This window comes from Nicotiana tabacum, chromosome 20, assembly GCF_000715075.1.
Source record: "Nicotiana tabacum cultivar K326 chromosome 20, ASM71507v2, whole genome shotgun sequence".
NCBI lineage: Eukaryota > Viridiplantae > Streptophyta > Magnoliopsida > Solanales > Solanaceae > Nicotiana > Nicotiana tabacum.
Window position 1 is genome coordinate 61528929 of NC_134099.1, and position 72089 is coordinate 61601017.

General features: G+C 40.4%; 1 protein-coding gene across 4 annotated transcripts; it reads right to left on the bottom strand.

Moving 5' to 3' along the window:
• Positions 1–11038: 11038 nt before the first annotated feature.
• Positions 11039–31504, bottom strand: LOC107818894 (uncharacterized). Of its 4 annotated transcripts, none has more exons than XR_012703894.1 (2): positions 30843–31504; positions 11039–11373 (listed from the first exon to the last, which is right to left on the bottom strand). XR_012703894.1 is itself a non-coding variant. In XM_075241104.1 (2 exons), the coding sequence occupies exons 1-2, from the start codon at positions 30975–30977 to the stop codon at positions 15232–15234; spliced, it is 738 nt and encodes a 245-aa protein (XP_075097205.1). In that variant the 5' UTR covers positions 30978–31328; the 3' UTR covers positions 12919–15231. The 4 variants fall into 4 exon arrangements, 1 of the variants encoding a protein (XP_075097205.1); XR_001655530.2 differs by having other exon boundaries at positions 30813–31504; XR_012703893.1 differs by lacking the exon at positions 11039–11373 and adding an exon at positions 12919–15834 and having other exon boundaries at positions 30813–31504.
• Positions 31505–72089: the final 40585 nt, after the last annotated feature.

Here is a 72089-nt window from a genome sequence, read left to right on the forward strand (position 1 = left end):
GGTATGAGCTTCAGATCTCGTGTTTCCTATTCTCCTTGAATTTGATATACAAGAAGATCCGAGTCTCCCAAGACCAAGACTTCCTGGACATCCATGTATGTAGCAAGCCTTAAACCCAAAATACATGCTTCGTACTCAGCCATATTGTTGGCACAATAAAAATGAAGTTGAGCCATAACAGGATAGTGATGCCCTATTTCAGAAATAAGCACAGCTCCTATTCCAACTCCTTTCATGTTAGCAGCCCCCATCAAAGAAAAGTTTCCAACCTGGTTTTTCAGTCTGCTCTATCTCGTCAATATGCATCACCTCTTCATCGGGAAAATATGTCCTCAATGGCTCTTATTCTTCATCGACCGGGTTCTCGGCCAAATGATCGGCCAACGCTTGGGCTTTCATTGCGGTCCGAGTCACATAGATGATGTCAAACTCTGTGAGCAAAATATGCCACTTCGCAAGCCTCCCTGTGGGCATAGGCTTTTGAAAAATATACTTCAACGGATCCAAGCACGAAATAAGGTAAGTAGTGTAGGATGACAAATAATGTTTCAATTTTTGTGCTAACCAAGTTAGGGCGCAACATGTCCTTTCCAGGTGAGTGTACTTAACCTCATAAGCTGTGAACTTCTTGCTAAGATAGTAGATGGCCTGTTCCTTCCTGCCAGTGATATCATGCTGACCCAATACACAACCAAATGAATTTTGCAGGATTGTCAAGTAAAGAATCAAAGGTCTTCCTGGTTCTGGTGGAACCAGCACAAGTGGGTTTGACAAGTATCCTTTTATCTTATCAAATTCTTCTTTACCCTCATCAGTCCACTTGACCGCAACATCCTTCTTCAGCAACTTGAAAATGGGCTCATAAGTTGTCGTGAGTTGAGCAATAAACTTGCTGATGTAGTTCAATCTCCCTAACAGACTCATCACCTCAGTCTTGTTCCTTGGAGGTGGCAATTCTTGGATAGCTTGGATCTTTGATGGGGCCAACTGAATGCCTCGACGACTGACTATGAATCCCAACAATTTTCAGGATGGAGCACCAAATGCGCACTTGGCAGGGTTATACTTGAGGTTGTACCTGTGAAGCCTCTAGAAAAATTTCCTCAAATCTCCGACGTGGTCGACCTGCTAGTTCGACTTTATGATTACATCATCTACGTACACCTCAATCTCCTTGTGTATCATATCATGGAACACAGTAGTCATTGCCCTCATGTAAGTTGCCCCAGCGTTCTTCAAACCAAATGGCATTACTCGGTAACAATAAGTTCCCCATGGCGTGATGAATGCCGCCTTTTCCGCATCTTCTTCATCCATTAAAATCTGATGATACCCTGCATAGCAATCCACAAAAGATCCAATCTCACGTTTGGCACAATTATCGATCAAAATGTGGATGTTGGGTAGTGGGAAATTTTCCTTTGGACTTGCTTTGTTGAGATTGTGGTAATCAACGCATACTCTGATCTTGCCGTCCTTCTTTGGTACTGGCACAACATTAGCTAACCAAACGGGATATCGTGTGACCCGAATGACCTTTGGATCCAACTGCTTAGTATTTTCTTCCTTAATCTTCACACTCATATCAGTTTTGAACTTTCTCAATTTTTGCTTGACGGGAGGAAATATCGGGTCAGTGGGTAACTTGTAGACCACTAAATCAATGCTTAAACCCGACATGTCATTGTATGACCATGCAAAAATATCTTTGTATTCAATCAGGGCTTTGATCATCTCTTTCCTGATCTTTGGTTCAAGGTGGACGCTTATTTTAGTCTCTCTGATATTATCTGCGTCCCCTAAATTGATGGATTCTATATCATTCAGGTTGGGTTTGGGTTTTCCTTCAAAGTGATTTAATTCCTTACTAATTTCTTCAAAGGCCTCTTCCTCATCATATTCTGATTCGTCATCACACTCTACTTCTTGAATTATTTTTTCAGAATCAGATTGATTTTTAAGACTGGGCTGAGGATTCCTCATGCATGCCATGTCATTAGAACCAGCATAAAAAGAACTGTACAGAAAAGAAAAGAAAAACAAAAGGGGAACTATCAGTAATGATGAAGAAAGGGAAAGTGCATTTCATTGAATGATAAAAGATAACAAGGTTTGCACACTCAAATAGACTGAAAGATAAAAATCTGGATTACAACCCTGGAATAACCCAGACAAACTGAAGGAAAATTAAAATAAACTACCAAGACTCCTTTGTTTTTGGCCCGACGAATTGAATTTCTACTTTGCTAGAACCTTCACTACTTTCCACCATGTTCACTCCGTTGAACAACTTCTCAAATCTTTCAATTAACTCCTTATCAAGATCAATCACAGGACTGGGATTTGTTGTTACCGGTCGTTTTCTGGTACCGGACTTGACAAATGATCTGGAGAGATGTGGGACTGGCTTTGGAAGGACCCATGTCCTCTGTTTTAACTTTCTGGCTCTTCTTATGTCTGCGGCAGTGGGCTTGAATCCCAGACCAAATGTTCCCAAGTTTTCAGGAAGAGACACCGGTTGTATGATGCCTTGCAAAGATGAGCCCAAACCTTTACCAAGTACAAAACCATTCTTCAACATCTTATAGGCCTCCATGACTGATGCGGCGATTATCTTCGGATTTGGAATGTATTTCCCCTCTGGAACTTTCCCTACCCACATTGTGTCAAAAACCTGGTAGACCCACGGTCCCTTGTCATCTTACACTTTAATGAACGGTACAATGGCATCGCTGTGAGCGCATAAACTGTCTTTGCCATGCACAACTATTTCCTGTCTATCCTATTCAAATTTGACCACCTGGTGTAGTGTTGATGGGACTGCTTTAGCAGCATGAATCCACGGTCGACCTAACAGCAGATTATAGGAAACAGCTATATCCAGCACCTGGAGTTCCATTGTGAACTCAATTGGCCCTATCGTCAACTCTAGCATTATATCCCCAATTAAATCTTTGCCTCCACCATCAAATCCCTGGACACAGATACTGTTCTTATGAATCCTCTCATCTTCCTCTTTCAACTTCCTCAAAGTGGAGAGAGGGCAGATGTTCACACTGGAACTATTATCGACCAATACCCAGGTAACCACGGAGTTCTCACATTTCACCGTAAGGTAAAGGGCTCTATTATGCTCAGTACCCTCTACGGGCAATTCATCATCGAAAAAAGTGACCCTGTTCACTTCAAAGATCTTGTTGGCTATCTTTTCCAGAAGGTTCACGATGATTTTATTGGGAACGTGTGCCTCATTCAAGATTTTCATTAAAGCTTGACGGTGCTCGTCTGAGTGGATTAACAAGGACAATAGTGAAATTTGAGCAGGCGTCTTCCTTAATTGTTCCACGATAGAATGGTCTTGCACCTTCATCTTCCTCAAGTATTCCTCTGCCTCTTCTTCAGTTACAACTTTCTTTACCAGCAATGGGTTATCTTTGGAGATCTTAGCTTTTCTCAACTCCTCGGGGGCAAAACATCTTCCCGAGCGAGTCAAACCCTGGGTTTCGCAAACTTCTTGATTGATTTCTTTCTCTTTGTAAGTCACTGTCACCCGTTCGTAATTCCATGGAATAGCCCTGCTGTTGAATATAGGTAACAGGGTTATCGGCTTGATAATGACATGATTTGTGCGGGCGCCCTCCACGATTACGACAGGTTTGCTTGCCACTCCTGGCACAACCACTTTCATCCTTTCTTGCTTTGCTGCAACATCACTCGAAGACCCCTTCTTAACTATTACGGATGGTTCATTACTCCTTTCGCTTGACTTGAGCACTGATTTATCACTTGTTGATTGTTCAACTGTCTTGACCCCACTGGACCGAATCATCATGACGGTCTGTGATGACTTCCTAGGCTACCCTCCCTCATGCAATATTTCAATCATATTTGCCTCCTTGGGCTGGCATCAGATTCCGGTTGATATTGGGCGCCTCGAGAGCTTGAACTTCAATACGATTGGTATCAATAAGCTCCTGGATAAAACTTTTTTAAGTGCTAGCACTTCTCCGTGTCATGACCTGGAGTACCAGAACAATACTCATAACTTACGGAATAATCAAGATTTTTCAGGGGAGGATATGGCAATTTGGACTGTATCGGCCTCAGCATGTCCAGTTGTCTTAGCCTGTGGAATAAATCGGTATATGACTCTCCCAATGAAGTAAAGGTTTTCTTTTGCTGCAACCTTTCATCCTTAAATGCTTGATTAGGCCGGAAACTTGGTCCAGTAGGGTTTCGATAGGCTCGTGGGGGTGGATAAGTGTTTTAGAGAATGGGTGCATGCCATTGTGCGTGGGTGGGAGGTTGGATGTATGTTTGGGCATGTTGGACAGAAAAATGAGGTTCTGGTGGGGGTAGTAGTGTTGGGGTGGATTATATGGGCTATGAGGATAACTTTAGTGGTGGGGTCGAGGCTGATTGTAGTGGTAAGGTGAGCCTATGGGTCTGAACCAAGTTCCTGAATCAACCATTGCTACGTCCTCTCTCTTCTTTTTCCCAATTCCTCCTGAATAGCCTGAGTGGTCGCCTTAATAGCAGAATAGCTCATGATTTTATTCGACTTGAGCCCCTCTTATACCATACCTCCCATCTTTATTATTTCATTGAAGGATTTTAATATAGCTGAGACCAGATGGCCATAGTAAGTAGGTTTTAAGGCCTGTAGGAAATAATCCACCATTTCATTTACTTTCATTGGAGGGTCTACTCTTGCTGCCTGCTCTCTCTATCGGAAACAATACTCTCTGAAACTTTCACTATGATTTTTCTCCAGTTTTGTCAAGGACAGTCAATCTGGAACGATCTCAAGATTGTATTGGAAGTGACAAGCGAATGTTTGCACCAGATCATCCCATGTATACCACCTTCTGTGATCCTGCCGGGTGTACCACCCCAGTGCCGATCCACTCAGACTTTGACTGAAATATGCCATCAGCAATTCATCTTTTCCTTCAGCTCCCCTCTTCTTGCTACAAAAACCTCTCAAGTGTGCTACTGGATCATGTGCCCATCGTACAAATCAAACTTGGGCATCTTAAACCCTGCCGGTAATTGCACATTTGGAAACAGACACAGGTCTTTGTAAGCCACACTTACTTGACCTCCTAACCCCCGCATGTCTCTAAATGATTGTTCTAAGCTTTTAATATTTTTAAACATCTCCTCTTGTTCGGGATTTTTGGATGGTTTTTCAGCTTCTGCAGGGAGATCAAAATGAGGAGTATAAACTTTTGAAGCTTTGAAAGTGGGCTCTGGGGGGTAGTATTAGTTAACCTGGGCTTGGAACATAGGCTTACTAGAATATTGGTGTAGTGTAGCAGATGGGATGCTACGAGTACATGAGTGATTGGGGGAGGAGGATATGGAACTGGTTTGGGTGGTGGAGCTTGCAGGGTTTGGGAGGTGGTGCCTTGGTAGTGATGGTAAATAGGAAATCCTACAGATGAATCAACAGTAGGATGTTCCTCGATTTGAGTCAAAGGCGGGATGAAAGCAGAGTTGGTGGGGTAAGCTGGTGGTGGTTGCCCTTTTGCCCAGGCCTGGTACATTTCGGCCATCCGTTGCTTCAACTTATACATCTCTTCTTTCATTGAATTAACATCCAATTCTTCCACCTCTATTGAAGGATCGATACTACTCGCATCAAGTTCTTGGTTAGACATGATCAATTCGCCTTTGGACCTGGTGTTGTATGGATGGGTTGCTAGAATGCTCAACAAACTAACCACCTGCCTTAGTTCTGGAGCATCAACAACAAACTCGTTAGTGATTAGAGCTTAACAGATGGGTAACCGCATATTTGTGGAATGCAGTGCACCTAAGTAATTAATCATTTCTATCATGTATTTGCTCGATTGCTTGTGTCATCCCGACTTTTCCTTATTTCCATGTGCAACTTCCCTTTTTCTCTTTTTTTCTTTTTTTTTTTATTCTTGCCTTTCTTTGTTTGACTTCTCTTTGTTTTTTTATTCTCTCATTTCCCTTTCTTATTTTGTTTCGTTCTCACGATTTCTTATTTTCTTTCTCTTTTCTTTTGGTTATTGTCGAATCCTATGGAGATTACCTACGTATCATGACCCAGCATGAATCAGACCGAGCATAGTTCTGGGGTATAAGTGTAAAAATAAGTAATAAAATATTTTTGGAATTTTCAAAAGGCAAATACTTTGATTATAACGACTCAAAAACTAACAGACTCAAAAGAAACTAACAGACTCTAATAGAAAGAAAATACAGACTCAAGTAAAAAAACACGAATACATTAATGCCTCAAATGCTCCTGGGGCCCGCGGGACATCATTCGGTCTCGCCACGAGCCTATATGCAAGATCCCTTTGAAGCCTCTCCAAGTCACTCATTATTTGTCGGACAAACGTCATCACTGTCGCGAAGAAAGTGGTGCGAGTCATATCCTCACATGCTTGGAATTTCACAACAATGTAGTCAGCGATGACTCTGACCCGCTCTCGGATTCTACCGTTTTTCTGAAGCAGACGCCCGACCTGTTGATTCTGGGATTCTAACCTGAGTGTCGTGGAGATGTTGATTTTACAACTATTGCATTCCTTCCTCCATCTGAGCCATCAAATCATAACAGTGTTTCCTATCAACTTCAAAGTCCTTGGCTTGCTTGGCTGCTTTATTTTCGAGGGTAGTCATTTTTCTCTTCAGGATGGTGATTGTCCCTTCATACTTTCTTTTCATTTGCTGCACAAACTTTGCCTGCTCTTCCGCCTTCTTTGCCCATTGTGCCCGGACTTTGGCTAGGTTGGCCTCAGACTTTTTCAGGTCATCTTGACCCTCAAGGGGTTTCTTTTTCAGACTGCTTATAAGCCTTTCATCCGTTCGGCTTCTTTTCGGGTTTCTAGCAGTTGTTTTCATCTTCCGGATTTTAGCTTTGAGGGTTTCATTTTTCCTAAGTTAGTTTTTTCTTTTCTCCCTCATCTGCGGCGGCTTGCAAACCATTTTCAAACTGAAGGTCCAAGACTTTCCTTTCCAACTTGCTTATGGTAGCCCTGTACTCGTTTTCTTTGGTCAACCAATCCCATTGCACCTGTGCTCCGTTATGAACTGTTTGACATGGGGTCTTTTTGCGAGCATTTCAGGCTCCTGATGAACTCGGGATCTTTTACCATACCAAGCAGGGTAACCAGGCTCCAACTCACCTCTAGATATATCTCATATTTGAGTTTTAGGCTCTAAGAATCTGTACTGATGCCAAATCCGACGCACTTTTTCTTCTGGAAAGGCAGCTTTTGGTTCTAACTCAATGACTTGCCGACTCAAATCTTCATCGTCTGGGATGGTCTGGTATCGGCCTAACTGACGCAGGACTCTATGCGGAGCATAAGGCTGGATACTACGAAGACCCATCAACAGTAGGAAACACACCTCAGCCGACATATAAATTACTTCACTGATCGAGAGCCACCCGAACGTCCATTCGATCTTGTTTGCAGTCAAGGATCTCAAGTGGGCGTGCCATGCTTTTGTACCCTTCAGGAACTCATAATCCTCTACCTGCTTTTCCTGTTTTTCAATGCCCTCGATGCCAGTGATACTACAATTCAAGTATCTTTGATGGTGACAAAGGTGTTCCTCCATCCATAATTGTAACAGCATATTACACCCTTCAAAGAACTTTCCCCCTTCTCGGCAAAGGATCAGAGCTTGGTAAATTTCTGCCAAGATCAGCGCCATTATAGTCCCATTTGCCTTTTTAATTATAAAGTCAGCTATCCCCATGAGCCCCAACTTTATATGCCCATCTTTTCTAGGGCAAATCAAAATACCCAGGAACACCATTTTAAAAGCTAATCCTCTCCGAGCTTCCCACTTGTCTTGGTTTCCTGCATGAGTAAGATCGGAATCTGGCGTCTTGAAGCCACGGGGATTCCCGTAACGTCGGTAAAGGAAAAAGAAGGTACAAAATCCTTTGGCTAAATTTCCATCTCGGATGTCCCGAGTGATGCTTAACAGGTCCAAAAAGTTGTGAGGGGTTACTGCTCTAGGTTCCACCGGGTATTTATTTCTAAGATTCACATCCAAACCGGTGTAGCCTGCTATCTCTTCCAGTGTAGGAGTTAACTCGAAATCAGCAAAGTGGAATACATTATGTGCTGGGTCCCAAAAATTGTATCAAGGCCTCAATTATGTCCTTTCTCGGCTTGACCTTCAAGAGCCCAATAAGACCACCCAACGCTTTTGTCACAACCTTCCTGTTGTCGTCCCACAAATCATGCCACCACATATGTAGCACCAAAGGGACTTCACGGATTGAGAAAGGTTCATTTTGAATTGTGCTCATCCTGCACATTTATTAAGGTGATTTCAATTAAAAGAAAACTACGACTCATTTCCACTCAAGAAAAATGACTATTTTTCAAAATTTTCACAAAAATATCTGGCCTTGCCGATACGGCCTTTCAGCACTCCGAAAACGAAGATTTTAAGGCTGTGTCGGCTAACCAGCCAAAACCTTGAAAAATGACTAAAGGCGGCTATTCTTGCAAAAACAGCCTTCCGGCACCCTTTTGAGGGACATTCGGCTATTTTTGACAAGAGTGACATCACCTTACTTATTTGCAATAAAAATAAAATTTTTGTTCTTTTAGGGCTATTTTTGCAAAAAGAAAGTTGGACCTGATGGGGGTTGCCAACGTATCCCACACCCTATGAGAATCAAACTGGCGTAGTTCGGGCAAATAAAACAAAACCAATTATTTGTAAAAACAAAACCTCTTTTTTTCCTTTTTTTCATTTTATTTTCTCAAAAAATTCGGCAGAGTTTCAGCACTATTTGGACATTGGGTTTTTCAAAACAGCTAACGAACTCACTTAACCCTCACATTGCTATTCTTTTTTTTTCAGCCTTCTCCCATTATTTATAAGCCGATCAACATGCAAATACGAAGCAAATAAATGCACAAGTAGCAAGTAAGATGCATCAGGATGGTCCTTTTCATTTCGGGTACACCTGTCCTAAACAGACCCAACCCCTGTGTTAAGTCTCCAAAGTCAAATACACGTGATGCAAACAAATGTTCCTACTAGGGATCCGACATTAGGCTTTGTTATACTAGGTTTAAAACCTGGGTTTATTGTTCTAGACCTGGCTTACCGAGCGGACAACTCGAGCCGGGGGAGGGGGGGTACCGTACCGAGAATACAGAAGCTTCACCGGCTTTGCAACTTGTCCGAACCTCGTTCTAAATTTGGGATATGACTCTAACAGAAGAGAAATCACACGAAGTGTACACTCCTCCATGATTTAGAAGACTCAGAGAGGAGATGGGTTTCGTAGCAGTTTATATACAGTTCATAGAATATCAAAGCGGTAAAAGCAACATTTAGCACATTAGGCCCAAACATGTAACAAAATCAGATAATAAATAAAGCCAACTATAACAATTCATCTACGCTCGAATTCTGAATCCTGAACCAGAGATTTTGGGTTCGTTCCCTAGCAGAGTCGCCAGAGCTGTCACATCTCCCTTTTTACCTACCCCAGAAATGGTATAAGGTAGTTTTTTTTCAACTTAAAGTGACAATCGAAACGGGATTATTTATCTAAGAATCAGAGTCGCCACTTAGGATAATTTATGGTGTCGCTGGTTCAAATCCCAAATCGAAGAAAAATTTGACTCTGTATTACAGTCCGCAAACCAGAAATCCGGGTAAGGAATTTTGTTAACCCGGGAGAAGGTGTTAGGCATTCCCGAATTCCGTGGTTTTAGCACGGTCGCTCAACTGTTATTATTGGCCTATTTATGTGATTTTTAGAACACTTTCAAACCTATGTGCGTTTTTACCTGTTTTTATTTAATTTTAGGAAGATTTCAACGTTATACAAAATACGTTTTTGGATCACGCCACATAAAATGCACCCACGACCTGTGACATATTTTTTTAATGTTGTTAGGATTTAGATTTGGGTCACATGAAATGCACACCTGACAGTTTAGGAAGGTAAGTTATTAAAGTAACGTGCCTAAAGCAACTACACGTTTGCAACTTTGTGAGGGCCATGAAAATTTCTAAATGGCGCGCCTCGAATTCTAAGGATCAACACAAGATTAATTAAATGAGGGCCATACAATGGTCATTTTTGTTGGTCATGGCGCACCTCAGTTCTAAATTAAAGAGGAATTCAAACTAAGCTTTGGAGGGCCATAAGCTATTTTGCGTTATTTAGTATGGCTAACCTCATTCTAAAAAAATATTAATTGTTTAAAGAAAACTGCAGGATTCCTAACTACTCAAATATTGCCTAATATATTTGTTGAAGGCCAAAAGAAAGTACTACTTCATTTTAAAGAAAAACTCAAGCCCAATCAACGAGCCTAGTCCATATGGGTCATGTGCAAATATAATATTCTGAGATACACATGTCGAACCTCCACAACAACTGAAAGCAGTCAGATTTTTAACGTGACAAATTAACATTAAACCAAAGTCATTGCAAGCTTTGGGGCTTGAAGTAGGCCCGTCATGATGAAGGTCGACAAAACCAAAACAGCTCAAAGCTGTGCATTCGTACTTGAGAATGCTTTCGCCACTTGGGCTGGCTTTAAGCCCAGATTTTACAAACTAACAATTAATTTAGATTAAAAGCTAAGTGGGATTAAACCTACAATTATTCCTGACTCTTAGCTAAGGGACATAAATTGCCTAGTCAACTTCCATATTTACACTTGTCTTAACATAGAATAATTGACCAAATGTTCCCAAATCAAACCATCACTAATCTATTATGGCTCATGAGTAAACATGCTGGAACTATGGACATCAGTCTTTTAAATAACTTCATAAGAACAGTCATACAAATTTCAAATTCATTCAAACCTTGTCTTAATCTATCTATATGATAAATGGAGACTTATAAAGGGGCCTAATGAACAAACATGATCTCAAACCTTAGGCTCATGGGCAAACATGCTTATAAAACAACATCAATACACGTACAAGCAAAACACCTAACATTTTAATGGATTCAGATAAACATTAGAGCCAAAACCTTACTGATTTTTGACAGAAACTTAAGCAAAAAATTTGTGATCCAGAGCACAAATCAAAATAAACTGAATAATTGAGGCCTACAGTTCATTTGCCATACAAACAATCCATAAACCTGCTCATACACCTTCTAAACATGTTATCTAATGTTGAAACTAAACAATTGGCTAAAATACAAACCCCATTTTATAATACCAGTACCAGCTCATTTAACATTTACCATTACCAATCTACTACATGGTATTTAAACAATAAGGGAAAAAAGAGAAACTATGGCAAATACAGCCTATATTCCATCGGATTCCACTTGATTCTCTTAACCAGCATTCAATCAGTATTTCTGGACTAAGGAAATACCTGGAAATGAAAGTAAAGGAGATAAGATCAGCAGTAGCAACAACAGTATCTAGCAGCAGAAAGAAACCACAGAAAGAAAAAAACAGCTTTAAACCAAAGATTGATGCTCAAAAATCAAAAATTCACAACCAGAACTTCAAACCAATCTTTTAAACCACAAAATTCAAATCATTTATGCCCAGATAAGTTAGAAACTATTTCAGGAATTAGAAACTGAAGAGATCACAAAAAGAATTCAATCAAACAGTGAAAAACAGCCGTTTGTATTTTTGGATTTTTATCTCCTAGGTCTCTCTCTTATTCTGTCCTCCCTCTTAAACTTCTATATCTCTGTTTCTTTTTATTTGGACTCTATATTCTATCCCTTCTCCTTCAGTCTTTTCCTAAACAAGCTTTATATATGATCTCTTAAGGCAGCCTAAAATCAATTCCCTATTCACAAATGCCCATTTCCCAATTTCTTAATTGATTCCACTCAATTCTTTGCTCTTTATTTTATTCAATAATGCACTCATAAATCCTACCACTATTAGAAGCTTCTTAATTAGTTTGGTAAGGTTCACACAACCTAAATAATCCCTAGGCTACCCTTATAACCCCTGTTAATTACTCAAACCTAACAAACAGGTAAAATTGACCCAAAGTCCTTGAGCTACTGTCTGTGATCCAAAGCAATTTCTGCGATCATATAGAAGTCAGAAAACAAAATCAACTACTTAAATGGATTCAACATACGACTGATTAATAACAACTACTATATGACTGATTAATATCAACAAACAAACATGAAATTAGTTAGGTTATTAAAACAAATGACCTAATTAGATGAACTAAGTCAGCAGACCAATAAGAATCATAGAACAACTTTCACAAAAAGAAACAAAGGGGACAACGAGCAGAGAACAGTTTGAACTCAACAAATTGGTCGAGTTTTCAAAGGGAGTAAAAAAATCTAACTAAACAAAGGGAGAGGATAAAGGAGATGAAATGGATTAAAGGAATGAAAACACTTACCATTTCAGAAATTAACAACATCTTGATGACCTTGATTTAATGAGACTGATGTTACACATTTGTTCTTTGTCAAGAACAACTGAGCAACATCAGTCTTCATCGAATCTAATCTTCAAAACTTTGACAGAAACAACATAATATGACCATGCACGCCACTAGGTTTTATTGAGGACAATCTTTGATTTTTAGGGCTCGACCTCGGATTTAAGATTCGAGAGATTCTGGCAATATTCGAGGGAAAACAATAATAGATTTGGTACGAGGGAGATATGGGGGTTAGGTGGTGTTGATTTGGGGTCGATTGGGTAAGTTAGAGTTTAAGGGTCTGACCTTCGATCCCATATTCGAAGAGTTCGACTATGATTCGAAGGTAATGGGTTGAGGATTCGGAACGGGGAGATGAAGGAGAGTCAATAGTGTGAATTTGGGGTTGTTTGGTGGTTGCCCGCCGCCGTAGGCGATTTCCGGCAGGCGATCAACGGTGGTTTGAGGCGGCAATTTTGGCTGGTCTCTGAAGAGAGATCAGAGATGATAAGGGTGGGGGAGGGTTCTGAAGGGGTAAGGGGTTTGAGGTTTTGAGTATATTAAATTGATGATTTAATTAGGGCCGTTGGATTCCAATCATCCAACGGCTCTTATTAAATCATTAATGGAAAACGGGGTCGTTTTGTTTCACTGGGGGGGGACCGATTCGGTTCTGGATCGGGTCAGGTTTGGGAAATGGGCGAGAATCTGGACCATTTGATCAAACTAATTCAACGGTCCAGATTAAAACGCCTGTAACGGCGTCGTTTGGATTAAGCTGGAGACAGACCAACTATTGGGGCAGGTCTGGGCCGGTTTTGGTTGGGTTTTGGGGACAATTGTCAAGTTTGGCCCAAATACAGCCTTTTCTATTTCCTTTTATTTTCATTTCTTTTCCTTTCACAACTTCTTTTAAATTAAACTAAAATAAAAACATAATTTAATTCCTAATCCAAGTTATCTAATTAATTTAATTAACTCTAAATTATTACTACCACAACTAAGTTAAGTACCAAATTAAAGGGAGAATTACAAAAAAAATTAAAAATTAAAAAGCAACAATAAACTATTTTTTGTGATTTTCTATTTTTGTAAGGCTACTTAATTAATTCTTATAAATGCAAAGTTAAATCCTAAATGCAAAAAAAAAATGCAACATATTTTTTTATTTTTAAATAATTTAAATAAAATAAATATGCACAGACAAATGCAAACAATAACAGAAAATGCCACAAAACAATCCGCAAAATTGCAAAAAATGGAAAACATTGTTTTGATTTTGAATTTATGGAAATAATTCATATAGGGCAAAAATCGCGTGCTCACAATAGTCATCCAAATAGGTCTACCCCCTCAAATGAAAGCTAGAATTGTCCTCAATGCTAACTAACCAAAATAAGCTCAAGAAAAGGAAGAGAGGAAAAGGAAACTCTATATTGGCCCTCCGTCTACATAGGATCCTGAGTCTGGATCCCTGGGTCCTCGGTCTACTCGGGAACCTGTGACTGGCTCCATATACTCTGTGTCTCCATTGGGACCTGGGCCTGGACTGAGTCCTGGGCCTGTACTGGAATCTGGGGCTGGCTAGAGGACCCCCTGCGGGTCCTCCAACTCTATAATGACATCGTCAGTACGGGGAATCACCCTCTTCCTCTTGGGTGTCCTATCTGTCTTCTCCTCTAGCTGGGGCTGGGCTGCTGGAGCCGGGTCATTCAATAACAGATCCAAAGGCAAGTGATCAGCCTTCAGCCTCTCTACCTCCACCCTTCACTCCTTCACCGACTCCTTTGAAGCACGAGTCTTTCTCATTTTCTCGGCCTCGCTAGCAAGCTCCTTTAATGCCTTTCCATGAGAATCAACATCCATGATCAATTTTTGGTTCTCTAGGATCTTCTTGAGAGTGTCCTCCACTGACTGTGGGACCTGTGGTGGAGGAGGTGTTGACTGGGCTGCCACCGAAGCAGATAGTACAACCAGCTTAGAAGTGGTTGTCTGCATCCAGTTGTTGATACTGGCAAGGGTCTAGTTCAGGCACTGGGTAGTCAAAGGATATGTAGTGGATGAAAGGATCTCTGGAGCTGTAGAAGTGGAAGGTCCTGGGGCCATGTCTGCTGTGGCGGAAGGAGGCTGAGTAGGAGCCACTACTACTACTGGCTCTTCAGATTGGCAAGTTGAAGTAGTGGCTTTGCCCTTAGGGTCCTTGGAATTGTCGGGACCCTTGGTATTGTACCAGGAGAACGGTGCCTTTGCTTTCACTTTCACATCAAATCTCCACTTCTCCACATCTAGTTCCTCGAAGTACATGGTCAGGAAATTGGGGAAGGAATAGGATCTATCACCTTCGTTCACCACCCCTGTAATCACCTTTGACATCACATTCACGATGTTGATCGGGTACCGCACCATGATCGATGCCACCAATATATATCAGGGGATAGGAAGGGAGTTGTTGTAAGTGGTGGGGTCTAGCCGGCTACAAACAAATGTCTCCCACCCCTTTGCTTCAAATTTAAGGGTCTGCCTCAGAATTTTTACCCCTGATGTCAACCATGCTGGGGTGGTACCTGGGATTCCCAAGTACTCAGTTAGCCACAGTCGGGAATCCTCCCCCAAAGCTACCTTGCCTAAGTAAAAGGTCTCATACTCTTCCGGGAAATCCAGTTAATCATTTATCATCTTGCCATCAAATTTCACTTTCAGATTTTGCACCTTAGTCACTGTGGTGCCCTTTTTGATGTGGGCAAAATATATGTAGAACTCCTTGACTAGGTGCTCATTGGCATCCTCCACATGGCCTATGAAGTAGTCCTAGCCTACTCTCTACATGAATTGCCTCAGCACATTGGGGTTGTGAGGCATGAGGTCCTTTGTAATGAATTTCCGCTCTGGTATTAGCTTCCTCTCGGGCCACCACTCCCTGAACTTGTGGTAGGCCACCTCACTCACAAATCTGTCATGCCATGCCTCCGGATTTCTGGTTCTCTCCACCCCTCCTACTTGGGTCTCACCCCCTCCTAATTTTTCTCCTTCTCCTTCTACGGGACCCTCCCAAGATAGTGAAGTTGTAAGTGAGGTGGAATATTCATTGCCACTGCCTGCAGCTAAGCCCTCAAACCACTTAGAAGATATGTGCACTGATGTTTGGGCAGTGGGAGAGCCTGGAGGTGTATCCCTCAATTTGTTCCTCTCCAGCCAGTCAGGAACATACTCTGGCACGGAGTCTGAGTCAGATGCCTCCCAAGAAGGCTCATATTCACTCCCGGATTGGTCAATAGCGCTATCAGCAGCGTTTATAAGCCTTCTGGTGTTTTTGATGTTTTGCCGAGCTTGCGGGGTCAGTCTAATCATTCTTTGTCCCCTACCCCGGGAGGACTCTCCTTTCCCTTTTTGTTTGTCACCCCTGCCTTGTGATTTCACCATGATCTGCAAAGAGAATACAGTTGAGTTTTGTTAGTATCAGTAGAGTCAGTGAAGAATTGCAGAAAAATTATTGCAGACAGTCAGAATTGCAGAATGCGGACAGCACAAAATGAAGTGCGGCCGCAGAGCAGCTACCGCGGTCCGCACTGAGGATGGGATCAGACTACCCATTCTTTGAATCTAGGCACCGCAGAATGCACAAAATACATTGCGGTCCATATTGAGGCACTGCGGACCGCATAAAATCCATTGACGGTCCTCACTTATCAGCTTTCAGAACTTTCATCACCGCGGTCCGTACAAAATAGCATTGCAGACCGCACAGAAGCACCGCGGACCGCACAAAATCCATCGCGGTCCGCAGTGAGCACTCAACAACAATACCAACCCAGGTTTCAAATTTTTCACGTTTTTAATCCAATTTTTCACCTATTATTGATTCCCTATGTTTTGAATTAGTGTTTTGAACTAATTATTCCTAAGTTAAATAGGATTAAACAAACCTATGCTACAAATTTGAAAGAAAAACGGGAAGAAAAAGAAGAGAAACTAAGAAAAATAAAAATTAAAAGAAAATAGCAAAATTAAACAACTAAGAAGGAATTAAAGTTACCAGAAGTAAGATGCAATGTTGATTAATCGAGACTTAGCAGTTGAATTCGTGCAATTAGAGGGATGAACAATGATTTATTTATCTTTTGAATGCAAAGGGTCGAAAAGTTCAAACTGAGGGCCTCAGGTTCTATTTACAGAAAAAGGACTTGGGGTCCATCTCACCTACCCACAACGGATCATACAAAATGGCACCGCTGTCCACGGTATTCATAAACATGTGGCACTGGGGAGATGACCACTGCGACCGCAAGAAATGCAATGCGGTCGCAGTGGTCTACCGTGGACCGTACAAAATTTATTGCGGTCGTGGTAGAAAACTTCAGAGACTCTTCATTTTGTACCAATCAACTCTGCGGTATGCATTGACTTTTTGCTCCCGCACTAAGGCCTTTGCGGCCGCACAAAATGCATTACGGTCCGCACAGCAAACTTCAGAGAGTGTGCATTTTTCCAACTTAGTCCTGCACTGCATCAAAACAATCTTATAGCAACTCACAACCAGTTAGTCCAAAAGTAAATCCTATACTACAAAGAAAATCAAATAAAAACAAAAAGAAAGACACATGGGTTGCCTCCCAAGAAGCGTCTGATTTAATGTCGCGACACGACGCAGGTCACCATCAAATCACTTTAGATGGAGCAGTGCCACCACGTGGCTGTCATCAATCTTGCCCAAGTAGTGCTTGACCCTGTGCCCATTAACTCTGAAAACCTCCCCATTTTTGTTCTTCAAGTCAAGTGCACCAAACGGAGTCACAAATACCACTTCAAAAGGTCCACTCCATTTCAACTTAATCTTTCCTGGAAACTGACGTAATCAAGAGTTGAATAAGAGAACCAAATCACCCACTTTGAACTCCTTGCCACGAGCATATTTATCATGAAGGTACTTGTAAATGGGACTCTAAAAACATGTGATCTATTTTTATGCTATTTGTTAGAGCGGCTGATGCTAGGAGTCTGAAGTTCAACGATGAGATACAAGCTAAAATGAGATAGTAATCAAACCGAGAGGCTTGTTGCCCGGGCTTCGGACTGATCGATGATGGACCTTGAGGTCAATATCTGGCTCGAGCTCGAGCTATCGAGGGTAATTAGGAAGGGGATAACAGTTAGAAAATAATTGAACAAGGCTCTTAGTAGCCAATATTGAGCAATAAATGAATAACAAGTATGGAAGCAAGAAATGGAGAAAGTAGCCCCGAGCAGATGAGTTAAAAAGAAAAGGGAGAAAGATATTATTGATCTTGTGTAGAAATAGTTGGAGACCATCTTTACAGATTGGTGTGGATTCCCTTTATATAGGAGAGGAACCTGGTTATGGCACAACATACATTAATTATAAAAACATGGAGATGGGATGGCTAGACATGATGCCTCGACACAGGCTCTGGGTAGGTCGGCTCTGTCAGACATAGTCGCATGCCTTGGAAATTTCCCCTTTTGCTCTAGTCTCGATCTTCGTCTTCTTTGAATCGAGCCTCGATGAGCCTCAAGGGAGGGGACTCGGTTGCAACTCCACGTCCTAGGGGACTCGAGGTATTTTCCCGAAGTGGCTCGATAGCAAGAAATTAAGCCCTCTAATTTTTCCGCATATAGATAGTCTCCGTGTTTCCCAGAATAAAGTGATGGGAAATGATTCTGACAGCTGACTCTATGAGCTTCTCACGGTGATGTCATACCGATGATGCAACCTATGGCGCGAGTTTTTGCGACAACCGGGATGTCCCACGGACTTGCATTTTTGACATCATTCAATGCACTGTCGATTTTCGTTCTCCAAGGTAAATGTATCGCCGTCGATTCGGTTCTTAAAGAACATAGTAATTGCATCCGTCGGTCGGTCTTGCAAAGCCTCGATGATCGTGCCGCTACCCCTTATAAATTGGGGTACTCTGGCGTTGTTTTTCTATCCAAGTACCTTCATCTGCTCATTTTCCCATTTCTCCCTATCATCTTCCTCTATTGTTGATCACCATGTTCAGAGTCTACGACCTCAAGGTCGTTTGGCATCTTTTCGATAGGCCGTGTCGTGGCCTTTTTCCGGGGCTTGACTATGTTGTTCTGTTGTTGCTGCCGTTGTTATTGAGTCTGCTGCTGCTGCCCTTATTGGCCCGAGATGACGATAGACGGGGAATCAATTTTCCCCTTTTGTAGACAGTCATTTGGACTATACACTGCTGCTCACTCTCCTACCCAGCCTTGGTGTGGTTACTTCATACCTTAGGTTTTTCCTTTCCCAAGGGATAAAGTGGAACCCCCGGTCGTTGAGGCTAGGGCCTGCTGAATCTTCAACCTTTGGCTTCGGCGGGCTATGTCTCTTTTCTCTGCCTCCTTTGTATCCCTTCATTTTCCTCTTCTTCATCTTTTCCCTCGGCGAGGCCCTTCTGCATGATTGAGCTGGGAACTTAGAGGAGATGGTGGACGAAGGAATTGCCTTCGAGGATGCGAGCTCGAGGAGACGACGCTCGAGGATGCTAATACCGGAGATGGACCTTCGAGGATGGACTGGGTTCTTAGGTTTTCATCACATGTACATCCTTCTGCCTCTTCGTTTTTGTGTAGAGATCTTCTGTAGGCTTTTGTAATCATATGAGAGGGCCCCTCGAGGGCCGTTGTACATGAATATTCATCAATATATACGTCCTTGATTCCTGTTTTGGATACTTGCCCTATTATTGTATGTTCTCGTATACTCTTGTGCGTTTGCGGAGATTTTGAATGTATTCCTCTGTTGACGATTGCCAATATTTTTCTGGCCTTTGGTCGACAGAAATGGCTCTTCCCCAAGCTCACCATTGTTTCTGGGATCAACCGTGAAATGGTCTGATAATTTTGGATTGTCGGGGCCCTCGAGCCTCGTGGAGATAGGGCACCAAAGTGAAAATCAATTTCGGGCACTTGGAGCATTTACTCTGAACTTAGAGTAGACAACCTTTTAAGGTGTTGTAGGTAGGCCCCTAAGGAAGGGGCTACTCATATTTAGGCGACTTCCTGACGTCGAGCCGTCGCAGGCGGAGCTTGAAGTGCTTATTTTTTTTAGAAAGGAAAACCATGAGATCGGGTACCGCCTTGAGCTCTGTGATGGAGCTGAAGGCTTTTTGAAGCCTGACTTCTTTTTGATTGAGGTCCTTGAGGTCAGGCACCACCTTGGGACTGGAGATGATGAAATTGGCTCCTTGATGCCTAATTCTTGTCGATGGAGGTCTTCTAGGTTAGGTACCACTCTGGGATCCGTGCCGAGGTCGTTGGCCTCCTGGGGCTTACCCTGGATAGGTGAATCGTTGCTGTTTCCCACATATATGTGAGGTGGCTATTGCTTCTTTGGAAGATCCCATTATTTTAGATAGCTATCTTTCTGCCTTGGCATCGGGTCCTTTGTTACCTTAAGCACAAAATTGTTGGTGTAGGCCCATACTTTAGTCTTCCAATTCTACCATAGCCATGGCACCTACTTCAGGACCAGCCCGGCAGGGAGGGGAGAGTTCCACTCCCAGTGCTCAGAATCCATGGGATTTTACTCCGAAGACTATGTCTTTGATAAGAGAGGAACATCTAGAGAAGGTGAGGAGAGACTGCGGATAGGGCGAGGGGGTAGCACTGTAGGTACTTTCCCCAGAAGAGAGTATTACGGACTCTGCTGATGGATTCTTGAACGTATACTTATACCCTTTCGCGTTAAGCCCCCTTGATAGGGTCGTGCTTGATTTCTGCTTGAAGTATCAGGTTACTTTGGTGCAGATACATCCATCGTTTTGGTGAGTGGTGCTGATGATGAGATTCTTTGCGGAGAAGGCCGGGCTTGAATTTATTCTTAGTCACCTCATCAGGCTGTACCGACCCTTTTACCATCGAGACTTTCTAACCCTGTAGTGTCATTCGCCTACGCCCTTTGTTGTTGTTGATGAGGAAGACGTGGATCAAGAGTGGGACAGCCGATTCGTCTGGGTTTGGACATCTAACATTATCCCCGTGGAGCTCATGCCATTTCCCCGAGGGCTGGAATTATGCGCGTGCGTGGAGTGTCTCGTGCCTTCTTAGACTTGCTTATAGCAAAAACTAGTTGAGTAATTATATTTCCTCCTTTTCTGCAGCAACTTCATGGACGTCGGGCGAAGTTCCCGATTTGCCCGGTTGGGTTCAGATGTTGGCGACCCATTCGTCTTGCGACGAGCGTAGGTGGCGAGCTGTGTCCCGGGGCAGATGGGAAGCGAAACACCAAGGTATGCGCGTGTGCTTCTTTAACCTTGGTCTTCGTATGTTTGAGATGATATTTTCCTCTTTCTTCTGTACTGGCTTTTCCATTGCAGGTATTGGGTGGTTTCTTGGGGCGACTTTGTATCCCTCTGGAGAGGGGGAGGAGCTGTCGGCCTCCGAGCTAAGGGATGATAGCGATAAACGGGATTTGCACTCGCAGTGCGATGGAGATTTTAGCGGGGCTAAACGGGCCCGTATTTCCAAGGAGAGAACATCACCCGAGCTTGTTGTTCCCGAAGTCTTTGGTTCCGGAGCGGTGGTTCATCCGAGTGATTATGCCTCGACCGAGGTTGGTTCTTCCAGGGCTGGAGGGGCTTGTCCAATAGTAGTGTGCTCGGCCTTCGAGGAAGTCGGCCATCTTCACTTCGCGGTGTGTTTCGGCGTAGTCCTTTTGCATTTTGTGTCTTCCTTTTCTTATCATGTTTTTCTTCGGCAGGCCTTTGATAGGCTCAGGTTTGAGCTTCTCCGTCACGGGGCTAGGCTTTAAAAAGCTTTGGATGAGGGTGAGTCTTTAGGCTCCTCAGCGAGGAGAAGGAGGTTGAGTTGATGCACTGGCGATATGAGGCATACCGGAGCTCGAATTACGAGAGCTATTTGATGGAGCAGGTAATATTTTGTAGTACGCATTTCACCTTTTTGACCCTTAAGGTTAATCCTTTTGCATATCTTAGTTGCAGAAAAAGACGGAGGCTCTAGAGTACCTTAGGGGCGAAGCCGACCGAGTTAGGAATGCTTGTGGTGAACTGAGGGCTTAGGTGCAGGCTCAAGCTTTAGAGGAGAAGGGTGCCTTGGCTAAGGTTTCTGCCTTCGAGGCCCAACTTCGCTTATCTCATGGCAATGCTCCAGTTCAAGTGGATATGATCGCGAAGCTCGAGTCCGATCTCTCGAAGGTCAGGGCTGAGACAATCGATGCTCAGGCTGAAACAGCATTGAGTTGGACCAAGGCTGATCAGGAGATGACGATTCATTTGGAGGACGTCACTGATGCCCAAGCCAAGTTGAAGAGGGCCCTCGATCGTGAAAAGAGGATCGAGGAATATGTTCTTTGTAGATCCCGAAGAGAGGTACTCAAAGAGATTGTCGCCAGGGGTATTTTTCCTCTCGGAAGAGTTGGCTCGAGCGAGGGCGGACGAGCGTGATGCTCGACCACTTCTTGCCGATGTCATGGAGAGCGAAGCTGGGGCTAGTAGGTCGTAGCCTTCTGTAGCAGAGCGTAGACTTCGCCATTTTGTATTTGATATTCGCAGAGCATGTTTGTAGATTGAGAACGCACCTTTTGCGTATGTAAATAAAAGAAAACTTCAAGCTTTATCTCGTCTGTATCTCTTTCTGCATTGCCTCCGACTAGGCGGGCTGGTTTTGGTGTTTGGAGGTGAGCCCTATGGATTCGGAGCTCATTAGACAGGTTTAGAGGCTCTTTCATGCTCGATCAAGTGTGATTTTTAGCACGAATAGGCGTTAGAGCTTTTGTGCTTTGCCCAGATGTTTTGGGTTTAGTCTCCGAGTCAGGATTTGACTCGAGCTTACTTGACCTTCAATCTTCTGTGCCTGCACGAGCGGACGATAACAGTTCTTGTACATTGACATTCGGTATTTGCATTTTAACTATTTTGGGTTCAGTCTCCGAGTCGTGTTGCGACTTGAGCTTATTTGACCCTCAAGTTTTTTGTGCCTGCATTGGTGGATGAAAATGACTTTTATATGCCTTGGTTCGAAGCGACCTTTTAGGTGTGTGGCCCTGAGTCTCGTGAAGCTTGCGACGGTGGCTCTAACGTTGTGCCCTTAGGCATGTATAGTTAACTATTTTAGATCCGGTCTCCAAATCGGGTTACGACTCGAGCTCATCTTAATCCTCAAGTTTTCAATTTTATTTAGCTGGCGGTAGAGGCTCTTATGCTTTTGGTCGTTGAGACCTTTTAGTGTGCGGCCCTGAGGCTCGTTTGGCTGGAGACAATGGCTCTTACGATTTTGCCCTAGGGCATTTTTGTAGGCTTTATTTTCCTCTCGTTGAGGTCTTTTTGAAATAATTTTTCCCGACCCATTGTCGGTTTGGGAAGAACCTCAATTTCAAGTCGTTAGCGGCGATGTTCGAGCATCATGTCCGCTTTCGAGAGTGTTTTCCCGAACCTCTTCAATAAGACGGACTCGATCTCATCCTCTTTTGGGTCATTACCTTTTACCGTGCACATATAGGCAGTGATGTGTTCGTTGGGATCTGAAGTCCCATTGTACATAGGGAGTTCCAGCATTCTGAACTTCTTTGGAATAGGTTCCGGGGCCGCTTCCCCGGGGAACGGCCGTTGCACGACCTTCTGCGAATCTACACCCCTCAGGACCGGGGGCGCACCCGGGATTTGGTCGACTCTGAAGTTGTAAGTTTCGACCTTTTTATCGTTGGTTGCTATCATTTCTTGCCTGACTCGATCCTTTTGGTGAGGCCCTTCAGCATTATCACGATGGCAGGATCGGCTACCGATCCGTTATTGCTCGATCTCTCGGGGACTTGTTCGGCGGGAAGAGCTGTTTCCGGCGCTGCTGTGCTGGTAGTTTTTCAATGGCTTTGTAACTGAGCGATGGCCAACTGTTGTGCCTGCAACATTTCAAATATATCGTGAAGACTAACTTTCTGTGTTTCCCAGGCAGGGATCTTTTGGGCTTTTTGTTGGTCGTCATGTTGTATGCTTCCGTCGGTGTATGAAGTTTCGTCGACCTGCTGTGCATCTTGCGAACTTGCGTCTACTGAAATCGGTTTGAGTGCGTTGACGGGGTTCTGCGTTGGTGTGCCAACAACTGGAACATCCACATCGTTTTCGTCGTGATTTTCGATGTAGTCTTTCTCAACCCTGTTTACCGAGCCAGACATTTCGACCTAAAATCAAGAGATCTTGGACAAGAAAAAGTGTGAAAGATAACTTGCATTTGTGCAATAAAACTAGTAAGAAAATAATCACTATTATTTTTAGCCCCACGGTGGGCGCCAAACTATTTATCGTGATAATGGTAACAACAATTAAATTTGTAAATGGGATTCTAAAAATACGTGATCTATTTTTATGCTAGTTGTTAGAGCAGTTGATGCTAGGATTATGAAGTTCAACGATGAGATACAAGCTAAAATGAGATAGTAATCAAACCGAGGGGCTTGCTGCCCGGGCTTCAGACTGGTCGATGAGGGACCTCGGGGTCAATATCTGGCTCGAGCTCGAGCTATCGGGGGTAATTGGGAAGGGGATAACATTTAGAAAATAATTGAACAAGGCTCTTAGTGGCCAATAATGAGCAATAAATGAAGAACAGGTATGGAAGCAAGAAATGTAGAAAGTAGCCTCGAGCAGATGAGTTAGAGAGAAAAGGGAGAAAGATATTATTGATCTTGTGTAGAAATAGTTGGAGCCCCTCTTTATAGAGTGGTGTAGATTTCCTTTATATAGGAGGGGAACCCGGTTATGGTACAACATACATTAATTATAAAAACATGGAGATTGGACGGCTAGATGTGACGCCTCGACACAGGCTCTGGGTAGGCGGCTCTGTCAGACTTAGCCGCGTGCCTTGGGAATTCCCCCTTTTGCTCTAGCCTCGATCTTCGTCTTCGTTAAGTCGGGCCTCAACGAGCCCCGAAGGAGGGGACTCGGGCACAACTCCACGTCCTCGGGGACTCGAGGTATTCTTCCAAAGTGTCTCGATAGCATGAAATTAAGCCCTCTGATTTCGCCGCATACAGTACTTCATCTTGTCCTTGTACAAGGACGAACTGGAGTAGGCATGGAATCGGAATTCATCAAGTTCATTAAGCTGCTCCACACGAAGATTTGTTGCCACATCCCATTCAAGATTCAGCTTCCTCAAAGCCCACATGGCCTTGTGCTCTAACTCAACTGGTAGATGGAAAGCTTTCCCAAACACCAAACAATACGGAGACATACCAATCGGAGTCTTGTAAGCAGTCCTGTAAGCCCATAGAGCATCATCCAACTTCTTTGACCAATTGGTCCTCGTTGCATTGACCGTCTTTGAATATACTCTTGATTTCCCTATTTGAGACTTCAACTTGGCCACTCGCCTGAGGATGATAAGGAGTAGAAACTTTGTGATTGACACCATACTTTGCAAGCAAAGTGTCAAAAGCTCTATTACAAAAATGAGAGCCCTAACACTTATGATTGCACGAGGAGTGACAAATCTTGTAAAAATGCTCTTATTGAGAAACGCAACAACACTCCGGACCTCATTGTTGGGTAAAGCCATGGCTTCAACCCACTTTGAAACATAGTCAACCGCCACAAGAATGTAAGTGTTCCCATACGAGCTAACAAATTGGCCGATAAAATCAATGCCCGATATATCAAAAATATCAGTTTCAAGAATGGTATTGAGAGGCATCTCATTTTTTTTCGAAATTCCACCCACTCTTTGACATTCGTCACACCTCTTCACAAGTTCACTTGCATCTTTGTATAAAGTTGGCCAATAAAACCCATAACTAAGAACTTTTGAAGTCGTCCTCGCCCTCCCATGATGGCCACCATAGGGAGAGGAATGACAAGCCTCTAAGATACTCAATTGCTCCTCCTCCGGGGCACACCTTCGGATCACACCATCCGTGCAAATCTTATGGCTCATCCCAATAGAAATCCAAACTATCCCATTTGAGCTTCTTCCTTTGGTTAGAAGAGAGCTCGCATAGTATTATACCAGTCATAAGGAAATTAACAACGTCCGCAAACCATGGTTTACCATTCACCGACACCGAAAGGAGTTGTTCATCGGGAAATAAATCATTAATCTCTAGACCATCATGAGACCTCCCCTCCTCTTCTAAGCGGGACAAGTGGTCCGCAACTTGGCTTTCATTGCCCTTCCGGTCCACAATCTCCAAATCAAACTCTTGAAGTAACAAGACCCATCCCATCAGTTTAGCTTTGGGATCCTTCTTCATGATCAAGTACCAGAGTGCGGCATGATCGGTATGAACTATGACCTTGGCACCCATGAGATACGGCCGAAATTTCTTCATCGCGAACATAATAGCCAAAAGCTCTTTCTCAGTGTTCATGTAGTTCACTTGAGCATCATTCATTGTCTTGCTCGCGTAGTACACCAGATGAAACATTTTATTCACTCTTTGACCCAAAACCGCCCCAACCGCAACATCGCTCGCATCACACATGAGCTCAAAAGGCAAGCACCAATTGGGTGCGGTAATAATAGGAGTGGTGGTCAACTTGTGGTTGAGAAGTTCAAAGGCTTGCATACATCTTTCATCGAACACGAACTTGACATCTTTTTCCAATAACTTGCATAAGGAATTCATTACCTTTGAAAAGTCTTTGATAAATCTCCGGTAGAACCCTGCATGCCCAAGAAAACTTCTAACTCCCTTGACAGAGGTAGGGTGAGGGAGCCTTGAAATCATATCAATTTTTGTTTTGTCCACCTCTATACCATGCATTGAAATTTTATGCCCGAGAACTATGCCCTCTTATACCATGAAGTGGCATTTCTCCCAACTAAGAACAAGATTGGTTTCTTCACAATGGGCCAACACTCTATCAAGATGTTTCAAACATTCCTCAAACGAATCACCCACAACACTAAAGTAGTCCATGAACACCTCCAAAATATCTTCCACCATATCGGTGAAAATGGCCATCATACACTGCTGAAATGTAGTCAGTGCATTACACAACCCAAAAGGCATCCAAGAAAAGGCAAAAGTGCCATATGGACAAGTAAATATGGTCTTCTCCTAATCTTCCGGAGCAATCAAGATTTGGTTGTATCCAGAATACCCATCCAAGAAACAGTAGAAGGCACGCCCAGCAAGTCGATCTAACATCTAAAAGGCAATGGAAAGTGATCCTTGCGGGTCACTTTATTAAACCTGCGGTAGTCCATGCATACCCTCCAACCGGTGGCGGTCCTGGTAGAAATCAACTCATTTTGCTAATTTGTAACCACGTTCATGCAACCCTTCTTCAGTACACATTGCACCGGCGAAGTCCAAGAGCTATCAGAGATGGGGCACATAACCCCGGCATCCAACCACTTGATCACCTCCTTTTTCACAACTTCTTGTGTTGCCTCATTCAACCACCTTTGATGTTCCAAGGAGGGCTTTTCATCATCTTACAGAATGATCTTGTGCCTACAGAATGCGGGGCTTATCCCCGAATATCAGCTAAAGTCCATCCAATTGCCTTTTTCCTCTTTTGAAGCACCGCCAATATGGCATCAACCTGCATGTTAGTAATACAAGAAGAAAGAATAACTAGCAAAGTTGAACTAGGGCCTAAGAACTCATACCTGAGGTATGGAGGCAACGGCTTTAACTCCAACACCAGAGGTTCCTCAATTGAAGGTTTTGTTGGTGGAGTCTTCCTATTCTCAAGATCCAAACAGAGTTTCCTAGGCTCATAAGAGTAAGAGCCTATTCCATGTAAAGCATTCACACACTCCACTTGGCCTTCATCCTCATTTTCATCAAGATTCAACAGCATGACCTCTAGAGGGTCCTCCACATTGATCATTGTACTGGTATCATCAACTATCACTACTGTGACAAGGTCCACAAAAGAGCACACCTCAGAATTGTTGGGCTGCTTCATTGACTTGCACACATGAAAGACCACTTTCTCATCACCCACCCGGAAGTTGAGTTCCCATGCTTCCACATCAACTAAGGCCTTTCCAGTAGCAAGGAAGGGTCTTCCCAATATTATTGGAATTTCATAATCTACCTCACAATCCAAGATCACAAAATCAGCTGGCAAGATAAATTTGTCCACCCAGACAAAGACATCATCAATAATACCCAATGGTCTCTTCATAGTTCTATTCGCCATTTGCAATCTTGAAAACTGAGTAGGGAATCAAGTTGATACTTTCCCCCAAATCACATAGAGCTTTAGCAAAGTCCGCACTCCCAATATTGCAAAGAATAGTGAAAGAATTGGGATCTTCAAGCTTTGTGGCCATTGAGTACACTATTGCACTAACTTGGTGGGCCATCTTGATAGTTTCACAATCCATGGATCTTTTCTTTGTCGCCAAGTCCTTTATGAATTTAGCATAGCCCGATATTTGTTCTAGACCCTCCACCAAAGGTACATTAATGGATAAGCTCTTCATCATGTCAATGAACTTTTTAAATTGATTCTCATTTTTCTGCTTTGCGAGCCTTTGAGGATAAGGTGGAGGTGGCCTTGGCAAAGGAGCTTTGTCTTTAGGCACAACCATTTCCGGCATGTCTATTACATGTTCCCTAGACGGGTTCACGTCATTCTAAGTCTCCACCTTGGCCTCTTGAATATCACTCCTCGCTTCTTCATTCATGTTCTCATCAATCACATTTTCAACCACCAAAGGAATTTCATCATCTTGCACCTCAACTTCATCACTCAAAATTGCTTTTTGCTTGGAGGCATTCACATCACTACCTCGTCAACTTTTTGTAGTTACCAACATAACATGATTGTTCCTATCCTTCGGGTTAACTATCGTATCACTTGGTAGAGCCCCCTTAGGACAAGTATTCAAGGATTGTGAGATTTGGCCTAATTGAACCTCCAAGTTTCTAATTGAAGTATTGCGGGAAGCTAACTGAGCATCAGTGTTCGAATTCTTTTTCATCATCTATTCAAACATCATTTCAATTCTACCCATTTCGTTGTTGGAAGAACTAGGACCTTGGGATGGAAATGGGGGTGGATTGTTCGGTTGTTGATACATTGGGGGGCTTTGAAATCTTTGCCCCCGATTTCATTGATTGCCATTTTTCCAACCTCCCTGATTATTGTTACCACCCCAATTGCTTTTGTTGCCATTCTAATTACCTTGATTGTTCAGATTATTGTTCTGATTTCCCCAATTAGAATTTTAGTTGTTGTTCCCCCAATTACTATTCCCTTATTGTTGTTGATTGCCCCAATTACCTTGGGGTCTCCATTGTTGTTGGTTGGAAGAATTGCCCCTTTGGCCTTGGTAGTTATTCACGTATTGCCCCTCTTCATTCTGCCCATCATAACTATCATCTTGGTATCTACCACAATCATTGTCAAATTGATCCAAACTCCTTGATTCTGTTGACCTATTTGTCTTTTTTTGTTCACTAGCATGTTGACACCATCCATAGCATTTACTTGGTGCAGATTTTGATCCTGCTATAACTGTGCATTTGCTAGCTGGTTCATTGTAGTTGTTAGTTCTACTATAGCTTGCCCATGGTCATATAGCTCTTTGTGCAAGTGACTGACTGTGGGGTCACCCTGTGGCACATTGGCTCTACTTTTTCAAGCGGAGGATGTGTCTGCCATCTCGTCAAGAATGTCACAAGACTCATCATAAGACAGCTTCATTAAATTGCCTCCAACAAGTTGGTTCACTATGCATTGGTTTGATGTTTTAATGCCCTGGTAGAAAGTCTGTAGGATCATTGCCTCAGTCATATCATTGTTGGGGCATTCCTTTACCATGATTCTATATCACTCCCAAATTTCATGTAATGGTTCGGTAGGCTCCTGCTTGAAAGCTAAGATCTCATTTCTTAATGTTGCCATGTGCCCCGGTGAGAAAAACTTTGCAATGAACTTATCCGCCAACTCATCCCAAGTAGTGATGGAATGGTTAGGAAGTCGCTCAAGCCAATCCAATACCTTCCCTCTAAGTGAAAAAGGGAATAGTTTCAACCGAAGTGCATCCTCGGACACATTAGTTGGCTTGCTCCCCCAACAGGTATTCACAAAACCCTTAAGATGTTTGTAAGCATTCTGATTGTCACACCTCCTTTTTTACTACCCCCGGAAGGGTATAAGGGAGTTTTTTCCAATTTAAGTGACAATCGAAACGGGATCATTTCATCAAAAATTCAGAGTCGCCACTTGGGATAATTTTATGTTGTCCCAAGTCACCGGTTTTAAATCCCGAATCGTGGAAAGATTGAGTCTGTTTTACAGTCCGCGAACACAGAAATACGGGTAAGGAATTCTATTAACACGGAAGAAGGTGTTAGGCATTCCCGAGTTCCGTGGTTTTAGCACGGTCTCTCAACTGTTATAATTGGCCTATTATCTGATTTTTAATACATGTTTTAGCCTATGGTTCAATTTTAACTTATTAGCCGCTTTTAATCATTCTTAAGGAAGATTGCAACGTCATTTAAAGTACGTCTTGGACCACGTCATATAAATGCACCCGCGGTCCACGACACATTTTATCTAACGTTGCTGAGATTTGGATTTGGGTCACATAAATGCACACCCGAGTTTAGGAAGGTAAATTATTAAAATAATGCGCCTAAAGCAACTCCGCACTTTCAAGTTTGCGAGGGTCATAAAAATTCAACTAAATGGCATGCCTCGAGTTCTAATGGTTAAAATATCAATTAAATGAGGACCATGCATTTTTAGATTTTATCTGACACGGCACGCCTCAAATTATTCTATTAAAGGGTTTCTAAATTTAATTTTAAGGGCCATAAATTATATCTTACTTAATATGGCTTGCCTCAAATATAATTGTTTAAAAAATTTCTTATTTTAAACCATGAAGGCCATAAACTATTGGTGTTATTTAATATGGCATACCTCACTTAAAGATTAATAGGTTCATTCTTTCAATTATAACAAAAGACAAACTAATCCATTTCGACAAATTATTTGCAGAGCATCCAACCATCCACTTCATTGATCGAAATTTGAATATAAAATTACTCATTAGCTATACAGTGGATTTGATGAATCGTCTTATAATGGAGGTCAAACTCAAATTAGCAAAATGGCCAGTGATCTTTGACAAAGTCACAAAATAAATGAACTTGAAAACAATTATATAAAAATACATATAGAATGTTAATAAAGTCACTGTTAGTCTAATAGTTTTAACATGCCAACATAGGTTGTTTGTTTCTTTCTGCAGAATTATTAACAGTGCGCGAGAATATTGAACCAGAAAAATTTCTAATTAAATTTGACAAGAAACACCAAAATACAGACATCATATGTTCAGAATCTGTCAATTTTCTTTTTTTAAAAAATCGCAGATATTAAAAAAAAACAAACAAACATTGGGATTCAACATTAGTTATATTAAAGCAAGAGATGAACCTCAACCTTTGAATCCGAAATTGAAGCATTTTATACCTCCGCAGTCTGAAATTGAACTAGGCCATAGACAAAACAACTTGACTGAAGCTTGACAACCTCGAACCAAAACCCACTAACAGAACCTGAAACCGAATCGATGCATCGTGGTTGAAGAAAGGCAACTCCAGCCATCGGAAAATGAGAAATAGATCTAATGAAAAGATGAGAAAAAAAAACTTTGTCCTCTCTCGTTTTTCTATTTTTTTCTATCCTTATGTCTCTCGTCTCTTTCTAACTCTCTACTGTATCTTTTTTGCTTTTTGTGTGTGTCGTGTTTTCAATTGAGAAATCAAAAAAAGGAAGCTAGAACGTGAAAGGGGGAAGGATTCTAGGGTGTTAGCAACGCTCAGATTTTTTCTTTTGAGAAGATTGCTTCTTTCATTTTTTGTTTTCTTTGATTTTGGAAGAAGACCAACGGTGGATCTCCTCTTTTGCAGAGTGTATAGGCGTTCTTGTTTGTGTAAAATTTCGTTTGTAGCTGATTAGGCTTACCCCTATTATATAGGTCTAGGTCTAAATGTGTATTTTTGTGTATTTTGCAAATTAGTCCCTAGGTCTTTTTGTGTTAAGTCCTTAGCGTCTTTTTTTATTTGTTTTTGTTCCAAAGAAGAGTCTAGAAGGGTCCCTAGGCTTAATAGACTAATCCGAATTGTGCCAAGAATTGGGCTCTAAAACTCTTAAAATTGTGATCCAACACCTTAATTGACTCATTTTAAAATAATATAAAAATACTACATAATGCAAAAACTAACATGAAACTATTATATATTTTTGTATTTTCAAAATTATATAAAGATAAAAATAAGGAACTATTTTTTGTATTATTATTTTTTTAAAATTTATGAAAGATACATACAAAATTATTTTTTGTAATTTTTATTTTTCTTGTAATAAAATAAAGTAAAAGAGTAAAAATGAGTTGAAATAGCTATATTAAGCCTAAATTAAATATTTAGGTGCTAAATATGAAAAAATCTTGGGGAAGATAAAAAATCACATGTCTACAGCTATCCTTCTTTGACTAGAAACGCGAAGAGTTTTCAGACAAAGAATGACTAGACAGGTTTTTTGACCCGACCCTTATTTGGGAGAGACTAAAACTGAGAAAAGGGGAATGTGACCGAGCCTTGGTATCTGAGCTGCCTACATATCCTTGGCTATAAAGGAATCAGGCCACATATTGTTCAGAGGTGAGTGAGGCGATTGAGTATACCGAGGTGGAGAGCCAGTCGAGGTGCCGTTCCGTCGAGGTTCCGGTCCGCGGTCCAGTTACTACATCAAAAAATCAAAAGATGAAAAAGACTAGCTAAGCATGTCAACTACGAGTTATAAGATTCTTATCTATAAGTCTTCTGAAGCTTGATCTTAAGTCTTGAATGGTTCTTCATGCAGACTTTGGATTTGAACCTTGACGCTTGCTAGTTGCAGGTGCTACTGCTTACTAACTTCCTTATTACACCAGACAAAATAAAAGAAGCTAGACTAAACTATGAGCTATGCATTACAAGAATCCTATATGTATCTTCAAACTTGATCTTGTAATTCCTGTTGCCCTGTTGACTTGTATTTTCTAGATGAAGTCCCTTTGCTGCCGACTCGAATTGTGATCTGAGACACTTTCCCTTTTCTTTAGGTGGACGCCTGATTGCTGAACTCGAATTACAATCTGAGATGCTTTTCATTTCTCCAGGTGGACGTCTGATTGCAAAAACTTCAACTATATTCTCGTGCTCTCCAGGTGGGTGCCTGATTGCTGAACTTGAACTGTATTCCCGTGCTCTCAAGGTGGGCGCCTGATTTCTAAACTTGAACTGTATTCTTGTGCTCTCCAGGTGGGCGCCTGATTGCTGAACTTGAACTGTATTCCCGTGCTCTCCAGGTGGGCGCCTGATTGCTGAACTGAACTATATTCCCGTGCTCTCCAGGTGGGCGCCTGATTTCTGAACTTGAACTGTATTCTCGTGCTCTCCAGGTGGGTGCCTGATTGCTGAACTTGAACTGTATTCCTGTGCTCTCCAGGTGGGCGCCTGATTGCTGAACTTGAACTGTATTCCCGTGCTCTTCGGGTGGGCGCCTGATTTCTGAACTTGAACTGTATCCCCGTGCTCTCCATGTGGGTGCCTGATTGCTGAACTTGAACTTTATTCCCGTGCTCTCCAAGTGGGAGCCTGATTTCTGAACTTGAACTGTATTCCCGTGCTCTCTAGGTGGGCGCCTGATTTCTGAACTTGAACTGTATTCCCGTGCTCTCCAGGTGGTCGCCTGATTTCTGAACTTGAACTATATTCCCGTGCTCTCCAGGTGGGTGCCTAATTGCTGAACTTGAACTGTATTCTCGTGCTCTCTAGGTGGGCGCCTGATTGCTGAACTTGAACTGTATTCTCGTGCTCTCCAGATGGGCGCCTGATTTCTGAACTTGAACTATATTCCCGTGCTCTCTAGGTCGGCGCCTGATTGCTGAACTTGAACTGTATCCCCGTGCTCTCCAGGTGGGCGCTTGATTGCTGAACTTGAACTGTATTCCCGTGCTCTCCAGGTGGGCGCCTGATTTCTGAACTTGAACTGTATTCCCGTGCTCTCCAGGTGGGCGCCTGACTGCTGAACTTGAACTGTATCTCTGTGCTCTCCAGGTGGGCGCCTGATTGCTGAACTTAAACTGTATCCCCGTGATCTCCAGGTGGGCGCCTGATTTCTTAACTTGAACTGTATTCCCGTGCTCTCCAGGTGGGCGCCTGATTGCTGAACTTGAACTATATTCTCGTGCTCTCCAGGTGGGCGCCTGACTACTGAACTTTAACTCTATTCCCGTTCTCTCTAGTTGGGCGCCTGATTTCAACAAAATAGACAAAACAAAAAAAAGTTTCTGTCCCAGTTTGGTAGCTGGGCACATCTGTGAGGGTTAAACTGAATAATGTTACCAAATATTCTAAGAATTTGAAAGCTAGATCTCATTATCTAGGAAGGTCCTGACAACTTCTAGTTAAATGACAATTTTAAATCTAAATTATATCTTCTAAAGGTATTACTTCCGCTACATCTTGTTATCTAATGGAAATCTTAAAGCTTGGTCCCATTATTTAGGAGGGTCCTGAAAAGTCCTAATTGAATCCTATCTCAAACATGCAAACTTTGAAACCATCTTATATTCATTGGGGTATATTTGTGCTAAATTTTACTACTCGTGACTGTTTTGAATTTTAAACTAGGTCTCATTTTCCTGGAAGTTTCTGAGAATTTACGGTCAAACCTGTCTGGTGCTTGCCTTTCCTTAAGGAGGGTTTCTCTGAAACAAACGAAATTTTCTGCCCCTGTTTCAATCAAAGAAAAATCTTGTCAGTTTAAAAATATGGTGGTTGGTTTGTGGCCTTGCCTTTGAGGTCGATTGCTCATTCACTTCCCATGATAACTTTGATTTCCACTCGAAGACCTTGCTTGTTTATTGACTAACCACTTTTTTGTCAATCTTATCACAGAAAATACCTTTGATCCGTTCACCTAACACCCTCCATCTGTTGCATTGTTCATGAATTGATATATACCAAACCTTTGTATTTCACCTGGATCCCAAAGCATGTTGATTGTTACCAACATAGTGCGCTTGTTGTTCTTTCTTGACTTATGACACTTTGATGTGCTAGCCAGATCCCGTTTTGTGCAATTGGAAAGCTGATGGAAAATTTTGAAGTCATTTCTCACTTGTTCTGACCAAATAAACTCAAGAAGATGAAGTAAACAAGACAAAAGGAACAGAGTAAAGGACAATAGAAAGAGATGATTCCTAACAAGAAAACTACAAAGTAGAAACCTATCAGATGTGGATACCAACTCTAATAACCATGACATGCACCTATGGATATTCTGTCAAGCAAGTCTTATGTTCAACTCCTATTATGCTCCCAAACCGTGAAACTCGGCTTCAATGCTCCGATTATCCAATCTGATTCACAATCCCTATTCGACTTGTAGTGCCCGAAAGGTTTTCACCATCAAGCCTCTCTCATTTTGTTCTTTCTCTCAACTTACAGTCGCCTCAAGGTGCTCGTGAAGGTTCTCACCAATAAGACTCTCTCATTTTTTATTTCTCTCAACTTTCATTGCCTTACGGTGCCCGTGAGGGTTTTCACCAATAAGACTCTCTCATTTTTCATTTTCTTGTTTGGACCAGAATGTTGCCCCTGACATGAATCACCTCTACTTGCTCGACTTGGCATCTCTTGAATACTACTCAAGAGGTCTTTCTTTGATCGTAACGTGGGCTTTTGGAAAGGGTTAGAAAGAAAGGGTGTCAAAAGGCTCAAAACAATTCGAGTGTTCATTACAACTTTCGGAATCAAATTTCTTGCAACAACCACAACTTCTGCCCCAGTTTCTTTGCTTGGAGACTTTTGGATTTTTGTTTTGATGGGACCGAACCGTGAGGCTGCCTACGTATCCTTTAAAGGAATCTGGTCGAATGTAGTTCATGTCATAAAAATTGCTTTGTTGTGGTGATTTTCTTTCTCTATCTTTTCCTTTCTTTTTCTATTGTTTCTTTTTCACTGTTTTCTTTCTCTTTTCTCTCTTCTCGCGTTTTTGAATTTTGCCACTGATTTCAAAAAAGGGGTATGAAAGAAAATAAATAAGGCTCAAAGGGGTAACGAAGGATAAAATGTTTAGATATCAGAACAAAATGCCTTCGTCATTCCATTCTTCAAAACATGTCAAGTACAAACCACAATTAAACAAACCAAGGAAAACATTCGCAACACCTTTGATTGTACCAGACTTGATAACCATATCCACACATTCGCCTTCTACATCTGTTAAATACAAAGCACTATTCGACAGCACTCTCACTCTCATTACCACGAACCGCCCCTATCAATTTGGGCAAACTTGCCTTTAGCTTCAAACTGATGTGGCATGATGCATTTCAATTGGATTTCTTTATGTTCTATCTGCCCCAGTTTCACACAATTCGGGCTTGAAGTGATCTCAAAATGCCTTTACTTATTTCCCTCAAAAGTCCCTATCTTCTTCAAAATTGTTTCATTCATTGCTTCATGACTAAACTGACTTTTTAAGACCAAGATGAGAGTTACGCATGCATGTCATGTTACTAGAGTCAACAGGAAAAGAACTATAAAGAAAAAGGAACTAAACAAAAATGACTAAAAATAACAGAAAATAGAAAATTGCATTAGACAGATGGTGGAAGGGTTTGAACAACGAAACAAGCAAACTAAACTGGGGTTACAAACCTATACAACACTAAACGAGCTACTACGACTAAACAGACTAGACAAAAATAAAAGGATAGAAGGGTTTGAGTCACAAGACAATTTCCGGATTACAACCTTAAAATAACCGGATAACAAAAATAACAACAAAATAAACCACCAAGACTCCTCCCTGGCTAGCCAAGAGATGGAGCGTCTTTCCAATTACCAAGCATGGTATCTTAGCCACTGAGTTCCGCATCAATATTACTGGGACCTTCACAAGTCTCCATCATATTGTTCTTAACAAATTGCTTTTGGGTTCCCTTTTCCTGCTCGTTCTTAGGATGAACCTCTAATATTGCTGAAAGCTTTGTAGCACGTGGACCTCCGAGGATCTCAGAAGAGTCCTCATATTCCTTTTCAAAATAAATCATACCCACCATATGTGTCTCATTGTGAACAGGCGATCGACTTTGGCTAGTGTCTGCTGCATCTAGATTTTGCATGACAATGTCACCTGCATCAATAAGCTTCTGAATTGCTTTTTTCAGATTCCAACACTTCTCTATATCATGCCCCGGGGCATCTGAGCAATATGCGCACCTTTGAGAAATATCAAACTTCTTTGGAAGAGGGTTTGGCATTTTTATCTCAATCGGCTTCAACATGTCCACTTTCCTTAGCCTCTGGAACAGAATGGCATATGATTCTCCCAATGGAGTGAAGGTTTTCTTCTTCCGCAACCTCTCGTTCTTAAATGCTTGATTGGGCCGAAAACCTGATCCAGGGGGGTTTCGGTAGGCTCGTGGGGGTGGATATGCATTTTGTGGAGCTGGGTACTGGGAAAGTGATGTACGATTTTGGGAGTTCTGTGGAGAGAAGTAACATTGGGAGGGTCATCTGGTGCTAAAGGATATCCACGGGGGCGATGTCGAGGCTGGAAGAGTTGAGCAGGAAGGCCCATCGGATCATCTTTTCTATTTCTCTTTCTTCCACCCAAACTTACTGGGATGTTTTGAATGTCTTTTGAAGTATCTTTCAATGCAGAATAGCTTATGATTTTGCCTGACTTGATTCCCTCTTCTACCATCTCCCCCATTTTTAACACATCATTGAAAGGCTTTCCCACGGCCGGGATCAAATGACTGAAGTAGGTGGGCCCCTAGGCTTGTAGGAAAAGCTCAACCATTTCTTCTTCACCAATCGGGGTACTAACTCGAGCAGCTTGCTCCCTCCATCTGATCCCAAACTCCCTAAAGATTTCCTCCGACTTCTTTTCCATTTTAGATAGGGAGGAACAGTCTGGGGTAACGCCTGATTTGTATTGAAAGTATCAAACAAAATCTTGAGCCATGTCACCCAGTATAGGCTATTTACCAACATCTTGACGATTATGCCATTCCAAAGCTTGCCCCAATTAAGCTCTCACCGAAACACGCCATTAACAAATCATCTTTCTCGCCAACACTTCTCATTTCACTGCAATAATCCCTCAAATGGGCTACCGGATCTCCACATCATACAAGTTAAATTGTGGCACTTTAAATCCCGCGGGAAGGCAAACTTCAGGGGACATAGACAGCGCTTTGCAAGCCATGCTACCCTGGTCTCCCATTCCTTGCTTGTTCCTTATGGACTGTTCTATGCCTTTCAACCTCCTGGGTATCCCATCTCGCCCTTCTCTTCCTGTGACTTTCTCATGTTCAGCATGAAGCTTATCCCGAGGGCTCTTCTTGTATGAGTCAGGAACCTTGCGGGCAACCTCTACGGGATAGTATTGGTCATCATGAGCTTTGAGTGGATATTCATTGTTGGGAATAGTGGATATGACAGGAGGGCAATTTTGAGGAGAGGTAATTGGAGGAAGAGTGATGGAGCTACTAGGGTGGTTGGGAAAGCTGTGATCAACGGGTGGATCTGGAGAGTATGGTGAATCATCCGGCACTACGATCGGAGTTTGGGTAAAGGCAGCATCTAATAAGCTAGGTGGTGGCGGGGGTGGTGCCTTCCCAGTCATCCATGCCTGATACATGTCCATCATGTGTTGTCTCAACATCCTTACCTCATCAGCCAAACCAGTGTCATGTTCAACCAACTGCTTTCGAGCACCGGTATCAACCAACCCAGTTATGTTGTTGTCTGCCATTGCCTTTTATGTTGTAGAGAGGAGTTACTACTTCGAGAACCACTAACCAACCACCTTTCTGCTATGAAGATATCAAAAGGAACAAAATGGGGTCATCCCGTTAGCGTTAGGGCTTTAACAACTAAAATATCACATTGAATGCAGTGCACTTAGTCACAGTTATCGGTTCTAGAATGACTTCGAGGGTCATAAAGTCACTTGGCATCATCCCAATTTGTCTATTTGAATCTTCTCTTTTCTTTTCTTTCCTCGCACTTCTTAGCTCGCTCATTTTCTTATGATTTCACATCTTTTTTTTCCTTTTTTCTCTCTCTTTTTTTCACTTTTTTTTCTTGTCTTTTTTCTTTGAATAAATAAAAAATGATTCGTAGGTTACCTATGTATCATGACCTTGCATGAATCAGATCGTTGCGTAGTTCTGGAAGATCGAGAGTAAAGCACATAAACTAACGTTTCCCTTTTCATTTTCTTCTTCTTTTTGTTTCCTTTTTACCTTAGTGACTACTCCGATGAGAAAAGAGAAATAAAAGAAGCAATTTTTTTTGAATTTCCTAGACTGAATGCCCTATAACCTATTCTAAACTCAAGCTTAACGAGCATGTTTTTTTTCTTTTTTTTTTTCTTTTTGAAACAAATTCTCTATTAAGGAAAATCCTAGAAGAAAAAAAACCCTTTTTTAATTCTTTTTTTAGGAAGAAAATCTAAAAAAATAAACCACAACAAAGTATTTGAATTTTCATTTGATATCCTGATGCAAGATTTCGAAACAAGCAATAAAAAAAATGTTTGGATTTCAATTTTGATTGCCTAAAGGAAAAATTCTAATGATAAACAAAAGACAAAGTATTTTTTTGTACAATATACTAAAGTTCTAATGAATATAAAAAGAATTTTTTGTTTTTCATTTTTCACTAATTTCCCAAAGAAACCCCTCAAAAGAAAATCTTTTTTGATTTTAGAATTTATACCTTAAAGAAAACTTTTAAAGAGGTGTTAAAAGAAAATTCTCTTTCTTTCTTTTGAATTTTGGTCCCAATATAGTAATGAAAATATAAAAATAATTTTTATTTTGATATTAATTGCCTAAAAGAAAAACAATCTCAAAGGAATTTTTTTTTTCATTTCTAGAATTAGTATTCTAAAGAAAACTTATAATGAAAATATAAAAACGCAAATTTTTTTTTTTTTTGATTTTTGACTCGTAACACATTTCCAAATGCAAAAACAAAAGACTAGGCAAACTTAACTAGACAATACAAACTCTAACATCATCTAAAAGACTGAATACTACTATACATGACTAGAAAATTGACTAAAAACATAAAATGGCTCCTCGAGCAACTCCTGAATGCAGTGATCCTGAGGTATCTGTCATGCTCAAACTCTGGTAGGTAGATCCACACCTGTATGAGAGAACATAAACCAATACTATGTGACACAATAACATTCCCTAAGACACATGCAAGATATGATTGAGGCTATTTTTTGCAAAATGGCTTATTTGGCCAAAAGGTGGCTAGAAGTACAAAATTTGGCTAAGACCCCGCGAAGCCAAGAACCTAAGATTTATTACGAATACCGGACCCTATGTGAGTTGCCTACGTATCACGCCTCGAAAGACAAGAATCAGGTTTGCGTAGTTCGGGTAAATTGGATACGGGCAAGAATTAAAAAAAACAACTAATTTTAGAGAAAACATTTTTTTTTGTCTTTTTTTTTTTGAAAAAATGATGAAACATGCAAAATATTTTTGGATTTTCTTTTTCCTTTTCTTTTTGATTTTTGATTTTTTGGAAAATGATGAAAAAGTGCAAAATCTTTTTTTTTATTTTTTTATTTTCAAGCTCTTTTTTTTTCTTAACAAAAATGTGACAGAAAACATAATTAAGCCCCACTCGCTTTATCTTCACAATTCACCCTCTCTTTTTCTTTTTTTTTTTTTTCATTTTTCATTTGCCCTCAACTATCATTGGTCCGCCAAATGACCCTTTTACCCTTGAATAAATGCAACATGTAGCACATAGGATGCATCAAGATGGTCTGTTATTTTATATACACCTGTCCTAGACAGACTCAACCCCTATGTTGAGTCCCCTAAGTCAAGTGCACATGATGCAAACAAACGTTCCTACTAGGGATACGGCATGAGGCTGAGTTATTCTAGGTTTAAAAACCTGGGTTTATTGGTTCTAGACCTAGCTTACCCGAGCGGACAGCTCGAGCCGAGGGGGCCAGCGTACCGGGAATACAGAAGCTTCACCAGCTTTGCAACTTGTCCGAACCTCGTTCTAAAATTTGGAATATGACTCTAACAGAAGATAAGTCACACGAAGTTCACACTCCTCCATGATTTAGAAGACTCAGAGAGAAGAAGGGTTTTGTAGCAGTTTATATACAGTTCATAGAATATCAAAGTGGTAAAAGCAACACTTAGCACATTAGGCCCAAACATGTAACAAAATCAGATAATTAATAAAGTCAACTATAACAATTCATCTAAGCTCGAATTCTGAACCCTGAGCCAGAGATTTTGGGTTCGATTCCCAACGGAGTCGCCAAAGCTATCACACCTCCTTTTTTACTACCCCCGAAAGGGTATAAGGGAGTTTTTTCCAATTTAAGTGACAATCGAAACGGGATCATTTTATCAAAAATTCAGAGTCGCCACTTGAGATAATTTTATGGAGTCCCAAGTCACCGGTTTTAAATCCCGAATCGAGGAAAGATTGACTCTGTTTTACAGTCCGCGAACACAGAAATCCGGGTAAGGAATTCTGTTAACCCGAGAGAAGGTGTTAGGCATTTCCGAGTTCCATGGTTCTAGCACGGTCGCTCAGCTGTTATAATTGGCCTATTATCTGATATTTAATACATGTTTTAGCCTATGATTCAATTTTAACTTATTAGCCGCTTTTAATCATTCTTAAGGAAGATTGCAACGTCATTTAAAATACGTCTTGGACCACGTCACATAAATACACTCACGGTCCACGACATTTTTTATCTAACGTTGCTGAGATTTGGATTTGGGTCAGATAAATGCACACCCAAGTTTAGGAAGGTAAATTATTAAAATAATGCGCCTAAAGCAACTCCGCACTTTCAAGTTTGTGAGGGCCATGGAAATTCAACTAAATGGCACGCCTCGAGTTCTAAGGGTTAAAATATCATATAAATGAGGGTCATGCATTTTTAGATTTTATCTGGCACGACACGCCTCGAATTATTCTATTAAAAGGGTTTCTAAATTTAGTTTTAAGGGCCATATATTATATCTTACTTAATATGGCTTGCCTCAAATCTAATTGTTTAAAAGATTTTTTATTTTAAACCATGAAGGCCATAAACTATTAGTGTTATTTAATATGGCATACCTCACTTAAGATTAATAGGTTCATTCTTTTAATTATAACAAAAGACAAACTAAGCCATTTCGACAAATTATTTGCAGAGCATCTAACCATCCACTTCATTGATCGAAATTTGAATATAAAATTACTCATTAGCTATACAGTGGATTTGATGAATCGTCTTATAATGGAGGTCAAACTCAAATTAGCAAAATGGCCAGTGATCTTTGACAAAGTCACAAAATAAATGAACTTTAAAACAATTATATAAAAATACATATAGAATGTTAATAAAGTCACTGTTAGTCTAATAGTTTTAACATGCCAACATAGGTTGTTTGTTTCTTTCTGCAAAATTATTAACAGTGCTAGTGAATATTGAACCAGAAAAATTTCTAATTAAATTTGGCAAGAAACACCAAAATACAGACATCATATGCTCAGAATCTGTTAATTTTCTTTTTAAAAAAATCGCAGATATGAAAAAAAAAACATTGGGATTCAACATTAGTTATATTAAAGCAAGAGATGAACCTCAACGTTTGAATCCGAAATTGAAACATTTTATACCTCCACAATCTGAAATTGAACTAGGCCACAGACAAAACAAATCGACTGAAGCTTGACAACCTCGAACAAAACCCACTAACAGAACCTCAAACCGGAATCGATGCATCGTGGTTGAAGAAAGGCAACTCCAGCCATCGGAAAATGAGAAATAGATCTAATGAAAAGATAGAGAAAAAAAAACTTTGTCCTCTCTCGTTTTTCTATTTTTTTCTATCCTTATGTCTCTCGTTTCTTTCTATCTCTCTACTGTATCTTTTTTGCTTTTTGTGTGTGTCTTATTTTCAATTGAGAAATCAAGAAAAGGAAGCTAGAACGTGAAAGGGTGAAGGGTTCTAGGGTGTTAGCAACACTCACATTTTTATTTTTCTAGAAGATTGCTTCTTCATTTTTGGTTTTCTTTGATTTTGGAAGAAGACCAACGGCGGATCTCCTCTTTTGCAGAGTGTATAGGCGTTCTTTATTGTGTATAATTTCGTTTGTAGCTGATTAGGCTTATCCCTATTATATAGGTCTAGGTCTAAATGTGTATTTTTGTGTATTTTGCAAATTAGTCTCTAGGTCTTTTTGTGTTAAGTCCTTAAGGTCTTTTTTTATTTGTTTTTGTTCCAAAGAAGAGTCTAGAAGAATCCCTAGGCTTAATGGACTAATCCGAATTGGACCAAGAATTGGGCTCTAAAACTCTTAAAATTGTGATCCAACACCTTAATTGACTCATTTTAAAATAAGATAAAAAGACTATACAATGCAAAAGCTAACATGAAACTATTATATATTTTGTATTTTCAAAATTATATAAAGATAAAAATAAGGTACTATTTTTTGTATTATTATTTTTTTAAGTTTATGAAAGATACATGCAAAAATATTTTTTGTAATAAAATAAAGTAAAAGAGTAAAAATGAGTTGAAATAGCTATATTAGGCCTAAATTAAATATTTAGGTGCTAAATATGAAAAAATCTTGAGGAGGGTCAAAAATCACATGTCTACACTGATTGGCAGCGCCCGTGAAATACCCACGCTGCTCCAGCAATGTCAGCATCACATTGGTAATTTGAAAATTGCCCGCCCAGATCCGGGGTAGGACAATTGCACTTGCATATCCTTGGTTGGGAAGCACTAGAGGAGCCACTTTTGGAGGTGGCGGGGGAGGGTCTGGAATATTATCATTTGCCTGGCAGCCTCTCCTTTGGCCTTGAGGTACAATAGTAACCTCATCATCAATATTGTCATCTACCTCCTCCCCCGGTGGAAGATCTCCAAGTGGTGCTTGTTTACTGCCATTTTGTACCTGAAGTTGTAACACACACACACACAAATTAGTAACACAAAAGGAAAGAAAAATAATACACAAAACTATTTAGATAGATAGCCAAGACCGTTAACTCCCCAGCAAAGGTGCCAAAAAGTGATCGGAGCCAACCCTGCACTACTACAAAGTAGCGAGAGTGGTCGAAGCAGCTTTTACCCGAGAAGGTCGGGATCGATTTCCACAGGGAGCTAGAAATGGGAATTGGGTTTCTATCTAAGTTAGAGATGCGTAATTGCTCTTAATTGCACTTATAATCATAGTTGGTCTCTTGATTACTTCTAATTTTATGCTAATAAGATTCTAAATTAAGCTAAGAGTAAGATACTTGAACGGATGTCTAAATAGTTAAGAAGGCACTAGGGAAGTGACTTTCTCCTAGGTGGATACTTGACGGGTTCTCAAGTCTAAGGCTAGGTTGTCATGTTGGGGATTACGATATAACCAATGCACTAAACTTCTCACTCTATACCTCTAGGTAGTTTGAGTGATTTTACCCTAATTGACTTTTTCAAGACCAATTGGGTATGATAATTTGTGCAAGCAATTAAGGTTCAAGTCGGGTATTACTATTTCTAGGTTTAACCCTTTAATTAGGGCTATCAATCTCTTGAATATGCTCCAATTCCTCGTTGGACTAATTTTCCTAGACTCAAGTTCTCTTTCTCAAGAAGAACCCAAGTCAAATAGGCACAAATTAGTGTTTGCAACCAATAATTCAACATAGAAACCACAAATTAGTCCAAATATCAAACACGCATAGACATTCAAGCCTTAAAACTCAAGACTCGTCAAATACCCACACTAGGGTTGAGCCACAACCCTAGCTAATGGATCTAGCTACTCATGAAGAAAACTGAGAAATAGATGAAGATAGACCCATAATATTTAATTACAAGCGAATACTAGAAGATTCAATGATAAAACTACTCTAAATTTACTCAAAATAGGTAAGGAACACTTTTCACGATCGCAACTGAGCGTTAAATTACAACTGATGACCTAAAAATGGAAAAAGAAACTATTTGTACTAGGCCAAATTTTCTGGACAATAATACCCCTGGGGGGGTAGTGCGGTTCGCACAAAATCGACTGCGGCGCAGTGAGGCTTGTGGCTTCAAATATCTGCTCTATGAACTTGGCCACCGCGAGCTGCATAAAATGCATCGCGGCCGCGATGGCTTTAATTGCGGTCCGCATAAAAAAGACCGCAGACCACATTGGTGTCAGCCTCAAAATTCCCAACTCTCTAAACACCAGCTTTGCAGACCACATAATATCGAGTGCGGCCGCGGTGAGGCCAATGCGTTCCGCACACACTGCTTTGCGGCCGCATTGCTTGAATGTCCGAAATAGGCACCTCTCTGAACTTCCTCACTACGGACCGCACTAAATGGAGTGCGACCGCATTGGACCTGTTGCACTGTGCTTGGACTTGTTCTTGGTACTTGTGCATGTTTCACTCTTTTTTGAGCAGATTTTGACTAATTGTCACCTTTTTGACCAAACCCTGGAAACAAGTACAACATGTAAGCCTTTGGAACTATTTTGTATACATTTTTAATCAAAACTCAAGTTAGAAGGAGTGTAAAATGAATCATATTTCCTAGTTATCATAAGTCATGCATGTTGTTCCAAACTTCTTCACTAGACAACCTAGGAGAAGAAGCAGAGTGCTCAACTCTTCCTTTTGAAAATGATTTTTATCCCTTCGAAATGAATGACCTATTGGCAAAAATTGACGATGACAATCAAAGAATGAGGACTTTCTTCCATCTTTTAAATGAAATGCCTTACTTCTTCCTATACAACAAGGGCATTCCAAATGACCATGGGTGCTCCACCTAGACAACATTCCATAAGTTGGAAAGTCATTGATAGTCCACATAAGTACAACTCGCATTTGAAAATCTTATTTTTTATAAGAGTCATAAGTCTCAGCCATGTCAACCCATAATTGCTTCAATTTATCAATGAGAGGTTGTAAGTATAAGTCTATATTCTTTCTGGGGCTTTTTGGACCAGGAATGAGGAGACTTAAGAACATATATGGGCTACTCATGCACATTCCGTGGGAAAGATGGTATGGTGTGATGATTACTGGCCAATAAGAATAAGGATGAGCCATCTGCCCATAAGGACTAAACTCATCAGTTGCAACCCCAAGCCTAATATTTCGAGGCTCAACTGCAAAGTCAGGATGGCATTGATCAAAGTTTTTCTATGCCTCTACAACACTCAGATGACTCATTACCCCAGGTTCTCGACAAGATATTTGGTGCCATATCATACGTTCAGTGATCTTTGTTGACATATATAACCTCTGTAATCTCGGAGTTATAGGAAAGTAGCGTAGTACTTTATATGGAACATCATTGTGCCTTCCATTGCCTCCTCTTTTAGGCTTATAGTGTGGTTGACCACACTTTGGACAATTTATTTTGTCTTTTTTATCCTTGTAATATAGGATACAACCTGTCTCACATACATCTATTTTTTCATATCCTAGACCAAGTTTTCAACCATTTGTTTAGTCCTATAATAATCATTGGGTAACTTAGCGTCTTCGAGTAAGATCTCATTCAAAAATAGAAAAATTTGGTTATAGCAATTGTCACTCATGTTAAACTCGGATTTAATGTTCAGCAACCTGCACACCACTGACAACGTAGAATGATTAACACATCCATTAAACAATGGCTCTTCTAAAGCTTTTAGCATATCAGAAAATTCTTGCAAATTTCGGTTAGGAGGTTGTTCTTCTTCATCATCTATATCAAATCCATCACTTTCAAAGTTGGAACTAGGACCAATTGCATCCAAGACCATAGTGCGATACGGATTCACTGTTGTTCTGTCACCTATTTCACTTCCTGTATTAGCACTAGATTGAGGCCTAGAAATTGGTACAAAAGGCTCCCCATGTGATTTCCATTGATAATAGTTAGGCATGAAACCATTCCTGTATAGATGTGCTTTAACATCACGAGGTTCAAGAAACCCACTAATATTTTTACATCTGCGACAAGGACACCTTATACTCCCATTAGAAATGAAATCATGTTGCATTAATGCAAACTCTACAAATTCGTGCACACATTCTATGAATACAGAAGTTACTCCCTTTCCGACTTGGCACTAGTCTATTATACATCCAGATACGATCAGCTCTAAAAGAACTCATGCTTTATATCTAAAAACAATGACAAAACACTATTATTTAGTAATTAATAATATATTAGTTGGTTAATACTCAAAGTAAATGAGATCCAAACCCTCTTATAGTGTCAGTTCACCAATTTAAAAAGATTGACAGCACCACAAATAGCTAATTGAGAAGGATTCAGAATAGTCATTTATTTAAGAGCAAAACATTTAGATTTTTTTTAAAAACAACTACTAGAGGTTGGATTTGTTGTCTATTAGACACATATTTGTAAGTGAAATTTACTATCTCACCTCAGTTTTGTTTGCTAGTAAACCTACAAAGGGCACAAACTTCTTTTCTTTCCAGTCATATATTACAAGTATAAGACTATATTAGTTTCATTCTTCTTCACTTATCATGTTTCCCTCGTCAAAATTAATTTTACTTTGTTTACAATAGTGGAAATAAATCTTCATTATTTTTCTCTCAAACCCAGAAATAGTTATTCAATAAAAATATAAGGACAACAATTTAATAATCAGCAAAAACTAAACAAAACATACAATTAGAAACATTTTTAATCACATTACTGAAAGTTCAATTTCTATATATAAGATAGGAACACTAATTGTTGGGGGAATTTCTCTCTCTTAGTTCCATAGTTAACGTAAAACTAAACAATGACAAGAGTTCTGGTGCGCAAAAGGTACTGATGAACACTCACGATAATTTAAACACTCATAAAAGACCTCTTTGCACAGATGCTTTAGGTATAGGAGAAATTCTTACCTTCACGGAAGCTTACAAGAGGCAGCGATAATCAGAGTTCTTCCTTCACTGAATTGGAAGATGATAGTTGAAGGTTTAGAGGGATGAAAAGACGTGGAAGAGTATGTGGGCGTTTAGCAGATTTTATGGAATTGAGATACAGTAGTCCAATTAAAATAAGATTACTAATTAGGATTTTAACTTTTAAGTGCTATTATAAATATAAGAAAAAGGGTTGCCTTTAAGGATTTGCCCAAAGACGGAACTTTAGGGATTACAACAACAACAACAACAACAACAACAACAACAACAACAACAACAACAACAACAACAACAACAACAACAACAACAACAACAACAACAACAACAACAACAACAACAACAACAACAACAACAACAACAACAATAATAATAATAATAATAATAATAATAATAATAATAATAATAATAATAATAATAATAATAATAATAATAGGCTTGGATTCATCCCTCGCTAAACAAATAAATTTGATTAAACAGTTTCACGCATCTTTCTCCTACTCCTCCTCCTTGTGAGCACGTGATTTTTGTACAATATATGAATTATTCCCACAAAATTCAAACAAAAATGGCTTTTCCTTATTTTTACAATTTTTGTGAATTTTGGTGTTATTTTCTGTTAATTGTTTGCGTTTTTACTTGTGCCTGATAATTCATATAAAATTACAAAAATATGCATTTGCATTTAGAATTTAATTTCATACTTTAGTATTAATTAGGGGTTAAATTGTTTTGGAATAAAATAAGAAGAAAATAACAAAAATAGTTCACTTTTGCATTTTTATTGCTTTAATTGTGAAATCGTTACGAAATAATTTTTAAAACAATTTTAGGCATTAATTAATTGTAGTTTAGTTTTTATTTTTATTTTTGCATCTTTATAAAATTCAGAAAAAATAATACAAAATTATAAAATGGAAGAAAAGAAAACAAACAAGGGAAATAACTAAAAAAGGGGGGTGCTTTGTTATATACCCGAAATTGGGCCAATTTTATGATCTTAGCCTAGACCAATGCCCGAATCTCACCCAAACTGACCCAAGCCTAATCCCCTACCCGGTCCGCCCTTTCTCTTTGGTCAAACGACGTCGTTCCCCTTCCCCTTGTGATTTGAGCCGTCCGTTCATCATAATCCAACGGTCCACAAGCCTCATGTGTATAATTATAAATTGGTCGGGTAAATTAATTAAATCAAAAGACCAACCCGTTTTCCTCGTACCCCCAGTTACCTCAATGGAACCCCAACCCCGGCGAACACCACTTATGCCACCGACCACCAAATTAACACCACCAACCCACCTTGCTCTCCTCTTCCCATTCCCACCATTAGTTTCCTTCGAATCTCACCAGAAACCTTCGAATATCTCGTGGAAGATTTTCCGGCCATGACGCCGGTTACGCCAAACGCCCCAAATTAACACCCCAATATCCTCTCTTTCTCCTCTACCCAACCGCCATGGTCTGTTGTCTCGAATGTAGCCGGACAGGCTCGAATATTAGTTTTTACTTCTCCGGCCAAAACCCTAAAACGACCAAAGCACATGCAATTGACATCAAAGGATCCCTGGGCCTTCCTCGTGAGGATTTGAGTGTCATTAGAGCCAAGCGTCATCAGAATTGGCCGAAGTTTGGGAAATATCAACTGGCCGGAGTTTTCTTTTCATCAGTGAGTTGTATTTCTTTTGTTTCATCTTTTCTTGTGGTAACATCTTAGTTTTACTTTGTAACAATAATTAGTAATATGAAAATCAATAAACTCTTTTAATTCTGTTTTCAGTCGTCCCCTATCTACTTTTGGTTTAGCTTTAATTTGTTAATTAGCTTAAGTTTGCCAATTAGTTTAGTAATTTTGTTTGAATGAAGCTAGGAACTCAGTTAGTTTAATTTTTTTGTTTTGCATGCTGTTTGATTTTGTGCTTTGATAGTTTAAGTTTGTTAATCCTGATTTGGTAATTTAGTTTGGTCAGATAATCGCTTAATCACAGGGGCAATTGGGGTATTATCTGAGTAAGGCTTCTTTGGCATGTGATCTAGTACCCCCTAGAAGCTTCTAGGTTGGGGTCATAGTGGAATATCAATAAACATGTGTGTTAGCTTGCTGAGTAAGTAAAAGAACTAAGGGACTAGGGTGAAATTACATAAGGGACTAAAAGGAAAATAAGGAGCTGTTTGTTTGCCTATAAATAGGGTCACATTTGCCTTATGAAAGGGTCCGCTCTTCACCCAAAAATTCCCCCCAAAAGCCTTCTCTATAGATCTGAGCCTATAGTTGAATTTCAAATTAGTAAAAGTTAAAAAAAAAATCCTTTTAGATCTTAGATTTCTATTGAAAATCAGAAAACAAATGTGAATAAAAAAAAACAAACAAAAAAACGGTTTCATTATTTTTCCTTGGGTTATTTTCCAATTTCAGCTTTTTTATTCCACTAGTTAATTCATTTAGGATGATAAGTAGCACGGATTTCTCTGGTTCTGTCCTGTACCTGAGTGTTTAGGGCATCTGAAGGTGTTTGAGACTATTTCGAGTGATTGCTGGTTATTTTTCGATTGTTGAAGAAGTGTTGTAGTTTCTGGTCAAATTGCAATTGCATTTGGGTGTAGTAACTTGTGGTTGATTGCCTGGGTGTTATTTGGTTTCCAACTCTTCGTGGCTATTGGATTAAGTTACTGGCTGATTGATTTCTACTCGTTGCTGTTATTGCTGCTGATCGTCTTCCTCTTCTTATTGTATTTCACATCTCCAAGTACTCACCATGAAACACAGTACTATGTAGATCACTTGCTGGAAAATGAAATGAAAACTGGAGCTTCGGCTATAGATATGTCGTTTGTGAATCTCATTATATTTTAACAGTTTTATGTGATTTGGTTGTTGTACGATACAATCAATTTGAATGTATAACTGAACTGGCAGAACTGTGTTATTTAGATTGTTGGACTGTTGATTTGTAGTTACTTAGATTTAGCTTGTTTAGCTTAGCAATTTTTTGTTTAAAAATTCAAAATCATAAACAGTTCAAGTTTGCGATGAAGCTGGAACTGGTGTGTTGTCACGTTGAGTTCTATTCTAATGCTGAACATGCGTCTTAAATAATTTCGTAATGCAGTAGCTTTGACAATTATGAGTCAGTAGTCGGAGTAAATAGTTCACTTTAGTCTTAGTTGTTTTCTCATTAGCTGGTTCATAAATTGGTTTAAAAGCATAACAAATTAGGAGGTATAACATTTGTCTTGTAATTGCAAGCGTGAGTAAATTTATTAGTATGTTTGTTCATTTTTAAAATCAGGATGACATAATTACTCTCTTGAACGATTTGAGGGTCAGTATCTAATTGATTTAGGTAAGTGCATATTCATTTCCTTTTGTTAGAAGAGTGGAGCCCATTCACGAGAGTTTGGGGTAAAGTTAGTGAGCAAACATTTAAACAATTCGTTGAATTTCCACTCTAGGGATTCGACCAGCTGCTCCCTAGACGGTTCGATTTGGCTTGATTGATTTGGGCTAACTTCAGGCCCAATGTCCGTGGCTATGCGAAATTTCGGCCGGTGTAACACTTTCAAATGCTGGTTTATTAATACTAATAATTGATTAGGACCTTTTCTTGATTAATAGAGACAAATAAGAAATAGAAAATTCTAATAGCTCTAGGGTCTGCCTTTTTAAAATAAAATGAGACGAGCATCACTGAACAAAACACATAAATTGCGGGGCCCTCAATAATTAGTTATAATGAAATACTTAGAATTCGGGATGGGCCGTTTAGCGAATTTCATGGTCTTCCCTAAAGATGATAGTGCGTTAGACACTTTGGATGCGCTTTTAATAATTCACCTTCCTAAACTCGAGTGCGCATTTATGTGACCCAAATCCGAATCTCAACGAAGTCGAAATATGTCAACAACCATAGGTGCATTGATGTGACGTGGTTCGAGACGTATTTTCATGACGTTGCAATTCTCGTTAAAATAATAATAATAAAAGAGGTTTAAAATTAAAAAGCACATAAGCTAGAACATGTTTTGAAATCAGATAAAATCAAATACAATAGTTGAGCGACCGTGCTAGAACCACGGAACCCGGGAATGCCTAACACCTTCTCCCGGGTTAATAGAATTCCTTATCTGAATTTATGGTTTGCGGACTATTAACAGAGTCATATTTTTCCTCTATTCGGGATACAACCGGTGACTTGGAACCCCATTAATCTTCCAAGTGGCGACTCTGAATAATTAATAACTAAATCCCGTTCCGATTGTCCTTTAATTGGAAAAACTCCTTTACGCCCTCGCGGGCGTTGGTGAAAAAGGAGGTGTGATAGCTCTGGCGACTCTGCTGGGGAACGAACCCAGAATCTCTGGTTCAGGATTTAAGAATTAGAGCTTAGAATAATTATTGTGTTGGCTTTATCTGATCTCCTTACATGTTTCATGCTAAATATGCTAAATGCTTTACCGCTTTGATATTATCTGAACTGTATATAAGCTGTGCCGAAACCCTTCTCTTCTCACCTACGGGGATGTGCTTACTAGTTGAGACTCCCTATTTTGTTAGTGTCATACACTGAAATAAAAAAGAGGCTCGGATAAGTTGCAAAGCAGGACGATCTCGCGGGTCCCCGGTACGTTGCCCTCTCCTCGACTCGAGTTGTTCGCTTGAGTGCACTGTTTAGAACACATACCCAGGTTTTGAACCTAGAATAACTTGACTTCATGCCGGATCCCTAGTAGGAGCGCTTAATTGCATCATGCTGCATTTGACTTATGGGACTCAACACAGGGGTTGGGTCCGTCTAGGGCTAGCAACCTGAAATGAAAAGACCATCCTGATGCATCCTACTTGTTCTGTACATATATTTGTTTTGAACCGGCATGTTGACTGGCTTTTGAATCTCGGAAATGTGGGAAAATTGAGAAAAAGAGGAAAAGAGAAAAAGAGAAAAATAGCAGTTGGGGAGTTAATTGATTATTTTAGAAAAACCAATGACCAAATACTGTCGAAACTCTGCCGAAATTTTGAGAAAATAGAAAAAGGAAAATGTTTTATTTTTATTAGTTTATTTTACTAAAAAGCAAAGGAAAATAGAAAAAGAGACTTTTATTTTTGGAAAGTTGTTTGTTGAAAAAGAAAAGAAAAAGAGTCTTTGTTTTAGTTTGGAAAAAATAGGTTGTTTATTGTTTGTTGAAAATGGAAAAGAAAAGGAGAGTCGTTATTTTGTCTTGTTTTCAAAAATAGAAAAGGAAAAATAGTTTGTCTTGCCATGAAAAATGAAACGAAAGAGCATTGTTTTCAAAAATATAGTTAGTTTCTTTGCCCGAACTACGCCGGTTTGATTCTCACAGGTGTGGGATACGTAGGCAACCCTCATCGGGTCCAACCTCCCTTTTGCAAAAATAGCCAAAAATATTTAAGTTTAAATTTTGGAAAGAATAAGTCGGGTGTTGCCGTTTTCGTCAATAACAGCCGAACGTTCCCGAAATGGACACCGGAAGGCTGACTTTGCATAACGGCCAACTTTGGTCATTTTTAGATTTTCGGCCCGTTGACCCGCACAGCCTTATATTTTTTTGTCCCCGAGGAGTTGGAAAGTCGTGTTCTGCAATACCGGGTCACTTATTTTGAGAAACAAGGAAAGAGTCATAAATGAGTCGGGTATTGCCGTCTTGTCAAAATAGCCGAATATTCCCGAAAGGGATGTCGGAAGGTTGACTTTGCAAAGACGGTCATTTTTGGTCAATTTTGATTTTTGACCGGTTGACTCTCACAGCCTTAAAATCTTCGTCCTTGGGAGTGCTGAAAGGCCGTGTTCGAAAACCGAGTCTTTCATTTTAAATTTGGAAAAGGAAATAGTTAATTTTGTTTTGAGTCAAATAAAAGTTTTGTTTTTGCTTAAATCACTTTAATAAATGTGCAGGATGAGCACATGCAAAACAAATCTTTCTCAATAATGACTAAAATCCCTTTCGAGTTGCGGCTATGGTGGAACGATTTAGGCAAAGAAGGACAAGACGAAGTCAAGAAATATTTGAAAGGTCTTACGGATTTATTGGAAATCAAGCCTCGGGGTGATATTATAACAGCGTTGGTCACCTGCTGGGACCCGGTGCACAATGTCTTCCACTTCTCAGATTTTGAGCTCACCCCAACTCTGGAGGAAATAGCCAGGTATATCGGAAATGCTGAGGTTCCGTTAAGAGAAAAATATATGGTTGCTCGAAGAGACATCACGATACATCGGTTTTTAGATTCATTGAAGATACCCAGGACAGTCCATAATCCAGATTTGGCAAAAGGCTTCTGCACTCTGCACTTCATATATGACAGGTACGGCCACGTGGGAGGGTTTTACAAGACGGACATCAAGCTATGCAGTAAAAATAACCGTCAAAAATGAGATGAGCACAGACGGGTGGCTTTTATGATAACCTTTTTGGGCCTCTTGGTGTTCCCAAGGAAAGACGAGAATATTGATATAAAAGTAGCCGGGGTCGTCAGTACATTGCTTACTCAAGATGAAAGCACTCTTGCGCCTATGAACGTGTCTGACATTTTCCGAGCTCTCACTGCCTGCAAAGCCAGAGGCAACTTTTTGAGGGGTCTAACTTGTTGCTACAAATGTGGATGACCGAGCATCTATGCCACCGTTCCCGGCTCTTGAGTTATGGTTCGTCTAACAAAACCTGTATAGGAGAGTTTTACACAAGGATTGACGGGGTTATTCTGCCTCAAGGAGTAACAACATGGATATCATACTTTCGTACTCTCACGGACAGTCAGATACAGTGGACGTTGGGATGGTTGCCTGTTGAAGAAATCATATACATGCCAGCAGCTAGGTCGCATTTTCTTTTGATGGGACTTAAGAGCATCCAGCCTTATGCTCCATGCCGGGTTCTGAGACAACTCGAGAGATGCCAAATAGTGCCACGGGAGGAAGACCTTAGTGCTCAAGTAATTGAGATTAGCCCTGACGGACAGTTTCCCAAAGCAAAAGTCCGCGAGATTTGGAATGGATGTCAATATCTACAAGCAGATACTTGTGTGCAGGATTGGGCCAAAGGAGAAATGTTGCCAGAATACCTCGCATGGTACAGAAGAGAACTTGAGCATCAGAGGCCAGCTAAAAGACCCCACATCCAGGATTTCACTGAATCATCACGAGAACAATGGGGTTGGCTAGCAAAAGAAGAAGGCTATCAGGCTGAAATCGGCAAGCTGAAACAATAGATTGGAGATCTGAAATTTGAGAACAATGTGCAAGTTGCTGCTGATCAGGGAGAAAAGAACAGGTTGGCCCAAGAAAATGAGACGCTTAGGGCCCAAATCCAGCAAATGAGGATAGCTGCCAATAACCAACAAAGGAGCCGGTCGGACGAGCGGTTGATAAAGGGGCTGAAAAAGGAAATTAGTGAGTGTCGGGATGAGCTGAAAAAATTCGAAGGCATCATAGCGGGACTCCGGGCACAGTGGTAAAAAGAACAGAAGAACACACCCATTACATGCAACAATTAGAGAAGGATTATGAAAAGACCATTACTAGTCTGAAAAGAAAAGTGGTCACCATTGAGGATAAAGCAGCTAAGCAAGCTAAAGCTTTTGAGACCGAAAGTGGACACTGCTATGATTTACTGGCCCGAATGGAAGTAGAAATTCAGTAGCTGCAGGATCAGCATCTTTAGGATTCTCGTGTGTTGGAGGCTCGCAATAATCAAGTAACGCGATTGCTTATAGAAAAGGGTCGAACAAGAGACAGGATTGAAACCATTGCCCGCGCCATCTTTAGGAGTTGTCGGGCATGTGAAGACATGACCCGCACTACCTTCTTCTCGGTGGTGATGATTTATGTCAAGCGAACCATGTATGAGCTGGAGCAACTTGAAAGGGATTTGGCACCTAAGCCCGCGGCGAGGCCGAACGATGCCCCGCGGGCAACCACTTTTGAAGCACTAATGTATTCATAGATCGAGTCTGTATTTTCCATTTTAGAGTTTGTTGTTTGTCAGTCTGTTTTCTTTTTGCGTCCAAGTATGCTAGTATGTTCGGTGTCTGTAGTTGAGTTTAGTTGGAGTCTGTTATTTTCCATTTTAAAATGTTTAGTTTGTAATAGAACGTTGTGGTAATGAAGAACTTGAAAATTCCCAAAAATTGTTCCTTTATATTGGCACTTATTTTCATGAACTACACCTGGTCTGATTTGTACGGGGTCACGATACGTAGGCAATCGCCATAGGATTCGATCATAACCGAGTAAAGAAAAAAAAACAAAGAAAGGGAAAGAAGAAAGGGAAAAGCGGAAAGACAAGAAAAAAAATGAATGAAAATAAGAGAAGAGAGAAAAGAAAAGAGAAGAGCAGAAAAACAAGAAAGGAATAGAATAAAGGAGGAAGGAAAGGAAAAAGAAAAAAGAGGAGAAAAGAAAACAAAAAGAAAAGAGAAAGCTTACAGTTGGAACTAAGGGAATGCCGGGATGACGCATGCGGTCGAGCAAATGCATAATAGAAATGGTTAACTGTATAGGTGCATTCATGCCCAATGTGCGGTTATCCAATCTGTTAAAACCTAATCGCTAACGGAATTGTTGTCTAAATGTGTGAGTCCAGGTAGGTGGATAGTTGTTTGGCATTCTTGCAACCCATCCATACAACATCCGGTCTAAAGATAAAGTGAACATGACTGGCCCAGAATCTGATACGAGTATCGCTGAACCATCGAAAGAAGTAGAAGAAATGGACGTTCATGCAATGAAGGAGGAAATGTATAAGCTGAAGCAACAGATGGCTGAATGTACCAAGCCTGGGCAAAGGGGTATCCACCACCAGTTTATCCCGCTAACCCCGCTTATATCCCACCATTGGCTCAGGCTCAGGAGCCACCCACTGTGAATTCATCTCCAGCATTTCCCCTCTACCAATAATGCCAAGGCACCACTTCTCATACATCACAGGATCCTCCATCCAAACAAGTCTCATACCCTCCTCCACCAATCGCTCCCATTTTTGTGGCACCTTCGCCTGCTACCCTACACTGATCCCCCAGTGAACCTCTGTTCTAAACGTACGACAACTAGTATTATCCCCCTGATCCTACCTTCAAAGTTCCAGAACCCTACTCTTATACCCCTCATCTTGATCTCACGGTAGGCACCGAGAAGCCGCCCAAAAACCCTGAGCAGGAGGAGATGATTAGAAAGGTCAAAAGCCTAGAGCAATCATTCCGAGACATGAGGGGGTTAGGGGGCCAAGTAAGTGTGGCCTATAAAGATTTATGTCTATTCCTAGATGTTCAGTTACCGGCCAGGTTCAAGATGCCTAAGTTTGATTTGTACGACGGGCATGGCGACCCAATAGCACATTTAAGGGGATTCTGTAAAGCAAGATGAGAGGAGCAGGAGGGAGAGATGAATTGCTGATGACATATTTCAGCCAAAGTTTGAGTGGATTGGCATTGGAATGGTACACTAGACAAGACCATAGCAGGTGGTACACCTGGGACGACTTGGCCCAAGCCTTCGCCTGTCAGTTTCAATACAATCTTGAAATCATCCCAGATCGACTGTCATTGACAAATATCGAGAAGAAGCCCGGTGAGAGCTTTCGAGAATATGGGTTCCGTTGGAGAGAGCAAGCGGCAAGGGTTGACCCCCCGATGAAAGAGAGTGAAATGGTTGATTATTTTTTGCAGGCTTTGGAGCCCACCTATTTTGGTCATTTGGTGTCAGCAGTGGGCAAGTCCTTTAATGAAGTCGTGAAAATAGGAGGCATGGTTGAGGAGGGACTCAAATCCAACTAGAGCATGAGTTATTCAGCAATCAAAGCAACCACCCAAGCCATTCAAAACGGCACTGGGGGTGTGCTTGGGAAGAAGAAGAAAGCAGAGGTTGCAACTGTCGAATCCGGAGCATGGTCCAGGTCTAGAAGCCCTTCACCCTATTACAACCAACCCAGCCCCCACCACCCAAATTATCCGTATACCCCATATGGCCCTCCTCAACACTATTATCCACCACTAGAGCCAAACTTTTCCGTCCATCATGCCCAAACCTATACCCAGCCTCCGGCTCACGCGCAATGGCATGCGCCGGCTACCCAAAACACATACCCAGCTCCACAAAACACATATCCACACCCAAGGGCTTATAGTCCAGGATCTGGTTTCTACCCAAACCAAGCTTTCAGAAACAAGAGAATGCAGAAACAGAAAACATTCACTCCGCTGGGAGAATCCTATACCACTCTTTTCCACAAACTGAGACAATTAGGCCTGTTTAACCCGGTTGAGGCCAAAATGCCAAATCCCCTTCCTAGAAATCTGGACCATTCAGTGAGCTGTGAGTATTGTTCAGGGGATCCCAGACATCATATTGAGAAATGTTGGAGATTTAAAACTGTTGTGCAAGAGCTTATTAACACAAATAGGATCAAGGTTCAGGCCCCGGAGGCACCCAATATCAACCAGAACCCATTGCCAACGCATCATGAGGCCAACATGATTGAACTGATACATAAGGAAGCAGAGTTTAATCACAGACAGTCATGATGATCCGTTCTAGTGAAGCCAAAGTGAATGAAAAGTCAGCTAGTGTGAAACCAGCGGTTCAGTTGAAAAGAATAGACAACAAGCCAGTTGTGGTGATAGGGAAAAGATCGTCCATTGTTTCGAAGAAACCAGAGCCGATCATGGTAGTGGTTCGGGGAGTATCAAGCACACCTGCGGCAGTCGTGAAGGGAGCTCACATAGAACCAGTTGTTATAAAGCCAGTAACCCAGTTACCAGTAATTGATAGTAAAGTCGTTCCGTGGAAGTATGAACAGGTAGTTGTGACCTACAAGGGGAAGGAAATCAAAGAGGAAGTCTGTGAAACACAAGGTTTAACTCGCTCGAGACGTTGTTTTTCCCCCGAAGAGTTGAGAAAGGCCAGGCTCCCAAGGAAAATCCGGTTCCAGCTAAGAAAGCTATTATGGAGGAAGAGGCAAAAGAGTTTTTGAAAAAGATGAAAGTGCAAGATTATTCTATTGTTGAGTAGCTAAGGAAAACGCCAGCCCAAATCTCGTTGCTTTCATTGCTTATCCACTCGGATGAACATCGCCGGGCTCTGATGAAGATATTGAACAAAGCTCATGTCCCCGATAAAATGTCAGTGAATTATTTGGAGAAAATCGCGAACAAAATCTTTGAGGTAAACAGAGTGACATTTTCTGATGATGAATTGCCCGTGGAGGGTACTGAACATAATAGAGCTCTTTATTTGATCGTGAAATGTGAAGATTCGGTAGTCACTTGAGTACTCATTAATAATGGGTCCAGTGCCAATATATGTCCTCTGTCTACGTTGAACAAGTTGAAGGTTGATGATGACATAATAATAGCATCTGCATTCGGGGGTTTGATGGTGGTGGTACAGACACAGTGGGTGACATCATACTTGAATTGACAATTGGTCCGGTCGAGTTCACCATGGAGTTTTAGGGGTTAGACGTGGCGGTGTCTTATAATCTTCTATTGGGGCGACCATGGATCCATGCTGCCAAAGCGGTGCCTTCTACACTACATCAAATGGTCAAATTCGAGTGGGATAGACAAGAGATCGTAGTACATGGGGAAGACAACATGAGCATTGTAAGTGATGCCATCGTACCCTTCATAGAGACTGATGATGATAAGGGGCTGTGGGTTTACCGAGTTTTCAATACAGTCTCGGTAGAAAAGGTTCCTGAAGGGAAAAGCATCACGGTCCCCAGAATAACAGCTGCAACTGTCATGGTAGCCTCTGAAATGTTGAAAAACGGGTTTGTACCAGGCAAAGGGTTGGGTGCTTATTTGCAAGGTATTGTTCAGCCAGTTTATCTACCCAAGAATCTGGATACCTTTGGGCTGGTCAAGCCTACATCGGCGGATGTGAGACGATCCCGCAAGATGAAGAAAAGAGTCTGGGTTCTTCCCAAACCAATTCCACGTCTGTCCAGGTCCTTCGTCAGGCCAAGTATTGGGAATCAATTATTGGCAAAGGTGTCTGGTCCACTAATTGGTGTGGATGGGAACTTGGAGAAAGGGCTTGAGAGGGTATTTGCTGAGGTGAACATGGTTGAGGCCGGGGAAGGGTCGAGCAAAGCAGATATACAGTACATCGGGCTACGTGCTAATATCAACAACTGGGAAGCCATTCCTCTTCCATCTCGAAGGGAGTCACGGTAGTGGGTTTTTTTTTCCTTTTGTTCACCTGGATTATTCCAGGGTTTGTAATTTAGTTACTATGTTCCGTCCATTTGGATGAGTTAAAACCGTGTTATCTTTACATTCAATGAAATGCAATTCCTTTTCTTTCTTAATTCCTAATTTTGTTTCCATTTTTTTTTTCTTTTCTTTTCTGCATAGTTCTTTTTATGCTGATATCAATGACATGACAAGCATGAGGAATCTTCGGCCCAGTTTTAAAAGCCAATCTAGCTCAGAAATAATAGTGCAAGAAATCGAGTGTGATGATGAGGTGGAATATGATGATGACGAGGCCTATGAGGAAGTTAGTAAAGAATTAAGTCACTTTGAAGAAAAACCCAAACCTAACCTAAATGACACAAAAGCAGTTAATCTAGGGGACCAAGACAATGTTCGTGAAACTAAAATAAGTGTTCATCTGGAGCCACAGCTCAAGGAGGGGATAGTCAAAGCATTGTTTGAGTACAAGGATATTTTTGCATGGTCGTATGATGATATGCTGGGGCTAAGTACTGATTTAGTGGTTCACAAATTGCCCACTGACCCGGCATTCCCTCCTGTCAAGCAGAAGCTGAGAAAGTTCAAAACGGACATAAGTGTAAAGATCAAAGAAGAGATCACCAAGCAGTTCGATGTGAAGGTCATTCGAGTTACACGGTATCCCACTGGTTAGCTAATGTTGTGCCTGTGCCGAAGAAAGATGGCAAGATCAAGGTGTGTGTCGATTATCGGGATCTTAACAAGGCAAGTCCAAAAGATAATTTTTCGCTGCCGAACATCCACATATTGATTGATAATTGTGCCAAACATGAAATTGGTTCTTTTGTGGATTGTTATGCGGGTTATCATCAGATTTTAATGGATGAGGAAGATGCAGAAAAGACGGCATTCATCACGCCATGGGGAACATACTGTTATCGGGTCATGCCGTTTGGTTTGAAAATGCTGGGGAAACTTATATGAGGGCAATGACAACAATATTCCATGATATGATACACAAGGAAATTGAGTTGTATGTGGACGATGTGATTGTAAAGTCTAGACAGCAATCTGACCATGTCAGGGATCTGAGAAAGTTCTTCCAAAGGCTTCGCAGGTACAACCTCAAGCTTAATCCTGCAAAATGCGCGTTCGAGGTGCCGTCTGGAAAGTTGTTGGGGTTCGTAGTCATCAGCCGGTGTATTGAACTGGATCCATCAAAAATCAAGGCCATCCATGAATTTCCACCTCCGAGGAACAAGACCGAGGTGATGAGTTTGCTGGGAAAATTGAATTATATCAGCAGGTTCATCGCCCAGCTCACGACAACTTGTGAGCCTATCTTTAAGCTATTAAAGAAAGACACTGTGATCAAGTGGACAAACGAATGTCAGGAGGCGTTTGATAAGATAAAGGGGTATTTGTCAAATCCACCCGTGTTGGTTCTGCCAGAACCAAGGCGACCTTTGATTCTATATTTAACAGTATTGGACAATTCGTTCGGCTGTGTATTGGGTCAACATAATATCACCGGAAGGAAGGAGCAGGCCATCTATTATCTCAGCAAGAAGTTCACACCCTACGAGGTTAAGTATACTCATCTTGAAAGGACATGTGACGCCCTAACTTGGGTGGCACAGAAGCTGAAACACTATTTGTCATCTTATACTACTTACCTCATATCTCATTTGGATCCGTTAAAGTATATCTTTCAGAATCCTATGCCCACAGGGAGGATTGCAAAGTGGCAGATCCTGCTCACAGAGTTTGACATTGTCTACGTGACTCGGACTGCGATGAAAGCACAGACCTTGGCGGACCATCTGGCCGAGAATCCGGTTGATGAAGATTATGAACCTTTGAAGACTTATTTCCCTGATGAAGAGGTGATACATGTTGAAGAGTTGGAACAAGTTGAGAAGCCAGGATGGAAACTTTTCTTTGATGGGGCTGCAAACATGAAAGGCGTGGGAATAGGAGCGGTGCTTATTTCTGAAACAGGGCAACATTACCCTGTTACAGCTCAGCTTCATTTTTATTGTACGAACAACATGGCAGAATATGAGGCATGTATCTTGGGGTTGAGATTAGCTGTAGATATGGGTGTCCAGGAAGTCTTGGTCATGGTTGACTCGGACCTACTGGTACACCAAATTCAAGGAAAATAGGAAACACGGGACTTAAAGCTTATACCGTACCGACAATGCTTGCATGAGCTTTGTCAGCGGTTTCAGTCGATAGAGTTCAAGAACATTCCAAGGATTCATAATGAAGTGGCCGATGCGTTGGCTACTCTGGCGTCGATGTTACACCATCCGGATAAGGCTTACGTGGACCCTTTGTAGATTCAGGTCCGCGATCAGCATGCTTATTGTAATGTGGTGGAAGAGGAACTTGATGGTGAGCCATGGAATCATGACATCAAGGAATATATCAGGATGGGTGTGTTTCCGATACAGGCCACAGGTGATCAGAAACGAACAATTTGATATTGGCAAGCGGGTTTTTCCTTAGTGGAGGAGTGTTGTACAAAAGAACTCCAGACCTCGGGTTGTTGAGATGCATTGATGCGAGACAGGCCACATCTATCATGACTGAGGTACATTCTGGAGTTTGTGGACTGCATATGAGTGAGTACGTTCTAGCAAAGAAGATTCTCAGAACAGGTTATTACTGGCTCACTATAGAGCGAGATTGCATCAGTTTTGTGCGTAAATGTCATCAGTGCCAAGTGCATGGAGATTTGATTCATTCTCCGCCATTCGAATTACATACAATGTCTACACCATGGCCCTTTGTTGCTTGGGGCATGGATGTTATTGGGCCAATTGAGCCAGCAGCATCAAACAGACACAGGTTTATTCTGGTGGCCATTGATTATTTTACCAAGTGGGTTGAAGCGAAAACTTTCAAATCCGTGACCAAGAAAGCAGTGGTTGATTTTGTGCACTCAAATATCATCTGTCGGTTTGGGATTCCGAAGGTAATCATCTTGGACAATGGCGCTAATCTCAATAGTCATATGATGAAGGAGACATATGAGCAGTTCAAGATTACTCATCGTCATTCTACTCCATACCGCCCTAAGGCAAATGGTGCGGTTGAGGCAGCCAATAAGAATATAAAGAAAATACTCCGGAAAATGGTGGAAAGATCTAACAGTGGCATGAAAAGCTGCCTTTTGCATTGTTGGGATACCGCACCACTATTCGTACTTTGGTGGGGGCAACTCCTTACTCTTTGGTGTATGGCACGGAAGCAGTGATACTCGCAGAAGTGGAAATCCCGTCTCTTCGAATCATAGCAGAGGCTGAGATCGATGATGATGAATGGGTGAAAAGCCGCCTTGAGTAGTTGAGTTTGATTGACGAGAAGAGATTGGCATCCGTGTGTCATGATCAGCTGTACCAGCAAAGAATGGCAAGAGCGTAGAACAAGAAAGTGCGTCCGAGGAAGTTTGAGGTGGGACAGTTAGTGTTGAGACGTATTTTGCCTCATTGGGCAGAAGAAAAAGGAAAATTTGCTCCAAATTGGCAGGGACCATTCGTCGTAACCAGAGTGTTGTTTAATGGTGCATTATATCTGACAGATGTGGAAGGGAAATGTGTAGAAAAATCCATCAATTCCGATGCGGTCAAGAGATACTATGTATGAGTCCTTTATATTAATTGTACTTGTTGGTATTTAGCATATTTTAAAGATTGAAATGACGAAGGCGTTTTGTTCTGCTATCTAAACACTTTTACCCCTTGTCATCCCCTTTGAGCCTTACTTATTCTCTTTCATATCCCTCTTTCGGAATCAATGGCACCATTAAGAAATGCGAGTGCGGAAGAAAAGAAAATGAAAAGGGAAAAAAGAAAGAAAAGTGAAAAAAGAAGGAAGAGAAAAGAAGAGGAAAATTGAAAGTGAAAAGAAGAAAGAAAAGAAAGGGAAAAGAAAATAAAATGAAGAAAAGAAAGGAAAAGAAGAGCAGAAAAGAAAAAAAAAACAACAACGTAGTCTCTATGACGTGAACTACGTTTGACTTGTTCCCTCAAGGGTATGTAGGCAGCCTCGCTGAGGTTCAGTCATACCAAAATAAAATCCAAAAGTCCCCAAGCAAGAAACTGGGGCAGAAGTCGTGGTTGTTGTAAGAAATCTTATTTCGAAAGTTGTAATTTTAACCCATTTTAAAATTATTTTGAGCCTTTCATACCCTTTCTTTCTAACCCCGTCCAAAGCCCACATTACGGTCCAAAGAAAGACCTTCTAATCAATCTTTGAGAAATACCAAGTCAAGCAGGTAAAGGTAATTCATGTCTGGGGCAACACTCTGGTTCAAGCAAGAAAAACAGAAAGATAAAAATGAGAGAGTCTTATTGGTGAAAACCTGCACAGGCACCGTAAGGCGATGGGATTTGAGAGAAAGAATAAAATGAGAGAGTCTTATTGGTGAAAACCCTCGCGGGCACTTTGAGGCGAAAGTGAGTTGAGAAATGGTTAATGGAGAAAGGTTTGTTGGTGAAAAACTGTTTCGAGGCATTGCATGTTAAACAAGATTAAGGTTTGGGTGAAGTAATCAAGTAATGGAAATTCTGAGGCAATAAAGTATGGCAACTGAAAGCTGGTTAGTTGGACCGATTGGGCCGGTTAGTCCGAAATGCATGTCATGATCATTGGTGCCAGCTGTTCCGGTCAGATAAGTTTCTCTTATTATGCCTTTTAACAGTCTTCCGATTTTGGATTCTTCTTATCCTTAATTCATAAAATCATTGCGTTTCATTTTCTTTTGGGGGTTTCGTCTATCTAAAATGTTCCAATGTCAGTTTTTGTTCAAAGCAAGAGGGAAAGGAATTCAAAGCTCACTACCAGCTTCTGAAAATGGTAAAGCATAATATGGTCAGAGCATGTCAACAACAACATGATGTAAAGTGGAATAGGGGAGGTCGCCGGGAGTTTCATCGGTGGAATAATTGGAAAATGTTGTGGGAAATGTAAAGGTTCAGACAAAAGGGTCAGAGGTATGAAACAACAGCACGGGTACACGACAGTCGGGTTGTTAGAGGTTAGGGAATTTGAAAGTCAGTCAGAAAGTCAAGCGGTTCAGGGTCCGTTCGAGGAATTCGGTCAACACAAAGCAAGGCAGTGGAAGGATTTTTCAGTAAGAATGCCATCAACTAACCACCATTTTAAACTAACGAAATTTGCTTTGATTGAAACAGGGGCAGAAAAGTTGTTTGTTCAAGAGGAATTCTCCATGAGGGAAAAGCAAGAAGTAATCAGGTTTGACTGGAAGTGAGGTATGGTTAAAACACAAGATAATGAGGAGTAACATAGGAAATGTAGGGTAGTCTCAAAGTTTGCATGTTTAGGACAAAATTTTAAGTTTTGAAGTGGGGAGCCCGCCCCTATAACAAGGGAATACATTTCAGTTTTTAAATTTTAAGTTTTGAAGTGGGGAGCCCGCCCCTATAACAAGGGAATACATTTCAGTTTTTAAATTTTAAGTTTTGAAGTGGGGAGCCCGCCCCTATAACAAGGGAATATATTTCAGTCTTTAAATTTAGAGTTTTGAAGTGGGGAGCCCGCCTCTATAACAAGAGAATACATTTCAGCTTTTAAATTTTAAGTTTTGAAGTGGGGAGCCCTCCCCTATAACAAGGGAATACATTTTGGTTTTTAAATTTTAAGTTTGAAGTGGGGAGCCCGCCCCTATAACAAGGGAATACATTTCAGCCTTTAAATTTTAAGTTTTGAAGTGGGGAGCCCACCCCTATAACAAGGGAATACATTTCAGTCTTTAAATTTTTAAAGTTACACTTCAGTTTTTGACTCTTATGAGTATGTGGTAACAAGCCCTAGTTTTCCAAACTGGGGCAGAAAGTTTTCTTGTTTGTCTATTTTTGTGAAGTTGGGAGCCCACCCAGATAACAGAGGAATACATTCAAGTTCAAGTTTATTCAAGTTCAGCAAGTTGAAGAGAAGGAACAACATCTTAGTTAGCAATCTGGAGTAACAACAATGGATTTCATCAGAGGAAAGCAAGACAACAAGGAAGTACAATAACAAGTTTGAAGATTTTAGGTAGGATCTTGTAATTCATAGTTCATAGCTTAGTCTAGCTTCTTTTCTTTCACCATGGGGTAATAAGGAAGGTCAGCGAGCAGTAGCAGCAGCAATCGCAGTGAAATCACAGCTCCTGGTAATCCCAGCTACCAGACACTCCCGAACTATACTAACCTGATTCCTGTTTAGCCCAAGATATGTAGGCAACCTCTGAAGTAGGGTGCGGTCAAACTTTTTAAAAAATGCTTCACACGGAGTATTCACACAAGCAAAAATCGCTCGTATTTGCTCACTTATCTTTGCCCAAAAATTTTTCATGTTTCCGAGCAAAGAGGGGCAGATGTGAGCACGTGATTTTTGCCCTATATATGAATTATTCCCACAAAATTCAAACAAAAATGACTTTTCCTTAGTTTTACAATTTTTGTGAATTTTGGTGTTATTTTCTGTTAATTGTTTGCATTTTTACTTGTGCCTGATAATTCATATAAAAATACAAAAATATGCATTTTCATTTAGGATTTAATTTCATACTTTAGTATTAATTAGGGGTTAAATTGTTTTGGAATAAAATAAGAAGAAAATAACAAAAATAGTTCACTTTTGCATTTTTATTGCTTTAATTATGAAATCGTTACGAAATAATTTTTAAAACAATTTTAGGCATTAATTAGTTGTAGTTTAGTTTTTATTTTTATTTTTGCATCTTTATAAAATTCATAAAAAATAATACAAAATTATAAAATGGAAGAAAAGAAAACAAACAAGGGAAATAACTAAAAAAAGGGGTGCTTTGTTATATACCTAAAATTGGGCCAATTTTATGATCTAAGCCTAGCACAATCCCCGAATCTCACCCAAACTGACCCAGGCCCAATCCCCTACCCGGTCCACCCTTTGTCTTTGGTCAAACGGCATCGTTCCCCTTCCCTTTGTGATCTGAGCCGTCCGTTCATCATAATCCAACGGTCCACAAGCCTTATGTGTGTAATTATAAATTGGTCGGGTAAATTAATTAAATCAAAAGACCAACCCATTTTCCTCGTACCCCATGTTACCTCGTTGGAACCCCACCGCCGGCGAACACCACTTATGCCATCGACCACCAGATTAACACCACCAACACCACCATCGACCACCCCATGTTCCCATTCCCACCCTTAGTTTCCTTCGAATCTCACCGGAAACCTTCGAATATCTCGTGGAAGATTTTCCGGCCATGACGCCGTTTACGCCAAACGCTGCAAATTAACACCCCAATATCCTCTCTTCCTCCTCTACCCAACCCCCATGGTCTGTTGTCTCGAATGTAGCTGGACACGCTCGAATATTAGTTTTTACTTCTCCGGCCAAAACCCTAAAATGACCAAAGCACATGCAATTGACATCAAAGGATCCCTGGGCCTTCCTCGTGAGGATTTGAGTGTCATTAGAGCCAAGCGTCATCAGAATTGGTCGAGGTTTGGGAAATGTCAACTGGCCGGAGTTTTCTTTTCATCAGTGAGTTGTATTTCTTTTGTTTCATCTTTTCTTGTAGTAACATCTTAGTTTTACTTTGCTAGCAATAATTAGTAATATGAAAATCAATAAACTCTTTTAATTCTGTTTTCAGTCGTCCATTATCTGCTTTTGGTTTAGCTTTAATTTGTTGATTAGTTTAAGTTCGCCAATTAGTTTAGTAATTTTGTTTGAATGAAGCTAGTAACGCAGTTAGTTTAATTTTTTTTTTTGCATGCTATTTGATTTTGTGCTTTGATAGTTTAAGTTTGTTAATCCTGATTTGGTAATTTAGTTTGGTCAGTTAAATGTGGTCAGATAATCGCTTAATCACAGGGGCAAGTAGGGTATTATCAGGGTAAGGCTTCTTTGGCATGTGATCTAGTACCCCCTAGAAGCTTCTAGGTTGGGGTCATAGTGGAATATCAATAAACATGTGTGTTAGCTTGCTGAGTAGGTAAAAGAACTAAGGGACTAGGGTGAATTTACATAAGGGACTAAAAGGAAATAAGGAGCTGTTTGTTTGCCTATAAATAGGGTCACATTTTCCTTGTAAAAGGGTCCGTTCTTCACCCAAAAATTCCCCCCAAAAGCCTTGTCTACAGATCTGAGCCTATAGTTGAATTTCAAATTAGTAAAAGTTCAAAAAAAATTCCTTTTAGATCTTAGATTTCTATTGAAAATCAGAAAAAAAAGTGAATAAAAAAATATAAACAAAAAAAAATGGTTTCATTATTTTTCCTTGGGTTATTTTCCAATTTCAGCTTTTTTATTCCACTAGTTAATTCATTTAGGATGATAAGTAGCACGGATTTCTCTAGTTCTATCCTGTACCTGAGTGTTTAGGGCATCTGAAGGTGTTTGAGACTATTTCGAGTGATTGCTGGTGATTTCTCGATGGTTGAAGAAGTGTTGTAGTTTCTGGTCAAATTGCAATTGCATTTGGGTGTAGTAACTTGTGGTTGATTGCCTGGGTGTTATTTGGTTTCCAACTCTTCGTGGCTATTGAATTAAGTTACTAGCTGATTGATTTCTACTCGTGGCTGTTATTGTTGCTGATCGTCTTCCTCTTCTTATTGTATTTCACATCTCTAGGTACTCACCATGAAACTCAGTACTATGTAGATCAGTTGCTGGAAAATGAAATGAAAACTGGAGCTTCGGCTATAGATATGTCGTTTGTGAATCTCATTATATTTTAACAGTTTTGTGTGATTTGGTTGTTGTACGATACAATCAATTTGAATGTATAACTGAACTGGCAAAACTGTGTTATTTAGATTGCTGGACTGTTGATTTGTAGTAATTTAGATTTAGCTTGTTTAGCTTAGCAATTTTCTGTTTAAAAATTCAAAATCATAAACAATTCAAGTTTGCGGTGAAGCTAGAACTGGTGTGTTGTCACGTTGAGTTCTATTCTAATGCTGAACATGCTTCCTAAATAATTTCGTAATGCAGTAGCTTTGACAATTATGATTCAGTAGTCGGAGTTAATAGTTCACTTTAGTCTTAGTTGTTTTCTCATCAGTTGGTTCATAAATTGGTTTAAAAGCATAACAAATTAGGAGGTATAACATTTGTCTTGTAATTGCAAGCGTGAGTAAATTTATTAGTACGTTTGTTCATTTTTAAAATCAGGACGACATAATTACTCTCTTGAACGATTTGAGGGTCAGTATCTAATTGATTTTGGTAAGTGCATATTCATTTCCTTTTGTCAGAAGAGTGGAGCCCATTCACGAGAGTTTGGGGTAAAGTTAGTGAGCAGTCATTTAAAAAATTTATTGGATTGCCACTCCAGGGATTCGACCAGCTGCTCCCTAGACGGTTCGATTTGGCTTGATTGATTTGGGCTAAATTCAGGCCCAATGTCCGTGGCTGTGGGAAATTTCGGTCGGTGTACACTTTCAAATGATGGTTTATTAATACTAATAATTGATTAGGACCTTTTCTTGATTAATAGAGACAAATAAGAAATAGAAAATTCTAATAGCTCTAGGGTCTGCCTTTTTAAAATAAAATGAGACGAACCTCACTGAACAAAACACATAAATTGCGGGGCTCTCAATAATTAGTTATAATGAAATACTTAGAATTTGGGATGGACCGTTTAGCGAATTTCACGGCCTTCCCTAAAGATGATAGCGCGTTAGACACTTTAGATGCGCTTTTAATAATCCACCTTCCTAAACTCGGGTGCGTATTTATGTGACCCAAATCCGAATCTCAACGAGGTCGAAATATGTCAACAACCATGGATGCATTGATGTGACGTGGTTCGAGACGTATTTTCATGACGTTGCAATTCTCGTTAAAATAATAATAATAAAAGCGGTTTAAAATTAAAAAGCACATAAGCTAGAGCATGTTTTGAAATCAGATAAAATCAAATACAATAGTTGAGCGACCGTGCTAGAACCACGGAACCCGGGAATGCCTAACACATTCTCCCGGGTTAACAAAATTTCTTATCTGGATTTCTGGTTCGTGGACTGTTAACAGAGTCATATTTTTCCTCGGTTCGGGATACAACCGGTGACTTGGGACACCATTAATCTCACAAGTGGCGACTCTAAATAATTAATAACTAAATCCAGTTTCGATAGTCCTTTAATTGGAAAAACTCCTTTACGCCCTCGCAGGCGTAGGTGAAAAAGGAGGTGTGATAATAGACTCGGCAAGTAAATATTTGTAGCTTCATTTTAGCTAGGGATTAGCCACAGAACATAACCCTAGCTAAAAGACAAATCTTTCGAATAAATTATTAGTGCCAAAATAGGATTCCCGCTAAAATTTGGCTATAAATTAGCTAAGGAGACTTCGAAGCTAGCACATTTCTAGGGATGCGCTACGGACTGTGACCCTAGCTAAACTAGGATCCTTTGGAAAAATAAATTTAGAGCCATATTAGAATTCCCGCTTAAACTTAGCTATAAATTTGTCTAGGAAAAATCTGTAGCTATAATTTAGCAAGGAATAGTCCCTAGCTAATTCCTAGCTATTTTGTGACTAAATTTTTTTATCGAAAAAAATTGCCAGGAAATAGGACTTCTCTAGCTACATCCCTAGCTAAAGGCGTATATTAGCTAGGGAACTAAAGTCCCATGCTAAATTCCGATTCTAATCGCCTGTTCTCTTGTAGTGCACGTCCTCATTAGGCCTACTAATGGACCCCTAAATCAACTCCGAATATTCCACTAATAGATAAATAACCCTCCAAAAGTCCATAATAACCTAACCATAACACATACTACTAGCTGGCTAACTTTTGCCATATGTTCACGGTCAGCAACCAAGAAACAATCTGCGTCTAAGACTCCCAGTCTCCAAATCACGACAATACAAAAGTCTCCATATCATGTCCTGACTTGACCACTCAAATGACCGACACATTTCTCATGCACAATCATTCCACGAGAAAATCTTCCATAATCCTTCCGTGCCACATAGCAAAATCTAAACATCAGCAGTTGATCAACCAGACGAGTACCACAATACCAATGAAGCATCCGCAATTCAAAATACAGTGTGCCTTTTGTGAGCATGTGATTTTTGCCCTATAGGAATTACTCCTACAGAATCCAAGAAAATAGATTTTTTCTTAATTATTTGCCATTTTTGGGAATATTTGTAGAATTTTTCTTAATTATTTGCATTTCTGTGTATGATTAATTTTTATTTAAATCATGAAAAAAATACTAAAAATGTCATGCATCGCATTTAGGATTTATTTTTACATTTTTAAGATTAATCAGTAATTATTGGTTTTATAGAAATTTGAAAATCACCAAAATATATCTCATTTTTACATTTTTGTCTTTTAATTTTTAGTTTATTGATTTTTTTTCTTTTAATTTAGAATTAAGTGATGTTTATAATTAGTTGAATTTCACATTTTAGATAATTTAGGATTTTTAATTAAAAAAAAAAGAAAAAGAAAAGAAATTGGAAATAAAAGAAGAGGAATAAAAGAGAATTGGATTTTTCTGGAATTGGACCGCTTTTGATCTTCAAACCAGCCCAAAAATTGCACCCAAAATTTACCCAAAACCCAGGCTCAAACACTAGCCTACCCAGTCCAACTCAGTCTCAAGTCAAACGACCCCATTTCGCCACAATCTAATCACAACCGTTGGATTTCGATCATCCAACGGCTCAGAACTAAGGGTACATTTAATATAAAACTGTCCTAAAGAGAGACCCCCCCCAGTCTAACCCCTTCAATCTTTATCTCTGTTTCTCCCCCTCGAATCAGCTCCAATTTGGTCGAATTTCAAATCTCAGATTCCGGAAAAGCCCTAGATTTTTCCCTCTTCCTTTCTTGGTCAGTACGTGGTCGGGTGAACCCCAAACCGTCATTAATCGATTGTTCCTTGTTAAGGACAGTCGATTAATGATAGTTAAAGGTTCACTTCTTTCTTTAAAGAAGGTTGTTCAAGTTCATGAAAAGTTTCCGTTCGAAGCAAGCAAAGGTATTTCTCTTCTACTTTGTTTTATTTATTTCCCTTTGATCTTCTCCTCTTTTTTCGTTCTTCATGGGTTTGTTTTGTTTAATTTCATAACTAGGATTTCTGGTTTTAAGTTTGTTAATTAGCTTCTGTGTTTAATCGTTAATGATAGTCAGTTAGTTTAGGGGTAATGTTTGAGTTTGCAATTAGATTATTAGGGTTCCAGTTTTTCTTCTAATTTGGGTTTGTTTGTGTTTAATGAAATTGAAATCAGCATGTTAGTATCATTTGATTCCCTGTTAATTGATTTATTTAATTGCTTCAAGGGTTGAAATAGGTTATTCATTGGTTGTTACTTGCTAAATGTGAGTTTCAGATTGTTCAATCGTCGGATTGTTTCTGATTTCATTTCATGTTAAACCTATTCAGGTTTTAAAAGAAAAAAAACTGGTGTCATTTGATTCAGTTTGCTTATGGTTTCTATTAAAGAATTGTTTGTTTAGTTTGTAAATATTCAGGACTTTTAGGGTG

Excerpts from the sequence above, each read along its gene's own strand:
- LOC107818894 (XM_075241104.1), bottom strand. The coding sequence starts at position 30,977 with ATGGCTGGAGTTGCCTTTCTTCAACCACGATGCATCGATTCGGTTTCA. Across the intron at positions 15,835-30,842 it reads TTCAATTTCAGACTGCGGAG|ATCATGGTGAAATCACAAGG; the intron begins GTATAAAATGCT and ends TTCTCTTTGCAG.